The sequence below is a fragment of the Monodon monoceros genome, unplaced genomic scaffold, assembly GCF_005190385.1.
Source record: "Monodon monoceros isolate NGI ecotype Baffin Bay Population unplaced genomic scaffold, NGI_Narwhal_1 Super_Scaffold_2, whole genome shotgun sequence".
Classification (NCBI taxonomy): domain Eukaryota; kingdom Metazoa; phylum Chordata; class Mammalia; order Artiodactyla; family Monodontidae; genus Monodon; species Monodon monoceros.
This window is the reverse complement of record NW_021703776.1, coordinates 53,797,637-53,862,179: the sequence shown is the minus strand read 5'-3', so window position 1 is coordinate 53,862,179 and position 64,543 is coordinate 53,797,637. Positions and strand designations below refer to the sequence as shown.

The 64,543-nt window shown below is 41.1% G+C and overlaps 1 pseudogene; it reads left to right on the top strand.

Annotated features, from left to right (window-relative positions):
• The first annotated feature begins 27,936 nt into the window (after positions 1-27,936).
• LOC114901347 lies at positions 27,937-28,319 on the top strand (annotated as a pseudogene).
• The last annotated feature ends 36,224 nt before the right edge of the window (positions 28,320-64,543 follow it).

Genomic DNA, 64,543 nt, shown 5'->3' with positions numbered 1-64,543 from the left:
GGAAGGAAGGAAGGAAGGAAGGAAGGAAGGAAGGAAGGAAGGAAGGAAGGAAGAAAGGAAGAAAGAAAGAAAGAAAGAAGAAATAGGGAAGGAGGGAGGGAGAAAGGAAGGAAGGGGATACTATCATTAGCCAAAGGTTGAGCTTTAGCCTGCACCAACCAGCTTGCTCACAGTGGGGTGGGAGAGTAGAGAAAGGAGGTAGATGATTGATAAAAAGCTACATGAGCACAGGCAGCTGGGAAGGGCAGAGGCAGCCTCCACAATCTGCACACTATGGCAACTGCATGGTAAGGTGGAAAGAGCATGCATTCAGTTAAAAATGACTATAAAATTACTATAATAGCTGACCCTTAGATAGCATTCAATTGGTAGGTTGTCTACAGTTCACATATATTAACTCATTTAATCATCTTAGCAACCCTATTGGGTAAGATTCTATGATACCCATTTTACAGGTGGAAAAACTGAGGTGTGGAGGTTTTTTAGGTACTTTGCCCAAATCCTTAAGGAAGAATAAGAAGTCTGGCTCCAGAGTCCTTCATCTTAGTTGCTACGGTATATTAGGGTCATTACTGTAATGGATAGCATATCTGTCATTTTCACATCTCTACATCCATTCACCTTCTGGTAATAGCACCGTTCTGGGAAAAAATAAATTGCCTCTCCCACACTGTATGTAGTCTAGGTAAGACCACCAATCAAATTTCCCTTTAAAGCTTGCTTAATCTGCTCTTATCTCCCAAGAATTTGAATCCTGAGTGGAGGTAAACAAAGATGGGAAGATAGTTGGATCATTTGTCCCACAGGACCCTGAAAGGACTGTATTCATTCCTCCAACCTGAATCTTCAGAGAAACCTGGTCCCCAAATTTCTGAGCCTTGTTCTTCAGCTTTCCCTTTGACTCTAAGAGTTCCCCACATCCAGTATGTTCCTTTTTGCTCAAGCAAGCTAGAGTTTATTTCTGTTGCTAGCAACCAAACTCTGACATACCACCATCATCAGTCCCTGTTCTGCTACCAACTAGCTGTGTGACCCTGGGCCACCCCCTTCAGGGCCTTAATTGCCTGAACTATGCAATTGAATTAGAAGGACCTCTATTTTTTAACAGCTCTAACAGTCTTTAATTTGATTCCATGATTCCCTGATCATCCTATGTCTCTTGAGTCTTAATATGTCTATAACTCCTACCCCCATCTGTAGGCAAAGATCTCTCTGCTTCTCTCTCAGGCCATAAAATGCCAGTTAACGCAGATCTCGTCAACCTGTTATTTATTTTTCTCTAACCCCCCAGGCCAACTCTCCACAGTAGCTACTTTAGATTTTCCCTTCTCCCAATGTCCCCTATTAGATTCCAAACAGATGGGCTTGTCTCCTGCTTTAGTGAGAATATTAAAGTGATTCATCATCTGACCCACAGTCCCTCATTTATTTTCATCTTTTCCTCATCACATGTGCACCTCATTCTCCTCCACTCTTCCCTTTTCCTCTCTAATCCGTACCTCTTCCCTAGGATGCAGAGTGCAGTTCAATAAACAGGTACGTTTCACGTACCATGTTCTACGCACTGTGCTGAGTACAGAGGATACAAAGACAAATACGACCAGCCCTGACCCCCAGGAAGCATGCAGCCTGTCTGTGGAGACATATAAGTAAATAATAGCAATTAAAGTGGTAAGAGTTTTAATAGTTATTACAAGCACTGAAGAGGTCAGTACAGACTTCCTGCAGCTGAAGAATGAACAGGAACTGGCCGAGTGAAGACGGCTACGACAGGTAGATTAGAAAGAGGAAAGAGCATGAGCAAAAACACCAAATTGTTAAAAATCACAAAGCTCCAGGTAAGACCATGCTTATAAATACACAACCCTGACAGGCATTTATGGCCTCTTTGCCTTATTGCATCAGGTGCTACAAAAGTCCAGCCAGGACACCCAAGTCATCCCTCAGGCTCTGAACTCTCATGCCCCATATAGGTCTCAACATCCCTGTTCTGACCCTATCTCCAAGCCCTCTTCAATTCCTGAAATTTATCACCTTCACTGACCTTTCACCCATGTTCAGTAATCATCAAAATCCCAACATTGCCTTCACCACTGGCTCTTCTGAAACTGGCTCTCCCCTGAAGATCTGCTTCCTCTGCAGCCCTCGCGAGTGGTGCTCACAAGGGCTTTCTAACTGTTTTCTAACTCCCGTGCCCTCCACGCTGGGCATGGACATAGGGTAGAGTTCTCTTTTCTCCTATTGCTGCCTCAAGACAGCAAGTCTCCTCCCTCTTCCCTAAAATGAAAACAAAAACAAAACATCTTTTGATCTGTTGATCTCTTGTCAACAGACTATCACCTTCCATCCCCTCCTTAATACAATCAGCTACAACTTCTAGGTCATTCTTTCTCAGCATTTTAAGATTCTAGTTCCTAGCTCACTGTCACTTCCTCTGACACAGTCTTACTGCAATTCATTTTCTTTTCATTTTCCACATTGATGTTCTAACACCTGGTGCTTTGCTACCTCATCGCCTCAATGACCCTCCTTGTTCTCCCCGACTTGAGTCATCCACTGCCAAGGTCATTGCCTGGGCCTTGGCAATACCAATAACAGAAACCTCTCCATTATCTCAGTCTCAGCAATCCCCCTCCCTGACCATCACCCCCTACCTTTCCTGCTCACTAGGTAATCCAACTCCCACAATATTTCAATCCCCCTGGACCGTGCATTGATCTTGTTCTCTATATCCTCACATCCTCTACTCCCTCCATTCCCAGTGCTATAGTCTGAATATATTTATGTCCCCCAAAACTTCATATGTTGAAATCTTAATGCCCAATGTAATGGTATTAGGAGGTGAGCCTTTGGGAGGTGCTTGACCCATGAATGGGATTAGTGTTCTTATAAAAGAGACCCCTGGACTTCCCTGGTGGCGCAGTGGTTGACAGTCCGCCTGCTGATGCAGGAGACACGGGTTCGTGCCCTGGTCCGGGAAGATCCCACATGCCGCGGAGCGGCTGGGCCCGTGAGCCATGGCCGCTGAGCCTGTGAGTCCGGAGTCCAGAGCCTGTGCTCCGCAACGGGAGAGGCCACAACAGTGGCCTGTGTACTGCAAAAAAAAAAAAAAAAAAAAGAGACCCCACAGAGCTCCCTCCTGCTTCTTACATGTGAGGACACAACCAGAAGTCTGCAATCCAGTAGAGGGTCCTCACCCAACCATGCTGGCACTCTGAGTGTGGACTTTCAAACTTTGGAAATATAAGAAGTAAATTTCTGCTATTTATAAGTCTCTGTTTGCAAGTCACTCCGTCTCTGGTATTTTGTGATAGTACCTGAAGGGACTAAGACACCAGCTTAACTTTCTTAGTCCACCATCACCATCACCTCCTCGCATATACCCTCAGCTTTCTGGAATGCACTTGGAAAAACTCTTACCCTGGTTAAATCCAAACTTCCACCCACTTTATGCCTGCATCCAAGCAAACTAAGCCTTGATGGAGAAACCTACACGATCATGCTGAGCAGTCTATAAATTTAGGATTACAAACCTTAAGTAGATTTTCAGTATTGCCCAATAATACTATGTCACTTACTGGGTCCATTCAATTTCCCAATGTCCTAGATGAATATTTAGTACCTTCCCCTCTCTTCTCAAGTCTTCAGTATTTCTTATTATCCTTACTGTCAGCTGATAACTTTGTTCCTATGTCACTAACTAGAGCCAGTTAAAGAGAACTTCCATGCCTTCTCACCCTCGTATCTACCCAGCTATCAATACCTGCGTCACATATTGCAGCTTCCCTTCTGTTCCCAGATGAATTGCTCCTGCTCTCACCTAAGGTAAATTCCTCCACTTATTCTCTGGATCCTACCCACTCTTGACTACTCAAGGGCATTATCAAAGCAACGATTCCCCCCCCCTTTTTTCTAATTGGAGTATAACTGCTTTACAATGTTGTGTTAGTTTCTGCTGTACAATGAAGTGAATCAGCTATATGTATACATATATCCCCTCCATCTTGGACCTCCCTCCCACTCCCCCATCCCATCCATCTAGGTCATCACAGAGCACCGAGCTGAGCTTCCTGTTCTGCTGAATCATTCCAAAAAGACACTTTACTGTAACTTCTCTCACTCTTGACTCCATATCTTCTTCAATCCACCATTCTGCTACTCTGCTCCCCTTTTCAGTCCAACTCCTAGAAGGAGTTGTCTATACACATTATCTCCAATTCCTCTTCTTTCACTATCTTTTTTAATTGAGTTATAACCACATACCACATAATTCACCATTTTACAGTGTACGGCTCAGTGGTTTTAGTATATTGACAAGGTTGTACAACCATCACATTATCTAACTCCAAAACATTTCAGAATTAAAAAAAAAAAACATACCCATTAGCAGTCACTCCTCATTTCTTTCTCCTCCCAGACTTTGGCAAGCACTAATCTTTCTGTCTCTATAGATTTGTATATTCTGGACATTTCATATAAATGGAATCATACAACATGTGGCCTTTTATGTCTGGCTTCTTTCACTTAGCATAAGGTTTTTGAGGTTTATCTATGTTGTAGCATGTATCAGTACTTCACTTCCCAGGTTCTCTTTTGAGACTACTACACTCAGGTTTTTGCCTGTACTGAAACTGCTATGATCAGTCCTAACTGCAAAATCTAGTGACTACGTCTCAGTCGTCACCTCACTAAATTTGTCAGCAGTATTTGACACAGGTTATCCTCCTCCTTGAAGTACATTTTTTGCTTGGTTTTCAGGACCCCACATTCCCCTGGTTTTCCTTCTACTTCACTGGTCACTCCTTCTGAGTGTCCTTTGCAGGTTCCCACTTAACTTCCTGATTTCTAAATGTTCAAGTGCCCGTAAACTTAATCCTTGGATCTCTTTTCTCTTCTCCTCTACCTACCTTTGTTCCCTTAGGAATCACATCCAGTCTTATAGTTTTAAATTACATCTTACATGTTGAAAATCCCCGAGCTTATACTTCTCATGAGAACCTCTCCTCCAACTTCAGACTTGGAACCTTCTCAAGACATACACTGGGATGTCTAAAATCATCAGACTCTACAGATCTAAAACCCAACTCCTGAAGTCTCCACCAAACCCTGCTCTTCCTCAGCCTTTCCCATCTCAGCTAATGTAACTCTGCCCTTCCTAGTGCTCAGGCCAAAATCCTCGGCTTCATCCTAGATTCCTTTTTCTTTCATATATCCACATGAGAAAATTCTCTTGACTCTATCTCTAAAACACACCCACAACTAGAAATTTCTCACTACCATCACCCCACTCAACCTAGATCACACTACTATCTTAGATTATTGCAATGACCCTCTAACTGGTCTCTCTGTTTGAAACCCTTGCCCCTACCTCCCAAGCCTAGTTTCAACACAGCAGCCCAAACAATCCTTTTAAAATGTAAGTCAGACCACATCATACCTCTGCTCAAATGACGTTGCCTCTCAGAATTTAATCAAATTTCCTTACCGTGGCTGACAGGGTCCTACACAAAATGACACTCACTACCTCTCTGACCTCGTCTACTACTCTTAAACCACTTCCCTCACTCCATTCCAGCCCAAGTGGTTACTCTTTGACTATTTCAGGCATGCCTCTGCCTAAAGACCTTTGGCACTTGATGTTCCCTTTGCCTGGATTTCTCTTCCCCCCCCCCCCCAGATTACCTACATGGTCACCTTTTCAATTCTTCACTCAAACAACTCATTCTCAGTTAATATTCTTTACAATTTCTGTCTATTCCCCAGCCCTCCCTTTACCCCTTCCCACCCTATTTTTCTCCATTCCACATTTACCATCTTATATAGTGTATATTTTCTGTATTTGTCTATTGTATATCTGTCCCCTCTAGAATATTAGCTCCACACAGGCAGGAGTTTTTGTCTGGTTTAGCCACTAATGTATCCTAGTGCCTAGCTCAGTGCCTGACACATAGTAGGCACTTGAATGAGCAAATGAACAAGGTACTCGGAGCCCAGCTGAAACTGAAAACCTTAAATTTACAGCTCATGTTTTTCATTGGTTTATAGAGGCAGGGGACTGTAGAATTGATGGACGTTTTGCTGAACAAGCATGTTGGAAAGAGGAGTATATGAAAATTGTGGTTATTAGTGATAAAATGGTTCACGGGATTACCATGGAAACCAGTCTTGGTAAGAGGAAAAAATGAAACTCCAAAAGGAGCAGATGGACTGGGTAAAGATGGAGTATTTTAGAGTATCAGAGAGCTCTGTGAGGTTGAGTATTAGATTAAGGACTTAGAAAGATAGGTGGCTGTGGTCACAGAGAGGGATTCAGAGTTCAAATATTATTGATTTTGACAAGGTCCAATGTGCCCATATGTGAGTGACTGAGATGGAACAGAAAAGTTCACTAGAGACGAGTAAATGAGGCTGGGGTGTGGGAAGGAGGAGTGGAGGGAGGGACTTATACAGGTTCCTGGAAGAAGTCGGAGTAAAGTCAAAAGTTATCATGCTAGCTATATGACTTGCCTATTAACATCTATGCCTGTTTGCCTGTCTAGAAAGTAAGGGAAATATTAGTACCCACCCAGAGAGTTATTTTGAAGCTTAAATTAGGTAATATTTGTAAAGCCATTAGAAACTGCCCAGGACATAATAAGTTTTAATACTAATAAGGCACAGGATTCCAAAGGATTCCATGAATTCAAGAGTATGAGCCAGTCAGGCAGCTCCAGACATGACAGTGATTTCATGAGAGGGCAGGGTCTTCAAAGGAACAGGCAAGCAGTGCCACCAAGAATGGGTAGGTAATATAAACAGCTGGACAGGCCAGGGGGAGTGCATATGAATGTGTTGGGTGAGCAGTGGGGACTGCGGTGAGCTAAAAGTGGTTCCCTCAGCTCACCTTGAACCAGCTGTTGCCCTGCAGGAATATGAGTCCTGTGTCATAAAAACTCTCGGTTTTTCAAAGGAAAGCTAGAAATTCCCATTTTTATGTCAATCCTCCCAGTTATGAAGAGTTGGCTAAAATTGATAAAATATCATATGGTCCAAAATATCAGGAAACCAACTTTGATCCAGTGGCCATCAGTCTGAACTCCCTGCTTTATAGGAAGGTGAAAAATGATGGATTGGAAGAAGAATGTCATTCAATCCTTCCTGCCCCATGACCTATGGGGTACAGGAGACAAAAGAGTGTCTTTGTAGGTGGGAGGCGGTTTCAGTTAAGGTCACAAAAGAGGAGGAAACTTTCAAGACAGAGGCTAAAGAGACAGAAAGTCAAGGACAAGAGCATGGGAGAGGGAAGGTCATCAGGGCCTTTCATTTTAGGTGGCACCTAAGCATGACAAAGATGAGAGGGATAGGGAGATTTAGCACCTTAAGTTCCAAATGTACCCTGGCACCAAGTCCAGGCAGGTGATGGGAGACTGAACCTCCTGATGTACTAATTCCTGAGGGAGCCATCTCCCATGTTACAACTTCCCTCAGTAACATCTTTAATTTCCCTCCAAGAGCTTCTTCCTTCCATTTTCCAAATATACATCATTCTCTCTATTCCAAAAATCACTTTTTATATGATGTATTAATCTAACTTAATCACATGCATCTCTTTGGGCCATTTCTTCTCTCCCGCCCCACAGGCCCTTCTCTCTTCTCTCACCACATGGACCTTCCCTAATTATAGTCTTCATCTCTTTCTTTTTCTCTTGGAAAATCAGTTGTTCTCAGGTCATAACTGTTGCTTCTTGCCTATAACTCCCAACACTGTACCATACTGAACTCAAATTCTATATTTCTAATTGCCCCCTTCTAGATGGGAAATTTTTCTACCTGTCCATAAGCCTCCTGAGGAAAGGAACAGTAACTTATTCATTAATATCATACTCCAGCACCTAATCTATTGCTTGCTAGATGGTAGGGACTTAATAAATATTGTTTTAATAAATGAATGCCTCAAATGTACCTCCATTTTATATTCAATATGTCCAACAGTTAATGATTTTTTAAATTTATTTTTTTAATTCTTTTTCAAATTCTTTTCCCATTGATGTTATTATAGAATATTGAGCAGAGTTCCCTGCAACAGTTAATGATTTTTAAAATATATTTGTAGATACACATAAGTATGTTCATGTGTGTGTGTGCAAACCAAAATATAAATAACCATTATGTGTTAGAATCATATTAATTTCTCAATTTCTTTTTGATTTTCTGCAGTACTTGAATCTTTATAATCAGTATATATTGCTTTTAGAATCTAGTCAGGAGCTATTTTCATTTTTTTAAGAGAAGAAATACTAAATTTATTATCTTCAAACCAACGTTACCTCCACTCTGCCTTACCTGGGGTTTAAACCTTGGCATTATCTTCAAAGCCTACTTCTCCTACACAACCACATTCTATCAGTTACAAAGTCCAGTAGGTTCCTCCTTCACAATTTCCCTCATACTTACTCTCTTGCTTCCCATTTGATCTGCCCCCATTTTTTTCTGGACTGCCAACACCTCACACCTGGCCTCACTGCCAGGTTAGGCTATGTTCTGCTGGGACATAAACAATACACAATCCTAGTGGCATATAAAAGCAAAGGTTTGTTTCTCTCTCATGTTACATGTCCATTACGGGTTGACTGAGAATTCTGCTCCATGTCACCTACTCCAGGACCCAAAGTTGTTGGAGCAGCCAGTATCTGGAACACTAGTCATGGGAGCAGAGGGAAAGAGAGCTCAGGAGGCTCTCAAGCTGGCAGGCAACAACTCTCACCTGGAGGTGACACACATCTGCTCACAACAAGTTGGCCAGAATTATTCACATGTCCTCCCCAACTACCAGGATGCCAGAAAGTGGAACCCTGCCACGTGCCTAGAGGGGAGAGAACTGGAAATATTTGGCAAACAGAACTAAAATCTACAACATTTGTTGAAAAAGCCTCCAGACTGACTCTCTTGCCTCAAAACTCTCCTGTTTACCTGGCCACCTGGATCGTTGGATTTAGAATCATAAAAATGGGGCTCCAGCCTTAACCTATCATTTATTAGTTGAATAACCAGTCATTTAATTTCCTCATATTTAATTTTTTAATAGTTCTCCTTAGCTAGATTCCTGAGAATATATGAAACATTAGTTGGGAACTCCTACACATATTTATAGTGATAAGTTGAATTAACCTAATGCAACATTAATTCAGTAGCTGGCTTATGGAGCTGGCCACTTGTATAATTTCACTTATTATGATGCCTAAGGTGTGTCTGTGAGGGAGGTGGGAGAAGGACTGTCTCCAGTGAGGCCTCCTCAGGGCCATAAAGCACCTCCTGAGCTCTGATGTGCAGGACTGCCATTGGGTGCCCCGCTTCATGCCTTTCTTAGAATGCTACCCCCTTTAGGCAACTTAGTGTCCCCTGCCTCTTTACGATGAAACCCTCAGATCCCAAGGCCTGAATACCTTGTGGGAATGAAAGGAATTATTTCTGTTCACTGCAATAACCATCTTTCTTTTCTCCCTCATTGTGTTCTCTTGCTCTCTCCTCTTGCTTATAACATTTCCTTTGCTACCTAGAGAAGTGCTCTCTTCCCAAAGGCATCTGACCTCCCTTCCCCGTTATGGAATATCCCTGTGTTATCTCCCACCACAACCCACGGCAATGCTGCCTGATGCTGACAATCCAGGTTACAACACGGCACGCTGCTTATCCTTGTCTCTAAACTCTGCTCATGCTATTCACCACTCCATAAATACCATCCCACATCTTCTTTTACTTTTCGAGCCCCATTTCCTCTATACTTTTCCCTGCTACCACCATCCATGCTTGAAAACTGATTCTTCAACACTTAATGCTTACATTTTGGTATTTGTTGCTTCCTTTCAAATTTCTTCATATGACCCTATTTTGCATCTCCAAAACATTTCACTAGTGATTTCTAAAACATTCCATTCGTGTGGGTTTCTGTGATCGCCCCAGATGCAGAGACTGATTGAAGAGACCCAAGCCTAGGCTCAGAAGAGAAACAATTTCCTTCAGCCCCTGAGTAGAACAGCACAACTCTTCAGGGACCATTCTGCTCACCCCACAGGGGAGGGCACTTTAAGCATCACGTGTCATCCCGAAACTTAATCCAACAGCTACATCGGGTGAATCACCTTGAAAATACAAAGGAAAGTTCAGTTGCTTCATGGGGTGTCAAGGCCTTTATGCTACCACCAGCAATTCTCAAAGGTCAGGACCCACAGCGGCTGCTCCCCAGTTTTCAAAGTTAAGCTCAGGCAGCCAGCTGTAGAGTCCAGGCATGGCGTGAAGATACAGATTCCTGAAGGATGCCCTTAAGAGCAGCCAGCTGTGCATGAGAAAAGCAAAAAGAAACATATGCATCTTTGTTGAAACTTGTTCTAGAGGAACACAACATCCATAATTGGGGGCACTACAGAGACAGACAGATCATGCCTGGGGCTCAAGTCCCTAATGCAATTGGCTCAGCTGGAGGAGCCACAACTAGTTGTTAAGACTCCTAAATCTGATGACACGTCAGCAAAGAGATAGATGCCCAGAATGCAGCGACTGCTGGAGGGTTTGCAGACACACAGGCTGAACAGATGGAGCATGGTGGAGGAGTGCTGGGGCCTCAGAGACACACGAGCATCATGACCCCACAGAAAAGAAGCATTTTATGTCAACTGCAGAGCTATCACATCCTCACCAAACCCATTATTTTGAGCGGAAAGCGCGTCTCAGATTATGGACTTTTCTTTCTCCTTCCTACCTAATTTTCACTCACCATCTGTATGATCTCTTGGGTCAATCAAACAAGAGAATTCCTGGATCATCTGTGTCTGCTTAGTAGGTTGACAGGCTCATTAGGGCACTAACCCACACAGACACACCCTCTCCAACAGCTGCCAACTTCTCTCAAGGGGGAAAATCTAAAAACGATATTACCTTGAAACTGATTTGTAGCAAACATGTTTCCTCCATGTTTCTTTACGTTCAGGGGCATATTGGTAGTTTAATTGTTATTGAGTTATAATTGGTAAAATGTAGTTTATTTTAGAAATCTTCCCATTTAGGGAAACTACACATACTGTCATCTTTTTTCCCATAGCATTTTTTTTTTTTTTTGGTGATTTTCCTTGAGTTTTTAATGCCTCACCAAAAACAAACAACAATAACAATAACAAAGACACAATCGCTGTTGTGGCTAAGCAACTCTTAAAGAGTATAAGAATTTGTACTGATGTGACAGAAATCACTCTGCACAAAAAGTATTGTAAATTGTGGATGGTGGCTTGTGGATGCTGTGACTCACTAAGGAGGAGTAATCAGTTAGAGAATGGTGGTGGGGAAAACACTGAAAAGGGATAAATCTCTACTTTCTGTTTTTATTTTCTAGTTAACTAATACAAGAGTTCCTTTAAAAAAAAGTTTAAAAGAGAAACATAAAGAGTTTTTCTATTAATCCATCTTTCATGTTCTTTGATTCCTCTTAATCTCTGCCTCTGTCTTCACATGGCCTTCCCCCCTCTGGTTCCCTGTGTCTTCTCCTTTTCTGTCTCTTATACAGATACTCTGTCATTGGATTTAGGGCCCACCTTAAATCTAGGATGATTTTACCTTGAAATCCTTAATTACATCTGCAAAGCTGATGGAATTGGTTTAGTAATGATGAACTCTTTTAAAAAGTCTGTGCTTGTCTGAGTTTTTTCTCTCTCCTTCAGTTCTGAATGATATTCTTCCTGGGTAGAGTATCTTAGGCTGTAGGTTTTTCCCATTCAGCACTTTAAATATATCATGGCACTCCCTTCTGGCCTGCAAAGTTTCTGCAGAAAAATCAGATGATAGGCTTGTAGTTCCCCTGTATGTGACTTTGTTTTTCTCCTGGTGCCTTTAGAATTCTCTCTTTCTCTTTAATTTTTGCCATTTTAATTGTGATATGTCTTAGTGTGGGCCTGTTTGGATTCATCTTGTTTGGGACCCTCTATGCTTCCTGTACCTGGTTGTATGTTCCCTTCTTCAGGGTTGGGAAGTCTTCAGCCATATTTTTATCAGAAACATACTTGACCTTCTCTCTCTCCTCTCCTTCTGGGATACCTAGTGCAAGCGTTGTTACACTTCATGTTATCCCAAAGATCTCTTAAACTGCTCTCATTTTTAATCTGTTTTTCTTTTTGCTGTTATGATTGCGTGATTTCCATTATTCTATCTTCCAGATCATATTAAGTATTCCTCTGTATCACTTAGTCTGCTATTCATTCCTTGTAGTGTGCTTTTCATTTCATTTATTGTATTCTTCAGTTCTGACTGGCTCTTTTTTATATTTTCTAGCTCCTTGTTAAAATTCTCGCTGTGTTCATCTATTCTTTTCCCTAATTCAATTAGCCTTCTTACTACTAATGCTTTGAAATCTTTATCTGGTAAACTATTTATTCCTGTTTTATTATTTTTTCAAGGATTTTCTCTTGCTCTTTCAATTGAGGCCAGTTCCTCTGTCTTTTCACTTTACTTAACTTCCTCTGTCCCCCTGATGCTCAGGGCTTCAGCCCCATCAACCTGGGATCCAGTCTCACCCCCAACAGACCACTGAGCAGAGGGGAAGCTATCTTTAAGTGTGTGCTATCCCCTCCCCAGTGCTGGTACACTTGCCCCAGAGGGGAACAGCGCTGGAGCAAGAGGGGTCCATGTGGGCTCTTGCCCATGATAGGGTGAGGGCTGGCAGGGGGAGTGCTGACCATAGACAGGGGGATTGCCTCCAGTGCACTACCTATACAAGTGCCAGCAATGGCAGCCCCACTGTGTCTGAGTCTCCTTTGTCCTTCACAGCTGATCACTCCCTCCAGCCTCCACTGCCCCTGCCCTGTTGTGGAGCTACTCTGCAGGGCAAGAGGGCTCACATGGGCTCTCAATATATATGAGGTACAGGCTGTGGCAGTTCAGCTGCCGTTAGAGATCAGGACTGCCTCTGAAGCACCGCCCACACAGGCGTCAGAAATGGCTGTCCCCGCCATGCTCAGATGCCACCCCATGTCCAAGTCACCTCTGTGTCCCATGGCCAAGCTACCTCCCCAGTCGTGGCAGCCCTGTTCCAGTGAAGAGCTGCAAGGTGAAGGAAGCAGGGCAGGTGCGTTTGCTTGGCTCAGGCTGGGGCATGCAATGGGGAATGGAGCAGTCCTCAATCCGCCCTCTCTGCCCTGCCTCAGGAACAAGTCAAGGGAGCTTGTGCGCCCCTTACAAACAGAGTCCAGGCTTCCCACAGACTCTCCAACCAGCCAAGAGGGCTCGTCTTCCCTGTGTCAGATCCCAGGCCTAGGGCATCCAATATGTGGCTAGAACCACTCACTCCTCAGGAAGGATTTCCTCCCATGTAATCTCCCCTTTTCCTCTGAGTCCCAGCCCAGGGGGCCTACAGTTTCTCCAGTGGGGAAAAGAGATCCCAAGGTAAACCATCCAGCTCCCCCAGTACTGCGGGATGATTCCCAGGAGACCCACTGGGGTCTTGCCTCATGGGTATCACTAGAGAAATCTGTGAGCTTGACCACTGGGGATCAGATAAAAATGGAGAAGATGAGTGGGGCTTATAGCAACCAACACTCAGATCTTGGCAGACCACATTCCTGCCTGTAGCAGTGGCCAAGCAGGGATCCCAGCCAACAGTTCTGCTCATCTGCAGAGCTGAGCTGGTGACCTCATCTGGTAAGAGGGAACTCAGTTGGCAGTTCTGCCTGATTTTGGCCCCCAGCCAACAAGTTGTACCAACCACAGAGCTCATTTTTTGGCCCCACCTGGGCAGGGAAGCAAACTTACAGCCCCACCCAACTGTGAGTATAGCCTCCAGTCCTGCTATGAACCCTTTCCAGAGAACTACAGCCCTGCTTGGGCAGGGAGCTAAGCCAGCAGCCCTGCCTAACTTTTAAGTATAGCCTCCAGCACCACAAAATCAGGGAACCTTAACAGTGATCTTCGGCAGACTTGGGGTCCACCAATTGTACCAACCAGTCACAGAACCCAGCATATAGCCCTGCCTGACTGCTGCACAGCCTGTGACCACAACCAGGCAGGGAGTCCAATCTGCCCAATAGCAGAGCATAATCTGCAGCTTTACCTAACAAGGAACCCAGATAGTGATGCCAGACAACAATGGAACATAGTCTCCAGCCCTCCTAGCTGCAGACCCTTCCAACAAGAGAGCCCAGACAGCGACCTTACCCAACAGTGGAACAGAGAGCAGCCTAACTGATTGCAAAGCTCAGCCCGCAGCCCTACCCACTTCAGGGCACAATCTGCAGCCCTGCTTGGTCTGCCTGATCACATATCATAGCCTGAGGGTCTCTCCAACTGGGAAGCCATGCTTTCAGCCTCGCCTGAACATGGGTCAAGCCAATGGCACCATCTGGTCAGGGAGCACAGCCTGAAACTCCACCTTACCAGGAGAGATTATAGAGCCCAGCCCATAGCCCTGTCCAATTACAGACTCCAACCAGTGGCACCATCCTACCAGGTAACACAGCCTATGACCTCACCCAACCAGAGGTGATTGCAAAGGCTGGCTATTGGTCCCACTTAACTGCAGAGCACACCCAGCAGCCCCATCCAGTCAGGGAGCCCACCCAGCAGCCCCACTTGCACATGGAGCCCAGAGAGCAAGCCCACCCAACCACAGAGTTCAGTAAGCAGCACCACCCCTGTCATCAGAGTATGGGCAGTAGTCTTGCCCAGAGAACCTGATAGTAGCTGACCCATCCAATAACCCAAGCTGAGCCGACTGATGAAAGTCTTTCTCTGCTGAAGCAAACCTGCAAAGTCTGGAAGAGGAGACTGCTAACTCAAGTGCAAAGATACCAGTGCAAGGAATAAACCATCACAAATAATGAGCTAAACATTATACCACCAAAGGAAACTAATAAATTTCTAATAATTGACCCTAAAGAAATGGAGATCTATGAGCTATCTGACAATGAATTCAAAATAATCCTCTTAAAGAAGTTCAATAAACTACAAGAACGCACAGACAGACAACTGGAATTAGGAGAATAAGGAATGAACAAAATGAGTTCAACAAAGAAACAGAAACCATTAAAAACAACAACAACAACAGAAATCCTAGAGCTGAAGAATACAGTGACTAAGCTGAAGCATTCAACAGAGAGTTTCAATAGCAGACTTGACCAAGTGGAAGAAAGAATCAATGAGCTAGAAGATAGGTCATTTGAAATTATCCAGTCAGAGGATCAAAAAGAAAAAAGGACGAAAAAGAGTGAAAAAAAGCCTATGGGACTTATGGGACACTACCAAAAGAAAAAATACATACTTTAAAGGAATCCCAGCAGGAGAAGAGAAAGAGAAAGGGACAGAAAGTATTTAAGGCAATAACTTCCCAAATATAGGAAGAGAAAGAGACATCCAGATTCATAGGCCCATAGGTTGAACCTGAAAAGGGTTACACCAAGACACATTATAATTAAATTATCAAAAGTCAAAGACAAAGAGAGAATTTTGAAAGCAACAAGAAAAAGGCAAGTCATCACATTCGACAGGATGCCCCACCCCTATAAGACTATGGACAGATTTCTCAACAGAAACGTTGCAGGCTAGAAGAAAGTGGAATGATATATTCAAAATATTGATAGAAAAAAAATGGTCAACCAAGAACATTATACCTGGCCAAGTACTTTTCAGAAATGAAGGAGAGAAAAAGATTGTCCCAAACAAACAAAAGCCAAAGGAGTTCATCACCACCAGACTTGTCTTAAGAGAAATGCTAAAAGATGTTTTTCAAACAGAAATAAAAGATGCTAATTAACATTGTAAAAACATACAAATGTGTAAAACTCACTGGTAATGGTAAATATATAGTCAAAGTCAGACTCCCTAATATTGTAATGTTGGTGCATAATTCACTTACAACTCTTATTTAAAAGTTAAAACAAATGTATTAAAAATAACCATAGTGGGCTTCCCTGGTGGCGCAGTGGTTGAGAGTCCACCTGCCGATGCAGGGGACACGGGTTCGTGCCCGGTCCGGGAAGATCCCACATGCTGTGGAGTGGCTGGGCCCGTGAGCCATGGCCGCTGAGCCTGCGCATCCGGAGCCTGTGCTCCGCAATGGGAGAGGCCACAACAGTGAGAGGCCCGCGTACCACAAAAAAATAAATAAGTAAAATAAAATTTTAAAAAATTACCATAGCTACAATAATTTGTTATTGGATACACAATATAAAAAATATGAAAACTGTAACATCAATAACAAAAAATGATAACTTCTGCATGCTATGGAAGTTAAGCTGTTCTCAGCATAAAATAGGATGTTATAAATATAAGACTTTTATGGTAATCAAAAAGGAAAAACCTGTAGTAGATACATAAAAGATTATGATAAAGGAGTCAAAGAACACCATCACAAAAAGTCATCAACTCAAAAAGGAAGACAGCAAGAGAGGAAGCAAGGAAAAAGGGATCTACAAAACAGAAAACAAAAAAATGGCAATAGTAATTCCTTATCTATCAATAATTACGTTTTATGTAAATGGATCAAATTCTCCATTCCAAACACAGAGAATGGCTAAATGCATAAAAAAAAAGAAGGTCCAGTAATATGCTTCCCACAGAGACTCATGTTAGCTTTAAGAACACACATGGACTAAGAGTGAAGGGATGGAGAAAGATATTCAAGCAAACGGTAATGAAAAGAAAGCAGTGGTAGCAATACTTATATCATACGAAGCAGACTTTAAGCTAAAAATGGTCAAAGGAAATGAAGAAGGTCATTATATAATGATAAAGGGGTCAATCCAGCAAGAACATATAACAATTGTAAATATTTATGCTCCCAAGATCAGAGTACATAAATATATAAAGCAAATACTAACAGAACTAAAAGGAGAAATAAACAGCAATAGAGTAATAGTTGGGGACTTTAATACCCCATTCTAAACAATGGAAAACTCATTCAGACGGAGAATCATTAAGGAAACAGTAGATGTGAACAACACTATAGATGAAATGGACCTAACAGACACATACAGAATATTCCGTCCAACAGCAGTAGAATACACATTCTTAAGTGCCCATGGAACATTTTCTAGGATAAGTCATAGGTTAGGCCACAAAAAAAGTCTCAACAAATTTAAGAGGACAGAAATTATATCAAAGTACCATTTCTGACCACAATGGTATGAAACTAGAAATCAGTAAGGAACAAAGCTGTAAAAATCACAAATACATGGAAGTTAAACAACACATTTCTGAACAACCAATGGAGCAAAGAAGAAATCAAAAGGAAAAATTTAACTATCTATGGCAAATGAAAATGGGAACACAATATACTAAAACTTGTGGGATGCAGCCAAGGTTATGGCTATAAATGCATAGATCAAGAAAAAAGAAAGGCCTCAAATAAAAAACCTAACCTTACACTTCAGGAAACTAGAAAAAGAAGAACAAACTAAGCCCAATGTTAGCAGGAGGGAAGAAATAATAAAGATTAGGACAGAAATAAATGAAATAAAGAATAGGAAAAAAAACAGAAAAGATGCACAAACTAAGAGCTGGTTCTTTGAAACGGTAAATAAAATTGACAAACCAGTAGCAAGATAATCAAGAAAAAAAGAGAAAGGACCCAAATAAATAAAATTGTAATTGAAAGAGGAAACATTACAACTAATACTGCAGAAATACAAAGAATCATAAAAGATTACTGAGAAAAATTATATGCCAACAAATCAGACAAACCAGAAGAAATGGATAAATTCCTAGAAACCAACAACCTACCAAGATGAGTTTCATGAAGAAATAAAAAATCCAAACAGACAAATAATGAGTAATGAAATTGAATCAGTAATCAAAAATGTCTCAACACAGAAAAGCCCGCACCAGACGGTTCCACTGGTGAACACTACCAAACATTTAAAGAATTAACGCTAATCCTTCTCAAACTCTCCCAAAAAACAGAAGAGGAGGGAATACTTCCAAACTCATTTTACAAGACCAGCATTACCTTGCTATCAAAGCCAGATAAAGACAATACAAGAAAAGAAAACTGCAGGCCAATATCCCTGACGAATAGATGTAAAAATTCTCAACAAAATATTAGCAAACCAAATTCAATAGAACATTAACAGGATCATAACCATAATCAATTTACCCCCGGGATGCAAGGGTAGTTCAACATAGGCAAATCAATATATAAAACACCACATTAAAAGAATGAAAAATATAAAGGATATGATCATCTCAGTAGATGTAGAAAACTTTTCCTCTAAGATCAGGAATAAGACAAGTGTGCCCACCTCACCGCTCCTATTCAACATGGTACTATAAATACTATCCAGAGAAATCAAGCAAGAAAAATTAAAAAAATAAAAGGTATCCAAATTGAAAAGGAAGAAGTAAACTTTCTCTGTTTCCAGATGACATGATCTTATAGATAGAAAATCCTAAAGACTCCACTGAAAAACTATGAGAACTAATCAATGAATTCATTAAAATTTCAGGGTAAAAAATCAACATACAGAAACCATTTGCATTTCTATACACTAACAACAAAACATCTAAGAAAAGAAAGAAATGATTCCATTTATAATAGTATGAGAAACAATAATATACTTAGCAATAAATTTAACCAAGGTGGTGAAAGATCTGTACACTGAAAACTATAAGACATTGACTAAGGAATTGAAGAAGACACAAATAAATGGGAAGATATCCGTGTTCATGCATTGGACAATTAAATTTAACAATATTAATTCTGTTAAAATGTCTATACTACCCAAAGCAATCTATAGTTCAGTGCAATCCCTATCAAGATTCAAATGGCATTTTTCACAAAGGCAGAAAAAACAATCTTAAAATTATTTGGAACCACCTGAAGACCCTGAATAGCAAAAGCAATCCTGAGAAAGAAGAAAACAGCAGGAGACATCATGCTTCCTGGTTTTAAACTATATTACAAAGCTATAGTAAGCAAAACAGTATGGTACTGGCATAAAAAACAGCGCAGTGGTTGAGAGTCCGCCTGCCGATGCAGGGGACACAGGTTTGTGCCCCGGTCCAGGAAGATCCCACATGCCGTGGAGCAGCTAGGCCCGTGAGCCATGGCCACTGAGCCTGCGTGTCTGGAGCCTGTGCTCCACAACGGGAGAGGCCACAACAGTGAGAGGCCCACGTACTGCAAAAAAAACCAAAACAAAACAAAAAAAACACATAGACTAATGGAACTAAATCAAGAGCCAAGAAATAAACCTGTGCTTATATAGTCAACTAATACTCAAAAAGGGAGCCAAGAATACACAACTGGGAAAAGACTGTCTCATTAATAAATGCTGCTGGGAAAACATTTTGCATTTATTCACATGCAAAATAATGAAACTGGACACCTATATCACACCACTCAAAAAAATTAACTTGAAATAGATTAAAGACTTAAATGTATGACCTGAAACCATAAAACTTACAGAAGAAAACATAGGAAAAAAAGCCCTCTGGCAGTGAATTTTTGGACATGACACCAAAAGCACAAGCAATAAAAGCAAAAATAAACAAGTGGAATTACGTCAAACTAAAAACCTTCTGCACAGCAAAAGTAATGATCAACATAACAAAAAGGCAACCTACAGAATGGGAGAAAATATTTGCAAACCACATATCTGATAAGGGTTTAACACCCAAAACATATAAAGAACTCATATAAATCTATATCAAATAAAAAAATAGACAAAAGATCTGAATAGACATGTTTCCAAAGAAGATACTCAAATGGCCAACAGGTACACGAAAAGGTTGTCAACATCACTACCTCACTAATCATCAAGGAAATGTAAATCAAAACCACAATGAGATATCGCTTCACACTCATTAGAATGACTATCATCAAAAAAAAAAAAAAGAGAGATAACAAGAGCTGGTAAGGTTGTGAAGAAAAGGGAACCTTTGTACCACTGTTGGTGGGAATGTAAACTGGTATGGCCACTATGATAAACAGTATGGATGTTCCATAAAAAAATTTTTTTTTATAGATTTTATTTATTTATTGGCTGCTTTGGGTCTTTTTGTGTGTGTGTGTGGTACGCGGGCCTCTCACTGTTGTGGCCTCTCCCATTGCGGAGCACAGGCTCCGGATGCGCAGGCTCAGCGGCCATGGCTCACAGGCCTAGCCACTCTGTGGCATATGAGATCTTCCTGTACCGGGGCACGAACCCATGTCCCCTGCATCAGCAGGCGGACTCTCAACCACTGCGCCACCAGGGAAGCCCTGCTTTGGGTCTTCGTTGCTGCACGTGGGCTTTCTCTAGTTGCGGCTAGCAGAGGCTACTCTTCGTTGTGGTGTGCGGGCTCCTCATTATGGTGGCTTCTCTTGTTGCAGAGCACAGGCATGCAGGCTTCAGTAGTTGTGGCACATGGGCTTCAGTAGTTGTGGTTCATGAGCTCTACAGCGCAGACTCAGTAGTTGTCGTGCATGGGCTTAGCTGTTCCGTGACATGTGGGATCTTCCTGGACCAGTGATCGAACCCATGTCCCCTGCATTGGCAGGCAGATTCTTAACCACTGCACCACCAGGGAAGCCCCACCATAAAAATTTTTTAATGGAATTACTATATAATCCAGCAGGTCCACATCTGGGTATATAGTCAGAGAATATGAAGTCCCTATCTTGAAAGGATATCTGCATTCCCATGTTCATTTCAGCATTTTTTACAATAGCCAAGACATGGAAAAAAACCTAGGTGTCTTGATGAACGGATAAAGAAAATGTGGCATGCACACACACACAAACACACACTCAAGGGAATATTACTCAGCCATAAAAAAGAAGAAAATCCTGCCATTTGCAACAATACAGATGAAACTTGAAGGCATTATGCTAAGTGAAATAAGTCAAAGAAAGATAAGTACTGTATGATTTCACTTATATGTAGAATCTTAAAAAATATCAAACTCATTGAAACAGAGAGCAGGTTGGTACTTGTCAATGACAGGGGGCAGTTTGAGGGGTGTGATTAGGGGAAATGGGTGAAAGTGGTCAAAGGGTACAAACTTCCAGTTATAAAATAAATAAGTTTTGGGGCTGTAATATACAGCATTTAGGGCTATAGTTAACAATACTGTTTTATGTATTTGAAAGTTTCTAAGAGAGTAGGTCTTAAAAGTTCTCACATAAAAAAATTATGAGGGGCTTCCCTGGTGGCGCAGTGGTTGAGAGTCCACCTGCCGATGCAGGGGACATGGGTTCGTGCCCCAGTCCGGGAGGATCCCACATGCCGTGGAGCGGCTAGGCCCGTGAGCCATGGCCACTGGCCTAAGCGTCCGGAGCCTGTGCTCCGCAACGGGAGAGGCCACAACAGTGAGAGGCCCGCGTACCGCAGGAAAAAAAAAAAAAATTATGAGGTGATAGATGTGTTAATTAACCTTGTTATGATAATCATTTCATAGTATGTACCTATATCAAATCATTATGTTGAATGCCTTAAACTTACACAATGTTATAGGCTAATAATATCTCAATAAAGCTGGAAAACAATAATCTATGAGTCAGATTCCATAGGCTGTATAACTTTTTGTAGCTCTTCTTACTTCCTATGATACATGGCAGATTTGCTGATAACGAGCTGCATGACTTCTGCTAACTGGATGATTTCTTGATGCTAGTTACTTCTTCAGTCCTCTGTGAGGTCCTTACTGACGTAAAATTTCTTCAGTACATTTTACAAGCAGCTGCCTCCCTTCGGAACAATTAAGGACTCAGTTGCTTATAAGTACATCCAAGTCAGGGCAGTTGAGTTGTGGTGTCCCTGAAAATTGCTAGCAAACTCAGCTTAACTTCAATTTCTGGGAAGAAACAAGAACAAATCATCCAACATCTGATTGGCAGGCACCTAGAAGACCCATTCCCAGAGTGAGTGTTCCAACCATATTCTAGCGCCTCATTATAGATGTCCTAATGACATTTGAGATAAAGTATGAGTAGAAGGTGTCACCCCTGAATCTACCTTTCTGCAAATTAGAGGTTGTATTACAAGCCACCCACCTCTGTAGGAAAGAATGACGATTAATGAGGCCCTTGTGTTAAGTTGGTCTCAAAGTTTGAAATGATAGCAAAGGGGAAGCGAAAATAGTTCAATAGATTCTTGTCACATACAAAAGAAAACCCTTTTTAGAATTCTTCCGTAAGTCTAGGGTTCTGAACCAGTTAAACACTAAAGTACATTAGAGTCTGAAATTAAGCAATTATCTAAATGTCCCACAGCCATTTCATCTTGATCAATGGTAACATTGTCCTCAGTGTGTATTGTTTTGTACTATTTTTCATTTCTTAATTTGTGTTTCTTTCTGATCATATTTGCCTGAGACCTTTTTATTTTATTACATAGTGCTGAATTCCATGGTTCAGCACTCTAACAACTCCCTTGCTAACATCTTAGCTCCTTTTTCCATTTACTAAACTCACCTGGGGTAGATTCTAGGTGGGTTAACCCAACAACCCACTTACTTTACCCCTGAGCCAAAGTTGCACCTGGTGACTGAACTTGGAATAACCACCGATTTCAAATGGGCACCCTATACTCCCAGATAGCCCACTACACTTTCCTAGTAAATTCATGTTCTCAGTCACTGACAGGATTATTTCACATCTGTTCTCCTTCCTCAGATCATCAAACCCCTTCCCCATCTCATCTATGATATCATTTCATAGAAAAACAGATTAGACCAAATCTACCTCATCTTGCCACCCCAAATTTCATCAACTCACCTACATTTATTTTTATTGTAAATTATACACATTTTACATAAAATGTGCATAACACAAATTTTACCATTTTAACCATTTTTAAGTGTAAAGTTCAGTGGCATTAAGTACATTCACATTGTTGTGCAACCATCACCACTGTCCATCTGTAGAACCTTTTTCATCTGCATATATTTTTTAAAAGGAAATAATAATAGCTAACTTTTATTGATTACTTGTTATTGCCAAGCACTGCTCCTAACAGTTTATATACATGAACTCACTTAATCCTCACAACCCCTACCCCATGAGGTAAGTATCACCTTCTCCATTTTAGAGCTAGAATTAAGGCACAGAAAAGTTGAGTAATAGCCCAAGCGCATAAAGCAAATACTTGTTACAGTCACATATTCTAACTTTCCTCCTGTAACAATGGATAAACTGTCTACGCTCTCATCTAAGTTAATCACTCTACCTCTATCCTGGATCCCATCACTTCTCATCTCCCCAGGGACTTCACTCCAGCCACTGTCTTCTTTCTCTTTCACATCATCTGTTTCTTCTTCTCTACTGCATCTTTCCTGTTGACATACAAACATGCCTCCTGGTGTCCAATTTTAACAACAAAAGAAAAATCCTCCCTTGACTCTACATCCTCCTCCAGCTACTGCCCTGATTTTCTGCTAATTTTCACTGTAAAAATCCTTGAAAAAGCTGTCTGTACTTGTTGTCTTCATTTCTTCTCATCCCATTCTTTCCTCAACCCACTTTGATGTTGGTTTTCTGCACTAACATAATACATAATTAGTGATTTCTTTTACATTTTTCAAAAACATTCCTAAATCTGTATTTATCTAGATATCAAAGATAAAGAATCAAACAACTTTCTGTTTTCTACTATAGAAGGCAAAAAATTGAGTCCTTTTGCTTTCTCTGTGTCCTTTGCAACTTCCAGGTCTTCATTAATTAATCTGGGGTTTTAAACCCCATCATCGTTCTTTTTAACATAATCTTTTATGAATTTTTTAAATCATTACATTCAACCTTGCAACCATATTTATACCAGTTATAACACCTATTTCTGCATATTTTATGTTTCAGTGCTCTCTATACATCTTTTTTTCTGTTAGCACTCCTCACAATTTAATACGGATTCATCTCTCATTGAATTAACAGACGCATACAAATATGTATTTTCGGGAAGAAAACCTACATAGTACATTTTCTAAAAATCTTAAAGATACGTAAATGTCACTGCATTGCTTTCACACACAAATTTCGATGGGCTTAGAATTTCTGTGTCACAATCTTCTTTTTCCTAACAAATTCTGTAGAAGAGCTGATCTCAACACTGGCTATGTAATCCTGCTTCAGATTTGATCAGTCTAGGATGAGTATTACTCATCTGTGATTTTTATAAAGCTCCAAAGGGATGTTAATGAGAAGATGGTGTTCAGAAGCACTGTCATAGGCATTTTTATTGTGTTCTGGACAGCCAAAAAGTCTGAGAACAACCTGAAATTGTTTCCTTCTTAGGTAACTTGTTTTAACTTGTCTTGCATGCCTAGGTTTAAATCTAAACTCTACTGTATTGCAGCTGTATGATGTGGATGAGGTTATGTAAATTCTCAGAGACTCAACCTCATCATCTCGTTGCTGAATAAAGGTATATTTATGTCTTATACCACTCTTGTAGAGGATGATAAGGTTTAGTTTGCACATAGTAAATGATGCATAATTTTTTTGCTTACCCGTGAAATTCATAAGTTTCACCAGGATATCCATTAATGGATCTCTCAATTCATATCCAATCATGGCTCTCTTAATCTCTTAATCCCACCTGAAATGCAAGAAATTTCTCAACCTTTAGATTCAGATCTGGTTTTTTGTTTGTTTAAATAAGGAGTTTTCTTCTACTACATTACAAATTAATTCTATCTTAATTAATCATTCATTCTCCTCTAACAGTATCTATTAGTCACGGGCTAGATTTTTGTGGTCACTCTCCCATATCTTTTATCTTCTCTCATCATTTTCAACTTTTTATCATGTATTCTGAGAGTGCCTTCTCAATTTTATGCTCTACCTCAGCAGTTTTCAGCGCTCTAGAGAAACTTCAGTGGAAGTTCTAGAGAACGCCTATAGGATCCACTATTCGGGTCAAGGATGAAAGTGTAGTAGATGGAGCTCTGGGACCCTATCTGCACTTCAACCAGAAACTCAGTCATAACCTTTACATGGCGAGAACCTTTATATGCTTTCATTAAAGAAAGAGATCGACAACTTTTTTAAAGCATTTAAAACCACCATATTCATTACTTATTCAATTTTCTCTACTGGTGAATTTGGTCTTTTCTGCCTTCAATATGGATTTTAATTTGACTATTCTTTTGTTTCAATAAATCCCTTCCTAAAGACTCTTCTTGTTCATAGAGGTGATTTCCTCTTGCAAATTAATAAAACCCATCAAATTTTACCTTCTAAAATTTTCTTCTGATTTTTATAGTAAGTCTAATTTATTTTTCATGTTTTTCTTCTGTGTTTTTAAAAACACAGGAAGCATCTCTTCCTTGGTACTATACAGACTGTTGTCTCCATAGTGTACTTACCATCTCCTCTAGACCTAGAAGAATCGTTCACCAAATATAAAGCCAAGAGCAAAATGATGAGCACAGCTCTGAGCCCAGTTCCTGGTAGATGAGTCAACCAGGATCCTTTACCAAACTGAACAGGGACTGTCCCCATCATTTCCCTAGTCATGAGGGGGAAAATGCAGTTCCCAGGAAAACTGAGGCCATCTGTGGACCAGTTCTCATTAATGAGAAAAAGTAATGAAATGAACAGTTATACCTTATCACACTGCCTGAGAGTTCTCAACATGTATCTCTGGAGTTTTACATCTTAAGGATGTGGCAATGTTGCTTTAATATAGGAGTAGCCATGCCAGAAACAGTATGGCTTGAGTTTCTTAATCCAGTCCCATCATCAAAAGAAGCAGTAGAAATTCCTCCTGGATAATGGAATATGGCCAGTGCTCATCCTTAATTTTAAGAGCAATTACAGATTAGATTAGGAGCAATTCGAGGAATTGCTCGACTATGTAGAACATCTGCATCTCTAAAAACTGGCATAGGGCTTTGCACTTGATAGGAGCACAGATTTCCCTGAATTAAATAATTACATTAATTATATTTTCATAGGTGTTTAATGGATATTTGGGGAAGGTCAGGTCATGATAAGTAAAACTGCAAAAATTAAAAAAAAAAAAACCACATTCAGGTAGAAGGGCTAGTGTAAGGTAAGGCAAAGAGGCACAGAGAGAGTGCTTTGAAATACAAGACCATTTGAAACCTTTAGCACTACTTAATGAAATTCTCAGAACTAGAAACAAAAATATGGATGCTTTGGGCTTCCCTGGTGGCACAGTGGTTAAGAATCCGCCTGCCAATGCAAGGGACACAGGTTCGAGCCCTGGTCCGGGAAGATCCCACATGCCGTGGAGCAACTAAGACCGTGCGCCACAACTACTGAGCCTGCATTTTAGAGCCCATGAGCCACAAGTACTGAGCGTGCGTGCCACAACTACTGAAGCCTGTGTGCTTAGAGCCTGGGCTCCGAAACAAGAGAAGCCACCGCAATGAGAAGCCTGCACACCACAACAAAAAGTAGGCCCCACTCACCACAACTAAAAAAGAAAGCCCGCATGCAGCAACAAAGACCCAGCGCAGCCAAAAATTAATTAATTTTAAAAAAAAGATAGTAAAAATATGGATGCTCTTGTTATTGTCATTATCACCTTCATTAAGAAATATCCCATCCATAAACCAAATGTCCTTGGCAGTAATTCTTGGCTATCTAATTATTTCCAATAGAGAAAAGGCCAGACATATTCAAGGCTGCCCTTACACAAAATCACCAATAATCTGAACTTTCCTGATACAGACTCAATCTATCACAATGAGGCAGGCTTTTACTATGTGTAATGGAATCAAAGTTATCTGAATCAAAAGCCATTTTGTATGTCCCTATTGTTCTTTGTAACTTTTGAGAGCTTATGAATTTATGCTTTTAAGATATATTTACATACTCTTCATTTGTCCGTGCAGGGCAAACAACTGAGAATACTTTTGGGGTTTATTAATGTATCTTAAAATGGTATCTTTCTTGGTTTACTGGCTGAATCCAGCCCCAAGAAGCTTTTCTTATTAGAGTTAGCTCAGGCCAGCTACTGTTTTGAGACAATATTTAAGGTCTCACAATCTGTGGTTTCTAATCCTCAGTACCACCAATTGGTATATGGAATTCCTCTCCTCAGGTTCCCTCTGAGCCCTCATGTTGGTTCCTATGTCCAATTTTCCCACCCTCTTGAAGGATGTTCGTGAGGGAACTTTTACCATTTTCCTGGGGTGCTTCTCCCTCTCTGATCCCCACAGTCTGAGGACGACTTATCACTGCTCTTGTTCTACTTCCTTCCTACCATGCAGAAGCAGACCAGGCAAAACTCTTCAGCTGCCCCACCTTCAGTTGGGAGGTTGTATTAGTCATGGTCTCCAGAGAAAAAGAACCAATGGACAGATTGATTGATAAAATATATAATAATATATATTATTACATGATATATAAAGCATGTATCATATAATAATGTATAATAGAGAGAGGTTCATTATAAGGAACTGGCTTACACAGTTATGGAGGCTGATAAGTCCCAAGATCTGTAGTCAGCAAGCAGAGACTCAGGAGAGTCAACGATGTAAGTTCCAGCCTGAGTCTGAGTTCAAAGGCAGGAAAAGACCTATATCCTAGCTCAAAGACAGTAAAGCCAAAAGAAAGAAATCTTTCTTACTCAGTCTTTTATTCTACTTAGGCCTTCAGTGGATTAGATGAGGGCCAAGAACTTTATGGAGGGAGACTGCTTTACTCAGTCTACTGATTCAAATATTAATCTCTTAAAAATACCCTCATAGACACACCCAGAATAATGTTTGACCACATATCTGGGCACCGCATGGTCAAGTTGACACATGAAATTAACCATCCCAGAGGTTAAGTCAGTTCAGTTCCGGGGGAGTGTTGTGTAGAGAGTCTTATTTCCATCTCCAGTACAAACCACCTTCTCTAATCCAGTTTTCCTTGCGACTCTAAACTAGAATAATATGGCTGATCCTCCACTTTTATCTTCATGCGAGAACTCTATCTCTAAAGTTAATCAAACCCCATAGTGGAGAAGTGGGGTAAGAGAGAGCAGTATATCCACAGAAGTCCCTGAGGCAGCCTCTACAAAGGAACAGAAGGAAATGGAAGATAAAGTGACTAGTCCAGAGAAAGCTGAAGAAGCAAAATTAAAAGCAAGGTATCTTCTTCTAGGACAAAAGCCTGGAGGTTCAGATTTCTTAAGGAAATGATTGCAGAAAGCGCAAAGGTATTTTGATTCTGGGGATTACAACATGGCTAAAGCAAAGATGAAGAACAAGCAACTTCCTACTGCAGCCCCAGATAAGACAAAGGTCACTGTGACCACATTCCCACTCCACAGGTCCATCCTCAACGGAAACTATCTCTTGCTGCTAGCAAGCTGGCTGGCTGGTTGAAAGAGCTGAACTGCACGAATCTTCTAATTCCCATTATTTCTCCTTAATACGTTCCTTCTCCACTTCTTATTTCCCTTCATTCACTAAGTCATTTGAGAGTGACAGCTTTGCAGGTAGCAGTAGTGTGTACTGCTATTGTAAAGTAGTATACATGTGTACGGTTTTGGATTCGTTTAACAGTGTACTGATGAAAAGAACATGTTAGAGAAACATAAAGTAATCTACTTGAAAATACCTGTACATAATACCTAACTTCTAGTGTAGGAAAGTCCCAACAAGTAACAAGTAAGTTTTACAATGTTAACTTTTTGGCTTTCTTTAATTCATCTTAATCATAGCTTTGTATTTTATTCTTATTTAATATAACCTCTGTAGTACTGATTTCTTCTGTATTTTCAGATTTTGTAAAACAAAATTTTAAGACCCCAAGTCAGAAGAAAGGTCACAAATTTCAAACACAGATAGATGGGGCTCCAAAAGATTTGTATCTCTGTGCTTGAACTTGAATGGCCTTAAATCTGTTTCAGCTTTAACAATAGAATTTTACTTGGGCAATATTTGCCCATTCTGGTGTAACTTAGGTGACTCTAATGCTTGACAGCTGCCATAGAAGCTAGCATTCTTATTCAGTTCTACAGCGTTTCAATACCTTTTGTTGTTGAAGATGTGACTGAAGTGTGCATGTGCATCAACTGCCGAATTCACTTTTGTGCCATTTTTGTAAACACGACAGTTTTGTACAACTTCTCACAAATGTCTGTATTAATTTCACATATTAAAGAGTAGATGATGTGCCAAGCAGAAGAAGCACAAGAGTTCCTACACAAAATTCTATATGTCATTAGAGCTTTTGTATAGTAAGAGTAGTTTACAGTCTTGTGGTTATAGAATACCAAACTGAAATCTTTGCTCAGTCTGCCATAGACTTAAGCTTTTTCATTCATTACTAATATCCATGACATTCATGTCACCTTGTACAAATATGATATGTTGTTTAGGCATATCTTTTGTCCTACACAGAACATTTCATTTTGATTTTTATGAAAATTACAATTCATGTAACTTACATAAACTTTTTAAATGTAGAAACTTTTTACGTCCACAGTCAACTTGAGGGATGCTAGAATAAAATACTTTGCCTCCTGTGGCCCCTCCCTCCTTTTTTTCCTGATTCTTTGACCCAAACCATGTCGGGCTAAGTTGTTCCGTCTATTCAGAAGCACAGGAGTCTATATCCTTACTCTTGAAATTTGTGCTGCTGAATGCTGCATTTTATAACACACTAATGATATTTTCCTTATAATTTCTCAGTTGTTAATTAACCGCTCTTAATCTTATACTATTAATATTTGACAAATTTTTAAGTAAAAGGAACTTTATCATTAAACAAATACTTGAGAAGGCTGGCCCAGGAACCTGTATCAAGATGAGCTGAATTTCAAGTAATTATACTGAGCTAAGTGAATCAGGCTTTTGACAATTAGAGTAATATACATGATAGGTGGAACATATTCATATTAAATATTTAGGTATTTTGCTTCTATAGATGTCACTTTAATAAAATACAAATTTAATTTTTCTTGTGGCTTATCTGGTTAACAAGAACTTTAATTAACAGACCACTGGGACAAACTTACTGCTCTTTTTTAGGAGCTCTTCCCATACGTTGTTGTGATGCTGTAGCATGACAATGAGGATCGGCAGAGCCTAAGGAGACAGTATTTATTTTTTTTCTTCATCTTTGACTTGCAAAGGGCCTCCCCTCTTTTGGATCCAGGCATCTTTTCTGGATCTTGGCTTCACTTGTATATGTGCTTTCCTATGACGCCAGATCATCATAGATGGTGCCTTGAGCATAGCATCTGCACCTAAAGCTGTCTAGCACCCTGAGGAAAACGTGCTGGTTGTCTTCCTGCTTAAACCACCCCAAAAGGCAGAAAACAACAGAATCAGTAACGTGCTAATTTGTTATTATAAGGATCAGTTATATACAAATAGATTTATAGTGGGAGCAGGTAGGTTATTCCACGGTATGTATAATAATTATAGGATCAATTTAAGAATTTTCAAATATTCCAGAGTAGAATTTCTGTGGTATCTAGTCTTTTTTATGAATATTTGCAAGCTATCACCATTAAATTCACACATCAGAGATGATTAATCTGAAAGAGACCATGTTATTCTTGACCATGGTAGGACTCCTGCTGTGGTTTGCAACAAGTGATGTAATCTCTGCCTGAGTTTTAGTTTATAAAACACGATGCTAATATTTAACCTACCTCAAAGTTGAGGATCTGTAAATACTGAGTAAGGGCCCCAAATAAAATACTGTTTATTGTCTTTTTTATTAAAAAAAACCATAGTGGAGGAAAGTTTCCTTAATTATCAAATCTTCTACACTGTTTGTGGGAATGCAAATTGGCACAGCCACTATGGAGAACAGTCTGGAGGTTCCTTAAAAAACTAAAAATAGAACTACCATATGATACAGCAATCACACTCCTGGGCGTATACCCAGAGAAAACCATAATTCAAAAAGATACATGTACCCCAGTGTTCATTGCAGGACTGTTTACAATAGCCAGGACATGGAAGCAACCTAAATGCCCACGGACGAAGGAATGGATAAAGAAGATGTGGCACATATATATTATGGAATACTATTCAGCCATAAAAAAGAACGAAATAATGCCATTTGCAGCAACACGGATGGACCTAGAGATTGTCATACTGAGTGAAGTAAGTCAGACAGGGAAGGACAAATATCATACAATATCCCTTGTATGTGGAATCTAAAAAAATGGTACAAATGAACTTATTTACAAAACGGAAATAGAGTTACAGATGTAGAAAACAATCTTATGGTTACCGGGGAAAAAGGAAGGGAGGAATAAATTGGGAGATTGGGACTGACATATACACACTACTATATTTAAAATAGATAACTAGTAAGGACCTCTGTATAGCACAGGGAACTCTACTCAATACTCTGTAATGACCTATATGGGAAAAGAATCTAAAAAAGAGTAGATATATGTATATGTATAACTGATTCACTTTGCTGTACAGCAAAAAGTAACACAACATTGTAAATCAACTATATTCCAATAAGAATTTTTTTTTTAAATTATCGAATCCCCAGAATCAGTCTTATATGATAGCTCTTGGTACTTATTTTTTCTAATTTTTTCTGGCCCTTCCTTCCTATTTTCTGACTGGAGGGCTCAAGAGAGGCCTCCCTGTTCACTCTAATTTTTTGTTGGTTTCCATCCCACTTTGAAATCTGTCCATCCCTCTGTGGCCCAGTTCGAATCCAGCTACATTTTCTGCAGTTAGTCTGAGGATAAACAGACACCAAAACAATGAAATATCCATCTAGTGTTATTCCATCAGCCACCATCTTGCTTTCTAAACTTGAGAGAGTATAACAATAGACACTGGCTTCCCATTTGGTAATTTTCTGTACTAAAATGAGTCCAATACCACAATATATCTCTTTAGTTTCAGGCCCTGAATATACATTCCTATTTTTCCTCAAAACTTAAAAAAAAAAAACTTAAAAGAACTGATGTTATACAATAAAAATATATACATCATCTCTGTATTAAATATTCTAATCAAATGTTTTTAATCTGAATCTATTAGTTAAGCCTCTAAACTTAACTGCCAGCTTGCAGGAAACAACCAGGACTAGATAACAAGTTAAATGTTCCATGAGGAAACAGTCAGTTAAATTAAGAATCTATAAGGCAATCAGGCTGAACTCTTCAAAGAAAAATTAATAAGACATAACAACCAAACACAATGTTTGAATTTAGCCACAGAACCTGGTTCCAAAAAAAAGCTATAGGTTCTTTTATAGTCGCAAATTTGGAACAACAGCAGAAATTTGAATATGAACTATAGATTAAATGATATTATAAAATTATTGTTAACTTCCTAAGGTAAGATCATTGTAAAGAGTCGTTATTCTTCGGAGAAGTATGCAAAAACATTTAGGGATGAAGTATTACAATGTTTAAAAATTACATTCAAATTGTACACTCAAAAAATATATAAAACAAATATGGCAAAATGTTACTTAGCAGTTGTAGAGTCTGCATGCAAGGTCTCTGGGTGTTCACTATACCATTCTTTAAATTTCTCTATGTTTGAAATTCTTCATAATAAAAGTTGAAAAAATACTTAGAAGGAGCCCAGTTTTTGTCTGAATGTTCTGGCCACCTACATTCTAAATTGAAACAAAACAGAGTTGAGGGCTTCCCTGGTGGCGCAGTGGTTGAGAGTCCACCTGCCGATGCAGGGGACACAGGTTCGTGCCCCGGTCCAGGAAGATACCACATGCCACGGAGCGGCTAGGTCCGTAAGCCATGGCCGCTGAGCCTGCACGTCCGGAGCCTGTGCTCCACAACGGAAGAGGCCACAACAGTGAGAGGCCTGCGTACCGCAAAAAAGAAAAAAAAAAAACAACACTCCAGTGCAAAGCACAGGACTATAAGCGAGCCTGAAGCAAGCAGGGCACAGAAAACTACATCCTGCTCCCTCCTGCCTCTTCCTATGAGGCCGAAGGGGTCCCTCCCACCACTCTTTAGTAATTGAAACATAGCTCAGTTTGATTTTTTTTCATTACACAAGTAATACATGAATGTAATCTTGTTGTAAAATAATTTAAAACAACACTAAGAAGCTAAAACTGCAACACCCCATTTTCAGTCCCCTCCCCAGAAGTAACTGATAACAAATCAGTTTGGTGTATATTGTTCCATTTACATATACTAAGTTAAATAAGTGGTTCTCAAGGCAAGGAAAGGATTTTTCCCCCCAGGGGACATTTGACAATATCTGGAGACATTTTTGACTGTCATAATTGGGAATTGATACTAGCATCCAGTGAATAAAGGTGAGTAGATGCTGATAAACATCTAGCAATGTTCAGGACAGCCCCCATAACAAAGAATTATCTGGCCCAAATAGTGTCATGACTGAGAAACTTGAAGTTAAACTATGTGAAACTGCCAATGTCCAACCAATTTTGACCTTCAAAAAGGCAATTTAGTGTGGTACAACCATATCTATATATAATATATAGATAGATAGACATATATTATACACACACATGGAAATATATAGTTCTATTTTACAGAAATGCATTAGCCCATATACCTCATTCTACAAGTTTCTTTTTTCCTTTAACATGCCTAGAAGATTCTCCAAGTCAGCAACCAGAGCTGCATCCGATTCCTTTCTAGCTGCTGTAGATATTCATTGCTGAGAGGCTCCTTGTGGTCCTTTAACCAAACCTTTCGGAGGGATGTTGGAGATTTCCAGTTCCTCACTATCATAACCATGCTGCAATGAGTATCCTGACCCATCCCCTTCTCCCCACATTAATTAGGTCGCAGGTGGGGCTGAGGATGGGGGACACTGAGGACCCGAGAGGAAGGGGTTGGGCTGCGAGGGAGGGCAGAGAGTCATGCTCTCTCCAACCCTGCTTCCTCCCTTGGCCCTCCTCAAGGACTAGTTGCCACCAGCTCACATAACTGCTTATTTCCCTGCATAGCAGTGGCCATTTCATGCCAGGAGCATTTATGGCAGAGCAGTGTGAATGCTGAAATCTGTTTGTTAGATTTTCTATCCTGCTATTCTCGTGGGGTGAGTAAAAGCTCAGGGAGTGATTTATACCACTTGCCTGCCTTTCAGGCCTCTCCAAGAGCTGCTGGGAGTTTCTGTCACACCTCCTTGAAACCTCTCAAATGTCAACACATCACGCAGCAAAACCACCCCTACATTTTCTAAGCCTGAAGTATCCTTATAGCCAAAGAACTGGAGCCAGAAGAAACCTTTGCTTTTCCACAAATAGTTTAAGGGCGTTAATTATCATGAAAACTACATGCAGACTGTTCAGAGACAAAAAGACACCCCTCCCTACATGTTCTGAGAGAACAGCATATTGTCATCTGAAAGAGTAATTTATTTCCACATAATTGGCTCTATAAAGGGCATCTTCGGTGTCTAATTCCCTCAATAACTCGGGGCCTACTGTTGCCAGCACTGACCCCACGGGGGAAGGAGAACTGTAATTAATTGACTCATTTATGATTAATGCATTCCAGCTTTCCTTTGCTGCCACTCTTCTAGGAGAAAATTGGCCAGTCTTGTGACTCTATTTCCAAGCACCTAATTCATTTAAAATAAGAAATCTGGATGACAAACAAGAAGTTGGTTGTCAATGGAAGACCCTTGGAGGCCTCACCTTTCCTGCATGTCCCGTTCATCTCAGAAGACTGTCTGAGAGAGGGACTTCGCTCAGCTCTCAGCAATAAGATCCTTAATACACAGTTGTAGATACCAATTTGGTGCAGGGGGGATGCTTTGGTTTCCTGGTTTATTTAGCAGCTATAATACCTAAAGGAGGCAGGAGAGGAAGAAGGGAGAGAGTAGGGAGGTCACAAAAGGCAGAAAAGAAGACCCATAAAAACATTTTAAGTGGCTCCACCTCTCCACATAGTATGAAGATACCTATCTTGGATCACACCCAATCAATGTGATTTAATGAGCAACAACTATGATGTAACATACGCTGCAAACATTTTTTTTCCAGGTTATCTGTGGACATCCTATTGTGTACTTTTAAGTGCTCTTATTTGACCTCAAATTCATGAAAAAGAGTAACTGAATAACTTGGGAACCTACACATAGTTCTTCATCATCCAACACCATTTTTTAAGCAAGGCTAGATGCCAGGCACTCCCTCATTATCCTTTTGTTCACCCCTGTTTCTCTACCAAAACCAACAGGTCCTCTGTGCCCCATTCTTTCAGTCTTGCTAGACAACTGAATCCATATTTAGATAACTGTGCTGCTCATACCTCCAGTGGGTGAATTATATTCACCAGTTCCAAGCTGTATTATTCCAAAGGAGTATATATTGGTGTCCTTAACAGAGTACCCTAATAAATCCTCTACTATTACCATATTATTCTATTTCCAAAATCATCATTCAATTCACCTCTCAACTCTGACTTTCTCAGGCCTATGATGGCTGGAATAGATTTTTAGTTTACACATCCTGGACAATTCCAGCGTGAGCTCAGGATCTCCAAGAGTGGTAGATGGGCTCTTCAATGTAAAGATTATAGCTAGAACCACCTAGAAAAATGACCTCCAAACAAAAGCCTCCAAATGACCAGTAGTTCATGTATCAGTTGATACCTACAGTAACCCAGTGAGGAAAATGTCAGCGGGGTGGGGGTGGGGAAGGGGGCATCAGTCACAGCCTGCTTCAAGAAGTTTACTTAGATGTATTATTATTTACATTTTATAGATGAGATAATTGGGGTTCAGGGGTAAGTATCCACCTTCCTGCAACTCTGTAAATGACACAAATGCTCACAGAACATCAAATTTATAATTCTTTTTTTGTCAGTACTGATTCAGTTTAAAAAAAATAAGACATGTGCAGCTTGAGGAATTTAGGAGGTAAGGCATGAGCTGCACTTCAGTGCATGAAGTTCCAAATTGATGATAATGCTCTGGGAACCCACACAATTGGGTTCCAAAGGTTCCCAGGTGCTCACTTTGGCAAGTACCCCAACATTCATGGTTTCAAAGACCTAGACTCCTAGCAGATGCCCAAACCCTTGACTAGCCATTGTTATCTCTCTACAGCAAAAGCTCACAAACTTGGGCTGCACATGAAGACCAGCTGGGGAGCTTTAAACAAATACAAATGTTCCATTCCCAAGAGATTCTGATTTTGTCAGTCTGGAGTAGGGCCCTGACATCAGTGTTATTTAAAAGCCCCTCAGGTAATTCTCATGGTCAGTCAGGGCTGAGAACCACCAGCCTACAGACATTCTTGGCCCACGGCTGCCATTACTGAGGTCAGGAATGCTCCTACTCTCTCTTCTTTGCCTCTTCTGGGGCCTATCCTCTCAAGTACCCTCTGACAATTTCTTCTACAAAGGCCTCCCAAAATTGCCTTCTCAATATTCTTTCCCATTAAAAAATATAAGCTTTTACACAGGGAGTAGGGCACAGTGAGAGGCTATGGACAAAGGGAAATACTGCATTATTATTTATTATTGAAAACGTATTTGGCATCCACAATGTGCTGAAATAAAGGATTCTGAGATTGCCTTATCTGTTTTTCGGCTGCTAGGAGCACAGTTAGTCACAGGGTTTTATATTCCTCTATTTAACTGCCTGTGAAGTTAATAGGCAAATGCAATGCGGGAGTTGAGCTGGTTCAACTCTGAACTCAATATATAGCTTCTCAAGAAAGGAGCAGTTGTTGCCTCTAAGACTGCAAAAAATCCAATTAAGTATCACTTTTCCCTGCTGTTAGATAGACTTAGACCCTGGGAGTAATGTGAACAACACCACATGAGCATCCAGGACAATCACCATGCCCCTTTTATTGAAATCACACCCCAGCCAGCAATTAAACAAAAAGTGCAATAACTTTAATGCAACCCTCTGGCTTTTAGTTGTCAAACAAAATACTATGAGAGGCAGCGGGTGTGAATAATGTACCATTATTCTGTTTTCTTTTTCAAAGACGAAGCATTCAAGGTCAGCAAAATAGATTACACAGATATTTTCCCCAAAGATGTGTCTTTTGGGATCTGCTGCCCCAGCCTATGTGCCCCTCCACGTGTTCTCCACTGTAATTAAGATATATGTGCTTTTCTGGGCTTTGGGAGTTGCTGACAGACAGCTCAGCTGCGAACAAAGTGTAAATCGCCAAAGGCAGATGCTCAATGTTAGAAGGTGCCCCAGGCAATGCCAGGCAGTGCAGCTATACCTGGGACCTAGGCAGACTATAAAGCAAGGTATTAAACAGTTTCAAGACACATAAAAACTGGCATTTGACTTTAGACTGCTGTCTTTCCTCTAAAAGATGGAGATGAAAGGGTATTTCCAAGACTGAGCAATTTCAACTGGTTCTTGCCACTTGCCCCTCCAGTCCTAACAAACTCTCAAACCTCATCTGGGAACTCTTTCCTCCTCAGACTGACTTTGGATGGGCCTGGTTCTGTTTATGCTCCAAAGCATGAGCCTAACTCCTCACGTTGTGAGTAAAAGAAGACAAGGTGGCTGTGATGAGCTGAATTATGCTGCCCCCAAATTTATATGTTGAAGCCCTAACCCCAGTACGTCAGAATGTGACTGTATTTAGAGGCAGGGCCTTTAAAGAAGTGATTACATTAAAGTGAGGCCATTAGGGTGGGCCCGAGTCCTATCTGACTGATGTTCTTATAAGAAAAGGAGATTTGGACACATAAAAGACACCAGGGATCCATGAACACAGAGGAAAAGCCATTTGAGGACACAACGAGAAGACCACCACCTGAAGCCAAGGAGAGAGGCGTCAGGAGAAACTAAACCTTGTCATTTGTCAATACCTTGAACTTGGACTTCCAGCCTCCACAACTGTGAGAAAATTAATTTCTGCTGTTTAATCCATCCAGTTTGTGGTGTTTTATTATGGCAGCCCTAGAAAACTAATACAGTAGCCCTCAATTGACGCAATGGAACCTTGTATTGACATGCAAATAAGAGAATAGTCTTTTTTGTTGTCAAGGAAGACTGAGTGAGTGAGTCCTCTCTATCTGGCCACTCTGTACTATGCAGACAGCATTGAGCTCTGGCACCTAAACCAAGGAGCGACTTCAAGAGTATTGAATATCAGCTGTGAGGAGAGCTGATATTCCCACAGTGACCTCTAGAGCCACACCTGCTCATAAATATAGTAAGGAATCCCAACCAGCCCTGGAAAGTGTTCCTGGGTGTCTGCTAGACCTTGAAGGATTCAAATTCAATTATGAAAGTGACAGCTATTTCACAGACCAGGGCAATGCTTCTTTTGGGCTACTGGGGGGCTGGGGAAGTATCCCATAATCCTCTTCTCATCAATGGTTAAAAGTGATGTATAGCTAATTGTTTCTGAGAACTTGAAGGTGAAGTGCCCTCAGAAGAGTCTGTTGACATTCCTGGAAGTCAAGAACAGCTGGGGGAGTGGGTGGCTGCAGCCCAGTGCTGTGAGGACTGGCCCTCAGCACACACATGACCAGGGGTCCTGAAGAAGGAATCTCTTGGAGACCTGTTGCACACAAGTCCATCCAGACCCTGCCTCCAGAAGAGGTCCCTCACTTCAGACCCTAAAGTCACTTCTGAAACACTACACATTTCTTACAAAACTTTATTATCTTGTAGGACAAAGCCACAAGTGATGAGGTGCCATGTGACTCAAACTTGTCTCTATTTATCAACCAGAAAATATCCACCAGGCAGATGTAAGTTCTCATGGCCTCTGCTCCAGTGCTGGAGTGGGGATGGGGGTGAGTGGTGGGTGGGGATGGGGGCTTGTCCTATACCAGCCTGAATGAGGCACACACAGCTCACCAGAGTCATTATCATATTTAATATCCCAAAGTATTGCTTCATCAAATTTGCACAAAAGCTCCCTGACTTCCCAGAATGAATTTCTTTGGTGCTACAAGTCACAAGAATTCACCAGGTTCACAGCTGGGCCAACTTCCTGCCACTGACAGTCCTGGGTGGTCTCTTATGTGAGCTACCTAGTCCACTTGTCAAGTGACTTCTTTAAAGAATTTCCACTGCTTAGAGTTTTCTACATTAAATTATATTAAAACATAAGCTGGCCTCATTTTGTTCTATAATTTCTCTCCTCACTTTTCCTGGATTTCTACTACAGCATTAAATAGTATTATTCTTAGTTTTGATCAATCTTCAATTTTCTACAACTATACTTCGATAAAATTAATTTTTTTAATTAAAAAAAATTTTTTAATTAATAAAATCTTCAATTTGTCATCATTTCTAAACTTTATTTTTCAGCTTCTGGATTCCACATTATTGGCAAAATGAGATAAGAGTAAATTTTCCTCCTTAGACAAGAGGAAAATGAACCTTTGAATATACTGAGGAGGCCCTATTTGAAGGATCCTTGAAGATTATCTTAAAGGTCATTTTGTGCTATGCATATTCACACACACACACACACACACACACACACACACACACACACGTATATGTGCTCCATTTGCCAACTTTGAAAGTGGCTTCTCCATATACAAGGTTTCCTTAGAGTTCTACAAGGAACCCCCTTATAGTATTTTTCCATGTGGAAAAGTGCTTTCTTCTTTAGCCTTCTTGGAAATCAGTTCTTCTCAGAACACTTTTTTTTTTTTTACACTTCTATTTTTATTTATTTATTTATTTTTTGGCGGTACACAGGCCTCTCACTGTTGTGGCCTCTCCCGTTGCAGAGCACAGGCTCCAGACGCGCAGGCTCAGCGGCCATGGCTCACGGACCCAGCCACTCCGCGGCATGTGGGATCTTCCCGGACCGGGGCACGAACCCGTGTCCCCTGCATCGGCAGGCGGACTCTCAACCACTGTGCCACCAGGGAAGCCCATTCTCAAAACACTTAACTTGGGTAGACCTAAATTCTTTGAAACACTTTTCTACTGGTTCATAATTTCTTTTTGATTCAAGTTCCCTTTGCCTGCTGATTCTCCACTGCTTTACAGTTCCAACACTACTGTCATAGAGTATGGCAGCAGCAAAGAAAGAAATATCTCTGCCAACTATCACACTAGTGTATCTCATCACCTGCTTGATTCGATTTACTCTTATCTCATTTCCCAAGCATCCTGACAAATCCTTCTCTAAGTTGAATGGCTTTTCCTAGCAGATATGTCGACACTTGGCTTCTAAGAACCTCTGTCCCTTGTTCTCCCCAGTACGCCATCTTTCTTCTCAGACAAAGGTGCATCATCCAATACATACCTTGTCAGCGCAACTACACATGTATTTATAATTTTTTTCCTGGACTTTATCATGTTAGTAGGAGCAACTATCCTATCTATCTGAAATATGCAAAATCTTTGCTCTGCTTTTCCTAGGCATTTCCTCATTGCGATAACTGAGGTAAATGGTAAGATTTATCTCACTTGAGCATTACAAAAAAGCCAATAGGAGAAATACTATTATGATCATTCTGTATTAAGTAACTGAGGACTCAGAAAAGGGAATTCACTTTCCCAGGGTAGTGAAGCCATAATCCTAACCCAGGCAGTGGTACCTGCCAGCATTCTTTACTTCTGGTTTGAATACTATGACTGAGGAGGGCGGGATGTTTAAGTGATCACATCAACCAACTATTGATATAAGCTTAGGGACTGTCCAAACACCCAACACAACATCCATCAAGGTGACCCAAGGGAAACGTGACAGGGTGGTAACTGGACAAAGAAACTGAAACTCAGTAATTGCATTGTGCTTTGTGAAGAAAGAATATGCTGACAAAAAGAGGGGTGTTACATCTGCTTGTTATCTGTAGAAAGAATTCTAATATAAAACATCATCAGTATGTAGCCAGTGATATCCAGAGGAGAGACTGCCCAGGGCTAGATCCATGAAGGTTTATGAACACCAGTAAGGCAATGCAGATGTCATAGTGGAAGTGGGTGCAGGCGGATGCCTCCGGACTGGCCTGGGCACTCTTCACACCAGACGCGATCACCCCAGCAACACCCCAGAGACAGGGAGGGCTGCTCCTGGAGGAGTGAAATCCTCCTCAGGAAACCACGGCCAGGAGTTGGGTGAGTAACCCAGGCGCTGGGGAAAGCATTTGGCATGTATTTTCTCATTTAATCATTTCAACAACCCTACGAACTACTGTTATCCCCAAATTGGAGTGTACTTACCTAAGTTCACATAGAAAGGAAATGGCTTTAACTGTACTTGAGGTAAGTGTACTGACTTTTTTGGGTTGGCTTTGTGTGTGGGGGGGGGTGTGTGTGTGTATACAGGCAAAGAAATAGGGAATCCTGTGTGCCCATATCTGTTTGTTTGAGAGAATTCTGCAGTATTCAAGAAACACAGCCCAGGACTCTAGGCTCACTTCCACAGGGAATCAACATGAGACTTAATCTCCAGAAGAAGCCAGAGAAGTTCACGTTCCACAAACAAGATACTTAACAGAAAGGCCAACTTACTGGCATAGCCCTTGAGCTGATCGAGAGCTTTCTTTAGATGACTTGGGAAGTTTTAAAAAGGCTGAGGTCTTCCCAGCACCCCCTGAGATTCTAATTTAATTGGTCCAGGGTATGGCCAGAGCAGGGGGGATGTTTTAAAGCTCCCCAGTGGTTCTAACGTGCAGCCGTGGGTGAGAAACACAAGGAGTCTCTCAGATTCCTTCGTCAAGGACAAGACTGGCCTCCAGAAGCTGAGAGGGAATGTCTCAGTCATAGGACTCCAGCAGCTGAAAGGGGAGAGAATGGGATGGGGCAGGGAGCCAATATGGTCAAGAATAAAAGGTTCATAGCCCAGAGCTCTTATTTTCCTTCCTTCCAAAAATCTTAACAAGTGTGGCAAGAAATGTTGATTAAGCAGAGATATTGTTTGACTATCAAGCTGACAATGTTGTATGATACTACCCATTGGCACTGGTGAGGAAACAGCGGTGAGGGCCCTCTCATTTATTTCAGGTTGAAGTCAAACTCTACAGCCTTTACGGAAGGAGACTTGCCAATATGTGTCAAGAGCTTTAACAATGCCTGTAGCCTTTATACATGCATAAAAGAGAGGTATGGAAGGACATGCACCAAATTAGCAGTGGTTTTCTCTGGGTTTTAGGATTTCAGGTGAATTACATTTCCTTCCATTTTCACATGTTTTCTGTCTTTTACATAATGAGCATAATGAGATTTGGGGGAGAAATATGAAAGGTAAAAATAATGTTTTATTAAGTTTTGCATCTTCGATATGACTTTTATACTCAGGTATTTCCCACCACTTCTTCCCCACAACTCCAGTTTTATTTCTTGGGGGTCATACGACATATGCCGCCAGACATAACTGCAAATGGATCTCTGTAGAATTGAGCACGGAGCCCTGGGATCTGTTTCTCAAATACTTCAGTCTCAAACAAACAGATTTGGGTGCACAGGATTCTCTATTTCTCTGCCTACAGATATACATTAAAAACAACTTTTAAAAAGCACATTTGAAATGTCTTTTTCAGTAGGATTGCTTCATTATGAAGCCCAAACATTCACTAAGCATATGGATTCTGGAGTCAGGAGTCTTGTTGGAATCCAAGCGCTGTGGGCAAATTTATATCTCTTTGCCTCACTTTGCTAAAGTATAAAGTGGGGTTGAGAAGAAAAGCTATCCCAGGGGACAGAGATGATTTTCATTGAGTTTAGTGAGTTTCAGCCCTATTCTTCCGCTTGAGGACTGTGTGACCTGGAACACGCCTCAGCCTCTCTGAGCTTTGGATTCCTCATCAAAGTGGGATGATAATAACAAACCTGCCCTTCTCACCTCAGTGTGAGCACCAACTGAAACAGCGTATAACTCTAAAGGACTGTGCAAATGTAATTTATTATTTTTTCAAAAGTTTTAATTTCATTCTGTTACATCTGTTCCATTCACCCCCCTATGACTGTATGGGAGCCAAGAACAGGACTGCACTGTTTGCACTTTTAGGAAAGCAAAGAGGCCCAGAGCCTTCAACTCCCCTCATCACTGTCAAAACAAAGGAGTGACTTTGGCAGCATTTCAACCCCATGATGTGTGTTGAGCCCCAGGAACCTGGCAAGGCACAGCCGTCCAGTCACACCCCCGAGGTGACTGCTCAACTCTGTGGATTGTAAATAAAAACTCACACAGTTTTGCCAGAGGAGCCATGCTGCCGTCGTAGGCATGGACGTAACTCCATGCAACACTTGAGATTTTCTAAATGTCACATTTCTACAGCTCTCTAAATCAACTATAAACTGCTCTGAACACTCACCCCTGGGTGCTGGCAGGAATTCAGTCTTGGTTCTAACAGCCATGCCTTACTCCACTCTCTGGGAGTGTACAAGATACTCTGGCTAGCATGGCACCCAAAGCAAAGGTTGTAGCCTCAGTCCAACGCAGCTTCTGCTCCCTGAAGCTGCAGTCAAGCCCTAACCCTGCAGCTTTGTGCTGGATTCTTTTCTGTGTAGACTCAGGGAGGCTCTTGACCTGGGTTTTTTGGAACATAAGACCACAGACTCAGTATTGTAAACAAACTTTATCTTTTTCTAAAAGTGGCTGTGCAAGAAGATCACAAGCCAACACAATAGAGGCTGGGCAACCACCACACCCAGCTCCTTAACAGAGCAAAATTATAGACTTTCTCTTCCATCCTGGTACCAACGTAATATCTGCTGAAGAACTGCCTTGTGGTGGGGAGAGAAGGGGCTGGGCTGCTCAGGTGAGATGAAGGTGACATGATAGCCAAAGGAGGGAAGGAGGTGCCTTCTGGTCATACCTCAGCAACCTACAAGAGGGCTAGTTGTCAGAGGTAATAGCATGCATTTGAAAGAGCACACAGTATTTGTCCAGTAAGATGTTTGGGATCCACCATTTTATTGAGGCTAACATTATCTCTATCAGTTAATGTAACATAACATTTTGTCTATTCAGGGAGTTTGGCAAAGAAAAATCCTCTAATGGCCAGTTCCTGACAGTAAACTTCATAATGTTTCTCCAGGTTCAAGAGAGTATAATTAAGTTGTTCCAAAATAGGGATTTAAGTTATGTTCTGGCTTCCTGTTTCCGTGACTTGCTTTCCCACCAGCCATCTTCCCCAAGCTACTACAGATCAGACTGTGTTATTCTCCTACTTAAAACCTGCCGATGGCCTTCCAAATGGTTAAAATAAAACCCAAAATCCTTTCCATGAGGGGGTCTCTGTTAACTTGCTGAGTTTATCTCCTTTTGTTCTCTTTCCCCCAACTCCATTCACTTTGTTCAGACACTCCAGTCTCCTTGCTGTTCCTACAATACCCAGGCATATGCTGCCTTAGGGCCTTTGGACTTGCTGTTCCCTTTGCTTAGAATGTTCTTCCCCCAGCTATCTGTGTGGTTTCTACTTTACTTCAATTAGGTCTTCAATCAAATGTCACCTTCTCAGTGAAGACTTTCCTCACCACACTTTTTAAAATATCAACAAACCAACACACACACACACACACACACACACACACACACACACACACACCATGTACTTCCTAACCCCCTTCCACCCTTTGTTTTTCTGCAAGGTATTCATCACTGACTGACATACTATATATTTTACTTATTAATATTTTTTTATTGTCTATTTTGTTTACTATTGTATCCTCAGTACCTAGCATACGGTAGGTGCTTAATGAATATTTATTGAATGAATGAATGACTTCATGTGACTGCCTCCTCATCATTCAGGTCTTAATTCAAATGTCACTTCCTCTAAGAGGTCTTGCCAACCACACCCAACATACCCAAATACACAATTTTATATTATTTTTAGCACTTAATACCTGGATTATCTTGTTTGCTTATAGATTTATCGTCTGCATCCCACCCTAGAATGGAAGCTTCCTGAGGATAGAGTTCCTGCCTATCTTGTTTACAACTATATCCTTGGCACCCAGAATAATTCTGAGCATGTTAGAATGTTCAATAAAAAAAAGATGAATGAATGAATGGCCACAGGGAAAAGACCTGAGTGGCAGAACAGATTGACCTTCTGAATGAAGTTGTGGGATATAAACTAATACATTTTTAGGGGAACTAAATTGCCCAGTCACACTTCAGTTATATTCATAGCGAATTTACATATTAGGAAACTGAAGCTTCCCCCTCCATGGGCTGCATTCTGTGAAAAAGTAAATTTCAGTAATTGGACTAGATACGGAATGACAGGCTCTTCTGCCTAAACAAAAACAAAACTTTTTTTTTTTTTTTTTGGCGGTACGCGGGCCTCTCACTGCTGTGGCCTCTCCCGTTGCGGAGCACAGGCTCCGGACGCACAGGCTCAGCGGCCCTGGCTCACGGGCCCAGCCACTGCGCGGTATGTGGGATCTTCCCGCACCGGCGCATGAACCCGTGTTCCCTGCATCGGCAGGCGGACCCCCAACCACTGCGCCACCAGGGAAGCCCTAAACAAAACTTTAAAAACCCTCATGGATCTAATATCCTAGCAAAGAAGATGGACAGTAAATAAATAATCACATGTGTGGTCAATATTTGCATGGGGCTTATAAACATATAGAGTTCAACTGGGTTGGGAGGCAGGTATGGTTGTGGAAGACATCCCTTTGAAAGAGATATTTTAAATATTTGTGCTGAGACTTTAAGTGTCTGGTAGAGGGGGATCGTGGAAGAACATTGGGGAAAGACCATTGCCAGCACAGGGGGACAGCATGCACAGCCCTTTGATGGGACAGAGTCATCCATGTTGGATTCAGAAGGCAGCAGGTACATCAGGAGATGTAGACAGAGTCAGGTCATGCAGGGCCTTGTCAGTTATGACAAGGATTTGGGATGTTTCCCTGTGTGCAATGGGAAACCTCTGGAAGTATTTAAATAGGTGAATGTCATTAAAAGATCATCTACCTGTAAGAGAGATTGAGAATGGATGGGAAGAGGGTGACACTGAGGTTAGCAGACCAGTTGGGAGGCTGAGGCAATGATCTAGGAACAGGACAACCCTGGACCAAGGTCGTAGCAGTAGGATGGAGAGAAATGGAGAGATTCAAGAGATATTTCAGAAGAAGAGTGAACAAACTTGGTGACTGACAGATGATAAAAGGTAAATAGAACAAAGGGGCAAAGAAGACTTGACATCTCTTCCTTGTCAATATGGTGGATGTTGTAATTTACTAAGATCAAGATAATGGGAGAAAAATCATATTTGAGGAAACATATGTAAACTCAATTTGGGCCAACTTTGTAAGGCATCCAAGTAGAGAAGCCAAATAAGTAGTTGGATAAACAGGGCTGGAGCTCAGATAAAAGTCTGGGCTCTGTTGTCTCCTAAATGGCAATACTAAGATTAATAGATTCTAGAAGATCTAAGAGCCAGTATTAATCCTACAATCAGCAATATGACCTAGCTCATGATAAGAAGTGCCTTAAGATATCCTAAAAGCAGAGAGGCTTAAGGTCCTTAACAGGCCTTCCCATGTGCCTAATGACAGCCAGGCAATGATCTATCATAGGCTCTCTAACAGTAGAGATAATGCATTATCAAACCAAAGATCCACAGGTCATTGTGGAATTGAATTACAGCAGCTTCTGTTTATTGAACCAATACTATGTGACAAGCCCTACACATTTGCAGTCTGGAGATAATCATTGTTAATAGATTTGATACAGGCCTCACTTGGTGTTACCTATCTTGTTCTTATACATGTCTTCAGTCAATCCTCAAGACTACTCTATGAGATAGTCATGATGAGTGTGCCTATTTTACACACAAAGAAACTAAGTTTCAGAAGAGTGAAGGACTCACCCAAGATCATTCAACAAGGGAATGCAAATGCCAAGATGAAAAATCAGACTTGTCTGATCCCAAAGCCCTTATCCTAATTCAGGCAACTAGTTTCCTGAAGATAAACTTAACAGATGGTCTTTTTCCTTCTCTGAGGCTTAGGAAACAATTTCTAAGGCCAAAGAACTAATCTCTTTGTTAAGCCTCTGATTATCCTGTCCACACTGTCATTTCATACTGAGAAATGGGGCCTGGAAAGATGCCATTAGCAGAAAAAGGTCTACTTTGCAGTTACAGGACAGAATTGCCAAAAATCAAAGTTCCCCAGCCCACTACAGCATATGGTCCTATGGAGCCCAGGGCCCAACACCAGTCTTTATCGCTTGTTTTTCAGACTCTCCCACACCTAGAGGCACTGTAAACTGACAGATGCAGCAGTGGGAAAGAGTGTCACTTCCTTGATAGGTAACCTTGGGCAAGTGACTTAATTTAAACTACTTTTCTCATGTGCTCAATGGGGCTAATAGTGGTATTACTTCATAACAATAATGGCTAACCATTACATAAGGCTTAACACAGACCAGGCACTGCTCTAAGCATCTTACATGTATTAACTCATTTAATCCTTTCCACAGTCCCATGGGAGAGGCTGAGGAGGACCTGTTATTCTCCCCATATTATGGAAGAGTAAATGAGGCTCAGAGAGTTGAGTAACTTGCCCAAGTTCCCATAACTAGTAACAACAGAACTAAGACTTGAACCCAAGCAATCGGAGAATGTCTCACTACCAAACCGTACAACAGCATTTTTGGCACAGTACCTGGTGTGCTTAGTTAATTCTATGCCATTATTTTCATTGTAATAATCACCATCATCATCATTTAAGAACTAAAGCAGAAGATAGCATTTAAAACTGAGGCATAGCAGCACAACTCCAAAGAGCAGACATCCAACCTTTTTAGAATTGTCTTATAAAAAAGAAACACTATTTGCAAGCCAGGATCTTAAAACCCATCTGAGAGGGATGGCACTTTTTTAAGCATCCCATTTACGCAAGCAGTTCGATAAATGCCAAGGGAGCTGAATAGCACTGCAGACCAACCACTGAGGGAATTCCCCCATAAAAGCTCCCAAAGCCATTTGGAACATAGTCAGCAGGGGGTCGTCAGTGCACTCATCCTTGCCAGCTCTGCCTCCCTACCTGGCAAACTTGAGAAATTGCCACATCCTTTTTAGAAAGAAGAAGAAGAAAATAAAACTAATTAGAAAAGCCTAACATTGTGATGAAAAGCCTGCTTTTAGTGCTAAACTCAATCAGAAGCAGTAAGAAGGACTGTGAGGCTGTGCGTGGAGGCTCTGATGCTCTTCCCACAGTGGGTCCTCCTCAAAACCTAATGACACCATGTCACAGGGGCCCTGTTAACAATCCCATTTAAAGCAGGTGTCCCCACTCACCCTATTTTTCTCCGTCATTCAAAGCAATCCTTAATTATCTCATGTAGCTTGTTTGTTTCTTATCACACACATCTCTGTAGAAAAACACATATTCTCAGCACCTATTAGATGTTCAATAAATATCTGTTGGACAAAAGAGATAGAAATTCCAGTCTTTATTCACATCTCATCTCCGAAAAACATTTAAGGGTGTCTAAATGTATGATTAACAGCAATCACTACAAAAATTCCCTTTCCTCTCCTACGGTCTAGCAGTGCTAATAGAAGTATACTGCTAGCCACCTATGTAATTTAAAATTTTCTAGCAGCCACACTTTAAAAAGTAAAAGGAATCAAGCAAAAATAACTTTAATAATGTATTTTATTTAACCAACCTAATATACCCCAAATATTACCAACATATAACAAATATTTATAAGTTATTAATGAGATCTTCTACAGTGTTTTGTTGTTGTTGTTACTAAGTCTTCAAAATCCAATGTATATGTTATCTTCATGGCACATCTCAGCTTGGGCTAGCCACATTTCAAGTGCTGACATGTGACCAGTGGCCACCATATTGGACAGTGCAACTCTAGCACCTTAAAACTCTCAAGAGACCCTCTCTCTATACTGTCTCAGGAAAGCTCTCTCCCTCTCTGCATTTGCTGTTCCCTCCTCCTGGAACTTTCATTCCTTCCCCAATAGGTACTTTCTCATTGCTCACATCACCAACCTGCATCATTTTTTACCTGTTGTTTAATAGCTGTCACTCTCCATTAGACCATGATCCCTGTGAGGCAAGGATCTTATTATATCCCCAGAGCCTAGCACAATGCCTTGCATATCTTAGTCCTGCAATGAGTATTTGTGAATGAATGAAAGCAGGAATGAATGAATGAACAATGAATCCATTAGCTCCCATCCCTTCCCTCCTTTGCACCAAGCTATGCTAGAGGACACAGACCCACCCTACTCTAGCACTCCCATAGTGTGAATCACGCTTTTGTGCAGGGTCTTAATTATTTTGGGGGCCATGAACCCTTTGGTAGGCCCAAAGTGTTTTGTGACACCCCTGGATACTTTCTCAAAATAATGTTTTCAAGTGCATAAAGTAAAATTCACAGAATTACAAAGAAAACTAATTATATGTAATTACAGTTGGCAAATTTTTCTGAAAATAGTATATGGTAATATAGCACTTTTTAATAACGCACTAAATAACAAGATGTAACAGCAAGTCTAATAATTTCCCTGATTTTGAAGTAGTCCTAAGCGTACATGCTATTGAGAGATCTGTCAAACTATAATGTGATGTGAAAATATTTATAATTCTTAAGGGTAACAATGTCTAATATTACTCTACTCCTAATTGAAGGAAATGCTACATTTCAATTAGAAGTTGGGGGAAATAAAGATGAATTTTCCTTCCCATCCAAGTTCAAAGACCCTGAATTCTATTCACTTCTTGGCATCTATGAACCCCAAGAGCCTCTGTTTTAGTGTGAGAATTCATCTCCTCAGCTTTGTCCTTCTTTTCATTAGAGTGAAGGATTTGAGAAGATAATTACAAAATGCTTCAGTGCTCCTTTTCCACTGCAGTCTGGGGGTAGAGGGGTGGAGAATGAGGGGCGGGGTGGGGGTTGATGCATTAAAATATAGATATTCTGGAGAAAAAAAAAAAAAGAGACTTCCCTGGCAGTCCAGCGGTTAAGACTCTGCACTTCCACTGCAGGGGGTGCATGTTCGATCCCTGGTGGGGGAACTAAAATTACCGCATGTCATGTGGTACGGCTAAAAAGTATCTATCTATATGTATATATAGATACAGAAATTCTGTCCAAGCATCATACACACTAGTCAGAAGCACGAACATTAGACTCACACTAGCCTGGCTCTGTCACTGCCTAACTTTGTGACCAAAGGCAAATATCAGGCTCTTTGAACCTCAGGGCTTCACCTGTAACAGGAGGTAAGATTTTCTACTCACAGGATGGGCAGCAAGATGAAATACGATAATGAACTTACTTACTAAAAGCCAGGCACCGCATGTGCGCTCAGTGAATATTTCCTGCAGTGTTGTTGCTATTTCTATTGGCCCGTGTCTGTCTTACCCCCTTTCTCTAATAAGACCTCCAGTGCCCAGCAGGCCCTCCACCCTCTGTTTCCTGAAGTTATCTAATTGGCACTACTGGCCATCTTTGCTCTGCACTCAGGTCAGGCTCCTTCATTAGCTCCTGTCAGGCTGTGTGCTCTGAAGGAAAGGGATTGGAATTATCCAGGTCTGAACTGGCATCCTCGAGGTCTATAGATAGGTGATGTTGGTCAAGTTACGTTATCCTTCAAGGCCTCACATTAACATGGTAGGTAATAGATGCCCCTCACAGAGCCATAATGAGGATTAAGTGAACACACAGTTTCATTTAATAAATGTTAGTTGCCTTTTCTTGGACAGTTTTTCAAGGGAAATTAATTCAATGAGGGGCATTCAGATAGAGCAAAAGTTGTTGAAAAACGGAAGTAGAATGAGAAAATAGGCTTTGCCACAAAAAGTTCATTTCATGTTCATCAACTCTATTTTTTTTTTTTCGGGACTTTAAGGTTTCCCAGCCACAAGCATCCAGCTAAACACCTACATTAGAAAAAATAACATTCCCCAACAAGAAAATAAGAAGCCCTCTATCCCTACCCCAGCTATCATAATTGACCCCCATCATGAGGGCCAGGTTGTGCAGCTGGCAAGTGGAACAGTGACTTTGCTTTAGGGGAGAAAGAGGGAGCTCAGATTGCGCTAAAGTGTGACCAGGAGCCTCCCACAAGGAATGTGACCCACTCCGAGCTGTCCTGTAACCCAGGGATTTTTTTAATGACATGCATGTAGAAGATGGGAGAGTATAAACAGAGGCTGGTTTTCAGGGGCCAATCTCAGTACTGTAAGCATTCCCCAACTATAACCACTGCCTCCCCACCTCCCCCTAACCCCAAAGTGTTGGGAGAAACAATGCATTCTCCAGACAAGGGTGGGCTTGGAGTCAGATAGGCCTGGATTTATGTCCCAGCTCAGTCACTCACCACCTGGATAGACTTCAACAAAGTAATTTTTTTCTAAGCCTCAATTTTCCTTAACCATAAGACAAAGAAAATACTGCAGTTGTGGAGATACTACAGGGACTAGAGATTCTGTGGATAAAGCACTTGGCATACAGTAGGTACTTGGTAAACAGCAAATATTAGTATATAGTATGAACCACAAGAGTTGAAAAGAAGAGTACAGTGTCTAAAAATAGAGAAGGTGAGGGAAATCAAGGTACAAGAAAGGGAAGCGGGAAATCAAAATGAGAGACCTGATTGCTGAAGGAATTTCAGCTTTTTCAGTGTAGCTGTGAAATAAATGATAATGTAGGGATGATTAGAAGGTAATTTTATATACTACAAAAATGACTTATTCATGAGCATAGCACAGAGCAAGAGAGGAGAAGTGACATGCACAGGAGGTCAATTACAGATCTCATTCCCAGTGTCTTAACAGGTCTATTGTCACAAGTCACATCTCACAACGGGCCAGTCCCAGCCCTCCCTGTGCACATCCTTGCTCACCAAGAGGCTTGGAAGGGTAAGTCCCTCCATTTCACAAAGTGATGACAACAATTAAAATAGCAGAAAAAAGTGACTGAATTGTCACTATTTCTTTGGTGACCAGGTTATTTTTAGCTTTCCAATTTCCCTTCCCTGACTTTGGGATCCTTGTAAGCAGTGACAGTCTAAAGCACTAAGCATACATGAAATTCATTAATTTTTCAATATTTAACTCCATTTCCAAGTTCTCTTTTCCCTGGGAGATATAAACAGGAAGGCCAGAGACGAATGGTAAAGAAGAGGCTTGATTTTGCTTTCATACTCCAACCAGAGTCCCAGGAAGCTCTGTTCTCAATGAGTAATATTTCTTCTTTCTTCTTTTTTTGCCTACTCCCTGCATCTTCTCCCTCCTCCCACTCATACTACCTACTCTCCTCCCAAGACAGCTATGTCACCTAACAGGATTCTGTGAAAAGGAGTTAGGCCTAGGACTCACAGACACAAAAAAAGGAAGATAGAGAAGTGACATCAGCTCTTACCATGTGCAGGGCATCATCCTAGATGCTGGGGAAAAAGACACTGATGGCCTACCAGACACTTGCAATCTACTTATTCTACACAACTAAGTCAAAAGTCCTTGCTTAACAGAATACAAGGCCCTCACAATTCCACCCCCAACCCTCACTTCCAGCCCCATCTTTCACCCCTTCTGCTACCACAATGCCTAGAACCCAGAACTAACACCAGGTCCTGGTGCTTTACATGGAGCTATGATACATCTGAAAATGTGGGACAAAGATGAATTTGAATCCAGCACTACCATTTAGCTATATGACTTAGGCAAATTTCTTAACTTCTCTGGACCTCAGTTTCCTTATTTGTAAAATGTAGATGATAATACCTTTTTCATAGGATCATACGAAGATTAAATGAGATGACACATGGCAAGTGCCTGGTGTGTGAATGACAAAAAATTCCCACTAGATGCCCATCTCTCCCCCACTAGGTTAGATGTGGGTAGAAACAAGGGAGGAAGAAGGAAGCTCCCTGTTAAAAAACTTTTTTCTCCCATATTAATATACCAATAAGAGATTCTGTTGTATCAACAATCTTATTATAAATGCAAGTCACCTCTGTGTGCATTAAGCTTATCAATTCTCACCTTCATATAAAGTATTTAAATCAGACCACTACGTTCCAGAGTTTGAGGTTTCAGTATTGTGATTTCGATGTGGAGGAGCAATGTTATTTCAAAAACCATTTCCTGGGCTTCCCTGGTGGCGCAGTGGTTGAGAGTCCGCCTGCCAATGCAGGGGACACGGGTTCGTGTCCCGGTCCGGGAGGGTCCTACACGCCGCGGAGCGGCTGGGCCCGTGAGCCATGGCCGCTGAGCCTGCGCATCCAGAGCCTGCGCTCCGCAACGGGAGAGGCCACAACAGTGAGAGGCCCACGTACCGCAAAAAAAAAAAAAAAAACCTTTTTAGGAAGGAAGCAGATGGCAAAAAACTTTGGACATTCAGAACACAGCAACTGGGTGGCTGAAGGTCAGGGTTGGGATAGTGGAAAGGAAAACAGAAGCATAAAAGAGAGTAGGACAAGGATCCTGAAAGGCAAGCAGAAGGCCATTACATACACACTTGTCCCACTTTGTCATTGTGCCTTTGGCTCTGGTGGCAGCTGGAATGTCATTGACAATCACCCGGCCTGCTGCCTTTGGCATACTGTCAGTGGATTGAGACATCAAGATGCATTTGTCAGGCTGCCTTGTCAGCTTGTCCCAGTTCAGCCAGACTTCTTAGTAGAGGCTCTGTCCGTTCCAGTCCAGCACAGGTAGCTCCCATAAAAAACCCTTCCCTACTGAGATGACAAAGAAAGGATAGAAAGCGAAATGAGGGAAAGGATGGAGAAAGATGACCTGCATTGTACAATACTTCCAAACCAAAGGACTGCAAGAATTTATCCCCCACCATTGCTCACGTTCTCCTTAACATCTTGGATGTATATGCCATTTCATATGTTTTCAAACCATTTGATTTTCATAACAGATGTGTGAACAGATTGTAAGCAGAGCAGGTAGGACTATCCCCATTTAAAATAATGAGGAGACCATGGTCTAAAATTGTTGGCCCTTTCTCAAATTCCAGCTTCTTGTTAGGAAACAGGCCACTTTAAGACCAAAATCTCTTGACTCTACATTCCAAGATAATGAGTCAGGACTCAAATTTTACACTAGGCCTTTAAATCACTATCACAGCAACCGGAGGGGGAAGTCTGCACCGTGTGACACTAGACAAGATGGAAAAGCTGCAAGTTTCAAGCCCTGCCTCTGTCAGTGACCATTCATAAGAATTTTAAGACCTTCACCTGTGTGGTCCTTGATTTTCTCATCTGTCAAATGAAGTGGGTGTGGACAATCTTCTGACCCTAAAGTATACGTAGGCTAAATACTTTTATCTATTTCACAATTGTGCCCCTGCACAATCTCCTTCGCCAATCATATTCAATACCCTATCAAATGTTCTGAGACTCTGCAAGACCTAAAATGACCTTAAACATAGGCAGCACTGGGCTTCCCTGGTGGCGCAGTGGTTGAGAGTCTGCCTGCCAATGCAGAGTACATGGGTTCATGCCCCGGTCCGGGAAGATCCCACATGCCGCAGAGCTGCTGGGCCTGTGAGCTATGGCCGCTGAGCCTGCGCATCTGGAGCCTGTGCTCCGCAACGGGAGAGGCCACAACAGTGAGAGGCCCGCGTACCGCAAAAAAAAAACCCACACACACACACACACACACACACACACACACACACACACACACAAAAATAGGCAGCATTGCCGCAAACCCACAGTGAGGCCCATCTTCCTTGTGAGCCCCATTCAGGGCTCTGTCTTGCAGCCACCACCCACCGCCACCCCTAAAGGGCAAAGTGCCCCTTGGCTACCTTCAGCCCTAGGACCAGTACTGCAGGTACCAGCAGCATGGGTCAAACACAGAGAAGAAACCCTGGAAGTGAGCTCAGGACCTCTAGAGGCAGGGAATTTGGGGTCTCAGATACTACAACAAGGTCTATAAAAGGGGCACGCTCTAGGTGGGCACATCCATTTATACGTTCAGGGAGAAAAGTTGCAAGAGAGTCAGAGTGGGGCCTCTAAAGCATAGGCCCAGGGCAGCAGCCCAATAGCTCAGGTCTAAGGGCAGTTTTGCCCATGGTTATTTGTCCTTCTCCACCTCCAAGTATCTGCTCCCAGTTCCTTGCTGGCAAAGCCTACTCATCAAGACTTCCTCACCCTAATACAGATAAAGATAAAGAAGGCACATGTCCTATTTTAATGATTCCCAGCCCTGTTTTCATGAGAATTCTTTCATTATCTTGAAAGGAAAGGCAGGAATTCTCAAAAATCGTTTTACCACAATTAAAATTAATCTTAACTTAAAAGATGGAATGCTTATTCACAGTCACCAAAAGGTGGAAATGACCCAAATGGCTCCCAACACATGAATGGATAAATAAAATGTGGTTTATGAATACAGTGGAATATTATTTAACTATAAAAAGAATGAAATTCTGATACTTGCTACAACATGGATGAATCTTGAGGACATTATGCTAAGTGAAGAAAGTCAGACACAAAAGGACATATATTGTATGATTCCACTTATATTAGGTACCTACAATAAGCAAATTCATAGAGATGGAAGTAGAATATTGGTTACCAGTGGTTAGGAGGAGAGGGAATGGAAAGTTATTGTTCAATGGGCAGAAAGTTTCTGCTTGGAATTATGAAAAAGTTCTAGAAATGGATAACGATGATGGTTGCCTAACAGTGAGAATGTGCTTAATGCTAATGAATTGTGCACTTTAAAAAGTTTTCAAATAAATAAATATTATGTTATGTATATTTTGCCACAATTTTTTTAAAACATAAAATGCCACTGTGCACTCTCAAGGTTTTCTGGAGGGGGATGATAAAGAAGAAAGAAGAGAGAGCACAAAATCAAATTTCCAAAAACAGTGTCACCTCCAAAAACACTAGGGACAGAGACCTTCAAGATGGCAGAGAATAAGATGTGGAGATCACCTTCCTCCCCACAAATACATCAGAAATACATCTACATGTGGAACAACTCCTACAGAACACTACTGAATGCTGGCAGAAGACCTCAGATTTCCCAAAAGGAAAGAAACTCCCCATGTATCCGGGTAGAGCAAAAGAGAAAAGAAAAAACAAACACAAAAGAATAGGGATGGGACCTGCACCTCTGGGAGGGAGCTGTGAAGGAGGAAAAGTTTCTACACATGAGGAAGCCCCTTCATTGGTGGAGACGGTGGGTGGGCAGGTGGGGAGCTTTGGAGCCACAGAAGAGAGTGCAGCAACAGGAGTGCATACAGCAAAACGGAGAAATTCCCACACAGAGGATCGCTGCAGACCAGCACTCACTAGCCCCAAAGGCTTGTCTGCTCACCTGCGAGGGGCGGGGGCGGGAGCTGGGAGCTGAGGCATGGGCTTCTGAGGTCAGATTCCAGGGAGAGGACTGGGGTTGGCTGCGTGAACACAGCCTGAAGGGCGCTAGTGCCACAGCTAGCCGGGAGGAAGTCCAGGAAAAAGTATGGAACAGCATAAGAGGCAAAAGACCATTGTTTCAGGGTGTGCGAGGAGACGGGATTCAGAGCACCACTTAAACAAGCTCCAGAGATAGGCGTGAACCACAGCTACCAGCAGAGACACCAGAGACAGGCATGAAACGCTAAGGCTGCTGCTGCAGCCACCAAGAAGCCTCTGTGCAAGCACAGGTCACTATCCACACCTCCCCTCCTGGGAGCCTGTGCAGCCCGCCACTGCCAGGGTCCCGTGATCCAGGGACAACTTCCCCAGGAGAACACATGGCGCACCTCAGGCTGTTGCAACATCACGCCAGCCTCTGCCACCGAAGGCTTGTCCCGCATTCCGAACCCCTCCCTCCCTCTGGCCTGAGTGAGCCAGAGCCCCCTAATCAGCTGTGCCTTTAACCCCCACCTGTCTGGGCAGGAACAGATGCCCTCAGGCGACCTACATGCAGAGGCAGGGCCAAATCCAAAGATGAACCGGAGGAGCTGTGCGAACAAAGAAGAGAAAGGGAAATCTCTCCCAGCAGCCTCAGGAGCAGTGGATTAAATCTCCACAATCAACTTGATGTACCCAGCATCTCTGGAATACCTGAATAGACAATGAATTATCCCAAAATTGAGGCGGTGGACTTTGGGAGCAACTGTAGACTTGTGGTTTGTTTTCTGCATCTAATTTGGTTTTGATTTTATGTTTATCTTAGTTTAGTATTTAGAGTTTCTTATCATGTGGAACAACTTGTTTATTGATTTGTTTACTAATTTGGTCACTCTCTTCCTTTTTATATATATATATAGACATATATATATTTTTCCTTTTTCTCTTGTGAGTGTGTATATGTATGCTTCTTTGTGTGATTTTGTCTGTATACCTTTGCTTTTACCATTTGTCCTAGGGTTCTGTCTGTCTGGTTTGTTTTTGTTTGTTTTTAGTATAGTTTTTAGTGCTGGTACCCATTGGTGGATTTGTTTTTTGGTTTGGTTGCTCTCTTCTTTCTTTCTGTCTTTTTTTCTTTAGTACTTTTCAATGTTTTTATTTTTAATAATATTTTTTATTTTTTTATTTTAATTATTTTATTTTATTCTTTCTTTCTGTCTTTCTTTTTTCCTCTCTTTTCTTCTGAGCCATGTGACTGACAGGGTCTTCATGCCCTGGCCAGGTGTCAGGTCTGTGCCTCTGAGGTGGGAGAGCCAAGTTCAGGACATTGGTCCACCAGAGATCTCACAGCTCCATGTAATATCAAATGGCAAAAGCTCTCCCAGATCTCCATCTCAATGCTAAGACCCAGCTCCACTCAACGACCAGCAAGCTACAGTGCTGAACACCCTATGCCAAACAACTAGCAAGACAGGAACACAATCCCACCCATTAGCAGAGAGGCTGCCTAAAATCATAATAAGGTCACAGACACCCCAAAACACACCACCGGATGCGGTCCTGCACACCAGAAAGACAACATCCAGCCCCATCTACCAGAACACAGGTACCAGTCCCTTCCACCAAGAAGCCTACACAACCCACAAAACCAAGCTAAGCCACTGGGGGCAGACACCAAAAACGATGGGAACTACAAACCTGCAGCCAGCAGAAAGGAGACCCCAAACACAGTAAGTTAAGCAAAATGAGAAGACACAGAAACACATAGCAAATGAGGGAGCAAGGTAAAAACCCACCAGACCAAATAAATGAACAGGAAATGGGCAGTCTACCAGAAAAAGAATTCAGAGTATGATAGTAAAGATGATCCAAAATCTTGGAAATAGAATGGAGAAAATACAAGAAATGTTTAACAAGGACCTAGAAAAACTAAAGAGCAAACAAACAATGATGAACAACACAATAAATGAAATTAAAAATTCTCTAGAAGGAATCAATAGCAGAATAACTGAGGCAGAAGAACAGATAAGTGACCTGGAAGACAAAATAGCGGAAATAACTACCACAGAGCAGAATAAAGAAAAAAGAATGAAATGAATTTAGGACAGTCTCAGACCTCTGGGACAACATTAAATGCACCAACATTCGAATTATAGGGGTCTCAGAAGAAGAGAAAAAGAAAGGGACTGAGAAAATACTTGAAGAGATTACAGTTGAAAACTTCCCTAATATGGGAAAGGAAATAATTAATCAAGTCCAGGAAGCACAGAGAGTCTCATACAGGATAAATCCAAGGAGAAGCACACCAAGGCACATATTAATCAAATTATCAAAAATTAAATACAAAGAAAAGTATTAAAAGCAGCAAGGGAAAAACAACAAATAACATACAAGGGAATCCCCATAAGGTTAACAGCTGATCTTTCAGCAGAAAGTCTGTAAGCCAGAAGGGAGTGGCAGGACATATTTAAAGTGATGAAAGGCAAAAATTTACAATCAACATTACTCTACCCAGCAAGGATCTCATTCAGATTTGACAGAGAAATTAAAACCTTTACAGACAAGCAAGAGCTAAGAGAATTCAGCATCACCAAACCAGCTTTATTTAAAACACATGCTAAAGGAGTTTCTCTAGGCAAGAAACACAAGACAAGGAAAAGACCTATAATAACAAACCCAAAACAATTAAGAAAATGGTAATAGGAACATACATATTGATAACTACCTTAAATGTTAATGGATTAAATGCTCCAACCAAAAGACACAGACTGGCTGAAAGGAACCAAAAACAAGACCCGTACATATGCTGTCTACAAGAGACCCACTTCAGACCTAGGGACACATACAGACTGAAAGTGAGGGGATGGAAAAAGATATTCCATGAAAATGGAAATCAAAAGAAAACTGGAGCAGCAAGTCTCCTAACAGACAAAATGGACTTTAAAATAAAGACTATTACAAGAGACAAAGAAGCACATTACATAATGATCAAGGGATCAATCCAAGAAGAAGATATAACAATTGTAAATATCTATGCACCCAACATAGGAGCACCTCAATACATAAGGCAAATACTAACAGCCATAAAAGGGGAAATCGACAGTAACACAATCATAGTAGGGGACTTTAACACCCCACTTTCACCAATGGACAGATCATCCAAAATGAAAATAAATATGGAAACACAAGCTTTCAATGATACATTAAATAAGATGGACTTAATGGATATTTATTGGATATTCCATCCAAAAACAACAGAATACACTTTCTTCTCAAGTGCTCATGGAACATTCTCCAGGATAGATGATATCTTGGGTCACTAATCAAGCCTTGGTTAATTTAAGAAAATTGAAATCATATCAAGTATCTTTTCCGAACACAACGCTATGAGACTAGATATCAACTACAGGAAAAACTATGTAAAAAAAACAAACACATGGAGGCTAAACATTACAATACTAAATAACCAAGAGATCACTGAGGAAATCAACAAATACCTAGACACAAATGACAATGAAAACACGATGACCCAAAACCTATGGGATGCAGCAAAAGCAGTTCTAAGAGGGAACTTTATAGCAATACAATCCTACCTCAAGAAACACTTCAAGTAAACAACCTAACCTTACACCTAAAACAATTAGAGAAAGAAGAACAAAAAACCCCCAAGGTTAGTAGAAGGAAAGAAATCATAAAGATCAGATCAGAAGGGCTTCCCTGGTGGCGCAGTGGTTGAGAGTCCGCCTGCCGATGCAGGGGACGTGGGTTCGTGACCCGGTCCGGGAGGATCCTACATGCCATGGTGCGGCTGGGCCCATGAGCCATGGCCACCGAGCCTGCGCATCCGGAGCCTGTGCTCCGCAACGGGTGAGGCCACAACAGCGAGAGGCCCACGAACCACAAAAAAAAAAAAAAGAAAAAAAAAAATCAGATCAGAAATAAATGAAGAAAATAATAGCAAAGATCAATAAAACTAAAAGCTGGTTCTTTGACAAGAGAAACAAAATTGATAAACCATTAGCAAGACTCATCAGGAAAATAAGGGAGAAGACTCAAATCAATAGAATTAGAAATGAAAAAGGAGAAGTAACAACTGACACTGCAGAAATACAAACGATCAGGAGAGATTACTACAAGCAACTATATGCCAATAAAATGGACAACCTGGAAGAAATGGACAAATTCTTAGAAAAGCACAACCTTCTGAGACTGAACCAGGAAGAAATAGGAAATATAAACAGACCAATCACAAGCACTGAGTGGAAACTGTGATTAAAAGTCTTCCAACAAACAAAAGCCCAGGATCAGATGGCTTCACAGCAGAATTCTATCAAACATTTAGAGAAGAGCTAACACATATCCTTCTCAAACTCTTCCAAAATATAGCAGAGGGAGGAACACTCCCAAACTCATTCTACGAGGCCACCATCACCTTGATACCAAAACCAGAAAAGGATGTCACAAAGAAAGAAAACTACAGGCCAATATCACTGATGAACATAGATGCAAAAATCCTCAACAAAATACTAGCAAACAGAATCCAACAGCACATTAAAAGGATCATACACCATGATCAAGTGGGGTTTAACCCAGGAATGCAAGGATTATTCAATATATGCAAAACTATTAATGTGATAAATCGTGTTAAAAAATCAAAGGAGAAAAACCATATGATCATCTCAATAGATGTAGAAAAAGGTTTTCACAAAATTCAACACCCATTTATGATAAAAACCCTCCTAGAAGTAGGCATAGAGGGAACTATCCTCAACATAATAAAGGCCACATATGACAAACCCACTGCCAACATCGTTCTCAATGGTGAAAAACTGAAATCATTTCCACTAGGATCAGGAACAAGGCAAGGTTGCCCACTCTCACCACTCTTATTCAACATAGCTTTGGAAGTTTTAGCCACAGCAATCAGAGAAGATAAATAAATAACAGGAATCCAAATCGGAAAAGAAGAAGTAAAGCTGTCACTGTTTGCAGACGACATGACACTATACGTAGAGAATCCTAAAGATGCCACCAGAAAACTACTAGAGCTAATCAATGAATTTGGTAAAGTAGCAGGATACAAAATTAATGCACAGAAATCTCTTGCATTCCTATACACTAATGATGAAAAATCTGAAAGAGAAATTAAGGAAACGCTCTCATTTACCATTGTAACAAAAAGAATAAAATACCTAGGAATAAACCTGCCTAAGGAGACAAAAGACCTGTATGCAGAAAGCTATAAGACACTGAAGAAAAACATTAAAGATGATACAAACAATGGAGAGATATACCATGTTCTTGGATTGGAAGAATCAACATTGTGAAAATGGCTATACTACCCAAAGCAATCTACAGATTCAATGCAATCCCTATCAAATTACCACTGGCATTTTTCACAGAACTAGAACAAAAAATTTCACAATTTGTATGGAAACAAAAAGACCCCGAATAGCCAAAGAAATCTTGAGAAAGAAAAACAGAGCTGGAGGAATCAGGCTCCTGGACCTCTGACTATACTACAAAGCTACAGTAATCAAGACAGTATGGTACTGGCATAAAAACAGAAATATAGATCAATGGAACAGGATAGAAAGCTCAGAGTTAAACCCACGCACCCGTGGTCACCTTATTTTTCATAAAGCAGTCAAGAATATAAAATGGAGAAAAGACAGCCTCTTCAATAAGTCGTGTTGGTAAAACTGGACAGCTACATGTAAAAGAATTAAATTAGAACACTTCCTAACACCACACACAAAAATAAACTCAAAATTGATTAAAGACCTAAATGTGAGGCCAGGCACTATAAAACTCTTAGATGAAACATAGGCAAACACTCTATGACATAAATCACAGCAAGATCCTTTTTGACCCACCTCCTAGAGAAATGGAAATAAAAGCAAAAATGAACAAATGGGACCTAATGAAATTTAAAAGCTTTTGCACAGGAAAGGAAACCATAAACAAGATGAAAGGACAACACTCAGAATGGGAGAAAATATTTGCAAATGAAGCAACTGACAAAGGATTAATCTCCAAAATATACAAGCACCTCATGAAGCTCAATATCAAAACAACAAACAACCCAATCCAAAAGTAGGCAGAAGACCTAAATAGACATTTCTGCAAAGAAGCTATACAGATTGCCAAAAACACATGAAAGATGCTCAACATCACTAATCATTAGAGAAATGCAAATCAAAACTACAATGAGGTATCACCTCACACCGGTCAGAATGGCCATCATCTAAAAATCTACAAACAATAAATGCTGGAGAGGGTGTGGAGAAATGGGAACCCTCTTGCACTGTTGGTGGGAATGTAAATTGATACAGCCACTATGGAGAACAGTATGGAGGTTCTTCAAAAAACTCAAAATGGAACTACCATACGACCCAGCAATCCCACTACTGGGCATATACCCTGAGAAAACCATAATTCAAAAAGACACATGCGCCCCAATGTTCATTGCAGCTCTATTTACAATAGCCAGGACATGAAAGCAACCTAAGTGACCATCGACAGATGAACAGATAAAGAAGATGGTACACATATATACAATGGAATATTACTCAGACATAAAAAGAAATGAAACTGAGTCTTTTGTAGCGAGGTGGATGGACCTAGAGTTTGTCATACAGAGTGAGGTAAGTCAGAAAGAGAAAAACAAATACCGTATGCTAACACATATATATGGAATCTAAAAAAAAAAGAAACAAAGTGGTTCTGAAGAACCTAGGGGCAGGACAGGAATAAAGACACGGAAGTAGAGAATGGACTTGAGGACATGGGGAGGGGGAAGGGTAAGCTGGGATAAAGTAAAAGAGTGTCATGGACATATGTACACTACCAAATGTAAAATAGATAGCTAATGGGAAGCAGCCACATAGCACAGGGAGATCAGCTCGGTGCTTTGTGACCACCTAGCGGAGTGGGATAGGGAGGGCGGGAGGGAGATGGAAGATGGAGGAGGTATGGGGATATATATATACGTATGGCTGATTCACTGTGTTATAAAGCAGAAACTAACACACCATTGTAAAGCAATTATACTCCAATAAAGATGTTTTTAAAAAAAAATGGTCACACACCATTTTTAGCCAGGTCTTCTATGCCTGAGTGGGAAACAAAGCAATTAATTTTTATCTCAGTTATCTGGGCAGGTGCTTGATTCTGATCCTCCCTTTGTCAGTGAAAATATGACAGATTGGAGAAGTAAGACATGACAAGAATGGGCTTAGAAAACCTTCATAAAACTGCCTGATTTCTCTCTTCAGTAAACACATTCATGCCCATCTCTCTTCTACATTTACCCTCTTAAGCCTGCCCTCAAAGTGTGACCCAAAGACCTGCAACATCAGCATCAGCTGGGAGCCTTCTTAGAAATGCAGGCACATCTAGGGCAGCACCCTAGACCCACTGAATAAGATTTCCAGTTGCACTCCATTTCCTAGGGTTTTCACATGCACCGTAAATTTTAAGAAGCCCTACTGTGTTAGTTTCCTTTGGCTGTTATAACAGATTATCACAAATTTGGTTGCTGGAAACAATAGAAATTTAATTTCTCACAGTTCTGGAGGCCAGATGTCCCTGTATCACTGGGCTGAAATCAAGGTGTTGGCAGGACCACACTCCCTCCAGATACTTGTTGGAAGAATCTCTTCCTTGCCTCTTCTATCTTCTGGTGGCTGCTGGCTTCCTTGGCTGTGTCCAATCTCTTCCTCCATCTTCACATTGCTTTCCCTTCAATGTGTATGTCAGATCTCACTCTGCTCTGTCTCTTGTAAGGACATCTGTGATGGCATAATTCAAAATAATCTCTTTGTCTCAAGACCCTTAATTTAAATCACATCTGCAAAGACCCTTTTTCCCAATAAAGTAAACACTTCAGGTTCCAGGGATTAGGATGTGGATAGCTTTTAGGGAGCCATTTTCACACCTATCACAGCCCTGCATCTAGAAATATTTACTTCCACATGCTAACAAGGATACAACTAGACCACATAAGTGATCTGTACATATACCATCTCCAAACATAAATTTAATAAATTTAAGAAAGGGTCATCCTTCAAAACCTATTCTCAGCAAAGAAGCACTGAAATTTCAAAACGGCTCTGTGAGCCAAGCCCAAGGACTCTGAAGCTTCCTCCTATTAGGAACTCACAAATGTAGCACTTACCCACCTGGGGCTCCTATCAAACATTCGGATTTCTATGCTCCACATGCAGGATCTGAGTCACCAAAGAAGGGTCTGGGAATTTGGATTTTTAACAGGCATTCTCTGGTAATTCTACTGGTAATTCTAACCATCAGACACATTTGAGAAACACTGCTTAGACCAGCCGTCCTCACCCCTCACTGCATATCACAATCATCTGGGGAAACTTTTAAAAGTACTGAGTCCCAGGTCTACCCAGACCAATTCAATCTGATTCTCTTGAGATGGATATTTTCCAAAG